At 42.7% G+C, this 72,089-nt stretch overlaps 1 protein-coding gene across 3 annotated transcripts; it reads right to left on the bottom strand.

The window, feature by feature from the left end:
• Window positions 1-19,573: 19,573 nt before the first annotated feature.
• Window positions 19,574-49,428, bottom strand: IFNAR1 (interferon alpha and beta receptor subunit 1). Of its 3 annotated transcripts, XM_066370308.1 has the most exons (11): window positions 49,278-49,428; window positions 36,447-36,570; window positions 32,642-32,820; window positions 30,083-30,240; window positions 29,846-29,981; window positions 28,302-28,416; window positions 25,933-26,144; window positions 25,682-25,824; window positions 23,340-23,490; window positions 22,169-22,311; window positions 19,574-20,681 (listed from the first exon to the last, which is right to left on the bottom strand). In XM_066370308.1, the coding sequence occupies exons 1-11, from the start codon at window positions 49,348-49,350 to the stop codon at window positions 20,397-20,399; spliced, it is 1,719 nt and encodes a 572-aa protein (XP_066226405.1). In that variant the 5' UTR covers window positions 49,351-49,428; the 3' UTR covers window positions 19,574-20,396. The 3 variants fall into 3 exon arrangements, with proteins under 3 accessions (XP_066226405.1, XP_066226407.1, XP_066226406.1); XM_066370309.1 differs by lacking the exon at window positions 22,169-22,311 and having other exon boundaries at window positions 20,505-20,681; XM_066370310.1 differs by lacking the exons at window positions 32,642-32,820; window positions 49,278-49,428 and having other exon boundaries at window positions 36,447-36,572.
• Window positions 49,429-72,089: the final 22,661 nt, after the last annotated feature.

Here is a 72,089-nt window from a genome sequence, read left to right on the forward strand (position 1 = left end):
GACTCAAGGGGCAGTGACATACCCATACTTCTTCCAGGAGTTTCTCCAATACAAAGCTTCACCCCAAAATATGGAAAATGGGACCAGCAAGGTGTTGGACCCTTTCTCAACCTGGCAAGAAGTAACATTTATTTGCAGGCACCGGCACTGATTGAAGAAGTGCCACCCATTGCCATGAGATGCCTTTCTAATGAAATTTTTCGTCTTATGCTTAAAAATGATGCATCAAAAGTCATAAAATATTTGTTTTGATCAAGTGTATACTACTGATAATTGCAACAATAGCTCAAACCAGAAGAAATTTGTTTTGTTTTTTTTAAACTTTAACTTTTCTGCCCACTCATTTTCTGGATCTTTCTTCTCCCTTGTAGCATTCATGTTAGAAAGTGACCTGTTAGTAGGGAAGTAGTCACCTTCTTTGTTTGTCCAGCAAAATGTCATTCCAGAGCCATCTAAATATTTGATCATAAGAAGCAGGCTGGTGAGTGTATTGCAACATCTCGCAGCTGGAGCTGCAGTCTCTGTGGACCTGTGACCCACATCTTGATGAATGAAGCAAAAGCCGTATCACAAGCTTGTTTCTCAGCTGTGAGTTTTGTTTTTGTTTTAACATTTAGAGACTATGGTCATAGAAAATTAAAAAAAAAACAACAAAATAGCATATTAATTGACATACTTTTTGTTGCAAATATATATAATAGGTGATCCATAAATATATTAAGATAAATATTTTTGGAAAGAAGAATATAAATTCAGAGAGAAAAAGGAAAAATACACATTTCAGTATCAATAAGAGTTTCTGTAATTTTCAAAGTAGATGATGGTAGGGATTAATTGCTTTGGCACTAAGTTCCATGGCATATGGTCTTTTTTTTTTTTTTTTTTTTTTTTTCAAATGTTCTCTGTTGCCAATTTTTTTGTCTTTATTTTTTTCTATTTTTTTAATCTTTAATTTTTATTGAATCCAGAGAGAGGAAGGGGGGTAAGGGGGAGACAGAAGCATCAATCTGTTTCTGTACGTGCCCCGGCCAAGGACCGAACCAGCCACCTCTGCATTGCAGGACAATGCTCCAGTCAAGTGAGCCATCCAGCCAGGGCCATGGCATATGGTTTTAAGCATGATAAAGAACGTGTATTTTTTCCAATGTTAACATTTACAATGTACTGGAAAGTACACTCTTTGCAACTATTTAAATTTATCGGGAAATATCTTAGATGTCAATGTGTGTGGGAGTATAAGACTTACAAAGTTCTTTTATGAACTGTGCAAGCAAAATGTTTATAAAATAGTGTTCCTTCTCCATCTGAAAACATTGGCATGCATGTTCCTTCCTAGGTAAGAGCACTTGCTTTAACATCAGCAAAAGGCCTTGTGACTAACAGCATGCTTGCTTTCAAAAGGGATTTGCCTATAACAACAGCTTACAATAAAACATTGCTAGACTTGAGTTCTGTGGATAAGAGAACAGGCTTCCTTTAGAGAAAGGGGCAAATAATGTGTATGAGGCCCTGACAGGGAAGTCTGCCTTACGTCTATTTGTTATTAAAATCATGACACCTTTTGTTCATTCATAAACCTTTCATCTTGGACTAGCTAGGTCTGTCTCCTCTCAGTCTTACTTTGACTCACCTTGTGCGTGACTCGGGGTTTCCCCAGTGTTTTCAGGAAGTTCACTCTCATTGTCAGAGAGATGCAAAACACAAGAACTCTCCCATGAAACGTGTAATAAATGTGAAGAGTTGCTCTTCACAGCAAAAGCTGAAATGTGGACATCCAGATTTGCAAACATGCTAAACTGTCTGATTGAAATCTTTTGAATAAAAAATAAACGCACACATACACAAATCCTAACTTTTTTCTTTTCCAAAGCAATATTAATTACAGACTTGAAAAAACAATAGATGCGTATTTTTTAAAAATGTGGCAAAGAACACAGCATAAAAGGTATTGTATTGTCTTAACTATTTTTTTTTCTTTTCATTTTTCCAAAGCTGGAAACAGGAAGGCAGTCAGACAGACTCACGCATGCGTGCGACCGGGATCCACCCGGCATGCCCACTAGGGGGCGATGCTCTGCCCCTCTGGGGCGTCGCTCTGTTGCATCCAAAGCCATTCTAGTGCCTGAGGCAGAGGCCACAGAGCCATCCTCCGTGCCCGGGCCATCTTTGCTCCAATGGAGCCTCGGCTGCGGGAGGGAAAGAGAGAGACAGAGAGGAAGAAGAGGGGGAGGGGTGGAGAAGCATATGGGCGCTTCTCCAGTGTGCCCTGGCTGGGAATTGAACCCAGGACTCCTGCACGCCAGGCCGACGCTCTACTGCTGAGCCAACCGGCCAGGGCAAGTTAACCATTTTTTAAGGGTACAGCTCAGCCATTTTAACTATATTTATTGTTGGGCAATAGAGCTCTAGAATGTTTTCATCTCGCAAATCAGAAACTCCGTATATGTAGAACAACTCCCCATTTCCCTCTCTCGTTAGTCCCGGGTCACCATCACCATCTCTTTTAGTTTAACTCGTTTAGATATCTCATAGGAGTGGAATCATAGGATATTTGTCTTTTTATGACAGACCTGTTTCACTCAGCATGATGTCCTCAGGTTCGCACATGTTGTAGCATGTGCCAGAATGTCCTTCGCAGAGGTGGAGTAACTGTCTTCCGTTGTATGTATGTATGTGTTCTTTGCCCACTCACCAATCAGTAGGCATTGGGGTTGCCCTCCTTCTTGATATTGTAAACAATGCTGCAATGAATGTGAGTGTGTTAATATCTCTCCAAGATCCTGTTTTCTAGTCTGTTGGTTATTATACATAGAAGCAGGACTACTGGATTATACAAAAATTCTCGTCTAGATGTTTTGAGGAACCTCCATACTGTTTTCCATAGTAACTGCAGGGTTTTATATCCCCAGCAATAGTGCACAGAGCTCCAATTCCTCCACATCCTCACCAACACTTGTTATTTTCTGGGTTTTTAAAAAAAAATTTTTTAAAAAGTTTTTTGTGACAGAGACAGAGAGAGGGACAGATAGGGACAAACAGACAGGAAGAGAGAGAGATGAGAAGCATCAATTCTTTGTTGTGGCACCTTAGTTGTTCATTGATTGCTTTCTCATATGTGCCCTGACCCGGGGGGGAGGCTACAGCAGACCAAGTGACCCCTTGCTCAAGCCAGCGACCTTGGGCTCAAGCTGGTGAGCCTTGTTCAAACCAGATGAGCTCGTGCTCGAGCTGGTCACTTTGGGAGAACCCGGGTGCTCTGCGTCCCAGTCTGACGCTCTATCCACTGCACCATCACCTGGTTAGGCTGTTTGTTCGTTTTTTGATAGTGGCCATCCCCATGAATGTGAGATGATATCTCATTGTTATTTTCATTTGCCCTCATCTAATGATTCGTGATGTTGTGAATCTTCCCATGTGCTTGTTGATATTTTCTGGAGAATGTATGTCTTTTCTGGAGAAACGTCTACTAAATTCTTTTGGTCATTTTTAACGAGGTTATTTGATATTTTGCTGCTGGGTTGTAGGAGTTCTTTATGTATTCTGGATATCAACCCCTCAGCGGGTACATGGCTTGCAAATATTTTCTTCCTGTAGGCTGCCTTGATTGTTCTCTCTGATGTGCAAATGCATCTAAGTTTGATGATGTAGCCAGAATAGTCTATTTTTGTTTTTGTGTCTTGTGCTTTTGGTATCATAGCCAAAAAATTATTGAAAAATCCAATGTAAAGAAGCTTTTCTCCTATGCTTTCATCTAGAATTTTTTTAATTTTAGCTTTTATATTTAGATCTTGAATCCATTGTGTGTTAGTATAGTACATGGTGTGATATAGAGTCCAGATTCATTTCTTTTTTTTTTTTTTGCATGTGGATATCCAATTTTCCCAATTCCATTTGGTGAAGAGATTATTATTTTTTTACTTGTGTGGTTTTGCACCCTTGTCAATCGTTTGACCATTTACATGAGAGTTTATTTCTGGGCTTTCTATTCTGTTCCACTGGCCTATATGTCTGTTTTTCTGCCTTTACTGCCTTTTTCTGATTAACATAGTTCAGTATCATATTTTGAAGTCAGGAAGTATGAAGCCTCTAACAATGTTCTTTTCCAAGATTATTTTGGCTATTTGGGGTCCCTTGAGATTCCAAATAAATTTTAGAATTTTTTTTCTATTTCTATAAAAAAGTGCCATTGGGATTTTGATATGAATTGCATTGAGTCTCAGGTCACTTTGGGTGGTATGGGGCTTTTTAATTGCATATTAACTCTCCCAGTCCATGAACACAGAATATTTTTCCATCTGTTCATATCTTTAATTTCTGTCAGCAATGTTTTATAGTTTTCAGTGTATAAGTCTTTCATCTCTTTGGTTAAGTTTATTCCTAAGTATTTTTTTTTCTGATGCTGTTGTAAAGTGGGGTTGTTTTCTTAAATTCCTTTTCAGATTGTTCATTATTGGTATATAAGCATGGGACCAATTTTTGTGCATTGATTTTGTGTCCTGCAACTTGGCCAAACTTGCTAGTCTGCCTTAAATTTAAGTCTGGAAATACAAACTCCTGTGTGAAGAATTTTATTTTATTAACATTCTCTGGAACATTACTAGGCAATACAATAAAGGACATCCCCAGCCATTGTTCTGAAGAAAAGAACATTTTTGTGGTCATTCCTTTTATTTATTCTTTCACGACAGATGTGAATCGAGTACCTACAGATTCCAGGCACCATGCTGGGATCTGTTGCATATACTGATGGATAAAGTGCACTTGACCTCTGCCTCATTGAGGCTAGATTATAGTAACAAAACAAATAAAAAAAACAATGACAACAGGTGATAAGAAAATAGTGAAGAAAACAATCCAGGTGTCAGGTCACGGATTACTGAGAGGTCGCTTTGGGGAGGTGATGTAAAATCAGAGACTTGAAAAAGGGTCATTGGTGAGGATTGGTGGGGAAGCACAGTGGGGACACCATGGGGGAGAGACCCCTGTTTATTAATTCCTTGAGGCACTAAGCGTGCTAAGAACAAAAAGGGGCCAATATCATTTGAGTGTAGTGTGCATGGAGAAATAAAGGTGGGTGGTGAAGGTAAGCGAGGTCATGTCTCTTGGAAAGCCTGGTTGTCCCAGTAGAGCCCAAGCTCTACATCGATCAGGCGTCCCTGATTCGACTTCCCCGTGCAGTGGGACACTCCTGCTTATCAGCAGGGCTGGCAGCCTCTTCGAGACTACTCTTGAGGCGGCTATGAGGATGCTACTGTTAAATGCCACCGGAGGAGAGACACGACTGACACAGAAGTTAGTTGCAGGAATCACACAGGCAGTTTATTACTCACAAATCCTTTTGGCGTGCCTGGGTGCAGCTTAAGGGGCCCCGTCGGCGTGCTCCTCTCGGCTGTCTTTGGTCAGAGCGCATGGAGACAGTCCACATGCACGTTGGAGTCTGGGTGACTACAGCAGCAGGGGGCCCTTAGCTTTAGTACCTTTTCTGGCCAATACCTTCTAACAGGTGTCAATCTACAATATTATCATCTCAAACCACCTTTTTGGGAGTTCCTCACAGGAAGCCCTTTTTATGTTAATCTACTGAAATGTTACAATCAAGCCACTTTTAAAATGTTCCTAGGGGAGCCTCCTATGTCAATCCACAGAGTTATAACATCAAGCCACTTCTTATCTATATGTAACTTCACACACACACTAACTGGGCCCTGTGCGAAAGGCAGAGTCTGTTTATCACATCTGTACACACTATATTAGTTCCTATCCAGATGGCATAACTTTATTTAATTTTCTTAATTGCTTTTAATATTATATCTTAATTACTTTTATATATCTTTTGTATTTTCTATATTTCTATATATTTAATTACTATAACCTTATATTACTGCAACATTGAAGAATGATACTGAATTGTGGTTTAATAGAGAAAGATTGCCAGGATGCACTCAACTTGATCTGCTGCTTTTTTTTTAGAGAGAGGAAGGGAGAGAGAGATAGGCAAACTGGAACATTGAGCTGTTCTTGTATGTGCCCTGACCAGGGATAGAGCAGGCAACCTCTGTGCTTCCAGACAACACTCCAACCAACTGAACTATCTGTCCAGGGCTTTCTTCCTTCCTTCCTTCCTTCCTTCCCTCCTTTCTCGCTACCTCCCTCCCTCCCTCCCTTCCTCTCTCTTTCTTTCTCTCTTTCTCTCTTTCTCTCTCTCTCTCTTTCTTTCTCTCTCTCTCTCTCTCTCTCTTTCTTTCTTTCTGAACAGACAGAGAGAGAGAGAGAGGGACAGACAGAGGGACAGACAGGGACAGAGAGATGAGAAGCATAATTTCTTCGTTGGCACCTTCATTGTTCATTGATTGCTTTCTCATATTTGCCTTGACCAGGAGGCTATAGCAGAGTGAGTGACCCCTTGTTCAAGCCAGTGACATTGGGCTTAAGCCAGCGATGTTGGGCTTCAAGCCAGCAACCTCTGGGCTCAAGCCAGTGACCATGGGGTCATGTCTATGATCCCATGCTCAAGCCAGTGACACTGTGCTCAAGTGGGTGGGCTCATGCTTAAGCCGGTGAGCTCATGGTTTCAAACCTGGGTCCATCCAAGTCCCACACTCTGCCACTGAGCCACTGCCTGGTCAGGCTAATTTATTTTTTATTGGTTAATTGATTTTTTTTTTGAGAGGGGGAGAGGGAAGGGAAGCATTCATCAATTGTTCCACTTATTAGGCCAGTGGTTCTCAAACTTTTTGAAGTCGGGGCGCATTTAAAATCCTACAAATAATTGTAGGCTCACTATATACAAATTTCTGAAAAATATGTTATAATAATTAAGTCAAATATTAAAAAAAAAAATAAAGTCCAAGAGTGCTTTTATGGTAATTAAACGAAATAAATATGACAAAATTAAATTTATTCTGACATTAAAAAACATTTTTATGTTACATTTTTTGAGTTATGCTTTTTAGAATTCATAAAAAAGAAGGGTTAAAAAATTAAAAAATGGCCCTGGCTGGTTGGCTCAGCGGTAGAGCGTCGGCCTGGCGTGCAGGAGTCCCGGGTTCGATTCCCAGCCAGGGCACACAGGAGAGGCGCCCATCTGCTTCTCCACCCCTCCCCCTCTCCTTCCTCTCTCTCTCTCTCTCTTCCCCTCCCGCGGCCGGGGTTCCATTGGAGCAAGGATGGCCCGGGCACTGGGGATGGCTCTGTGGCCTCTGCCTCGGGTGCTAGAATGGCTCTGGTTGCAACGGAGCGATGCCCCGGAGGGGCAGAGCGTCGCCCCCTGGTGGGCATGCCGGGTGGATCCTGGTCGGGCGCATGCGGGAGTCTGTCTGGCTGCCTCCCCATTTCCAGCTTTGGAAAAATGAAAAAAGAAAAAAAAAAAAGAAAATCCTTATATAAAAAAAAAAAATAAAAAAATGACAAAAAGTTATCTTTATATATATATATATATATAGATACATTCTTAGTAAGATTTAGTAAATTCGACAGGTCTTGGTACAAATGTGTTAAGTTTTTGCATTCTTGTGTTTATGAGAAACATGAGCCTGATGTGTCCTAGCGATTTCTTCAATGTTTGGGCATCTATTTGAAAGGCAAACTCTCATTTCCTAATCAATACATTGAAGAATTTCTCTCTTTTTACTCTTAATTGTGTTGAGGGTAGAAAATCCTAATTTACATAAATAGGATGTTGAAAATTGTAGTAAAATGTTCAAAGCTTTTTTAGATATTGCCACATATTCTTCTTTTATAGAAATCCAAAAGGCTTCAGGAGACAATTCCTTATGTCTTCCCAGAATAAATCCTACCTGATTATGATATATGTTTTTTTTTTTCATGTATTGCTGGATCCGGTTTGCTAATATTTTGTTGAGAATTTTAGCATCTGAGTTCAACAGGGATATTGGTCTATAGTTTTCTTTCTTTGTAGTGTCTTTGCCTGGTTTTGGAATCAGTATTATGCTCACCTCATAAAAGGGGTTTGGAAGTATTCCTCCTCTTGAATTTTTTGAAATAGCTTGAGAAGGATAGGAGTTAGTTCTTCTTTGAATATTTGGTAAAATTCACCTGTGAAGCCATCTGGCCCAGGACTTTTGTTTGTTGAGAGTTTTTTGATAACTGTTTCAATCTCATTTGATGAAATCAGTCAGTTTAGGTTTTCTGATTCTTCCAGATTGATTTTTGAAAGATTATATGTTTCTAGGAATTGGTCATTTGCCCTAGGTTGTCTAATTTTATGGCATACAGTTCTTCATAGTATTTTTTTTATAATCCTTTGTATTTCTACTGTGTCAGTTGTTACTTCTCTCTCATTTCTAATTTTATTTATTTGAGTTCTCTCTCTTTTTTTTGGTGAGTCTGGTTAAAGGTTCATCTATCTTGTTTACCTTTTCAAAGAACCAGCTTTTGGTTTCATTGATCCTCTGTATTGTTTTTTTAGCCTCTATGTCATTTATTTCCACTCTGATTTTCATTATTTCCTTCCTTCTACTTCCTCTGGGTTTTACTTGCTGTTATTTTTCTAGTTCTTTTAGATGCAGGGTTAAATTGTTTATTTGAGCTTTTTCTAGCTTTTTAAGGTACGCCTGTAGTGCTATGAACTTCCTTCTCAGTACTGCTTTCACTGTGTCCCATAAATTTTGAGTTGTTGTATGTTCATTTTTATTTGTTTCAAGGAAATTTTTTATTTCTTCCTTGATCTCATTGTTAACCCATTTGTTATTTAATAACATGTTATTTAGTTTCCATGTGTTTGAGTGTTTTTCAGTTTTTCTATTGTAGTTGATTTCTAGTTTCATGCCATTGTGATCTGAGAATATGTTTGATATTATTTCAATCTTCTTAAATTTATTGAGATTCGTTTTGTGTCCTAACATGTGGTCTATCCTAGAGAATGTACCATGAGCACTTGAAAAGAATGTATATTCTGATGCTTTAGGGTGAAAGGTTCTAAAAATATCATTAAATCCAGTTGATTTAGTGTGTCCTTCAAGGCTGCTGTTTCTTTGTTAATATTCTTTCTTGAGGATCTATCCAGTGATGTTAGTGGGGTATTAAAATCCCCTACTATTATAGTATTGCTGTTGATCTCACCCTTTATGTCCATCAAAATCTGCTTTATATATTTAGGTGCTCCTATATTAGGTGCATAGATATTTATAAGGTTATATCTTCCTGTTGGATTGCTCCCTTTATCATTATGTAGTGACCTTCTTTATTCCTTACTATAGCTTTTTTTTAAAGTCTTTTTTTTTCATTTTCATTTGCATAAAATATTTTTTTTCATCCCTTTACTTTCAGTCTATGTGTATCTTTTGTTTTGAGGTGGGTCTTTTGTAGACAGCATATGTACGAGTTCTGTTTTCTTATCCACATAGCTACCCTACGTCTTTTGATTGGAGCATTTAATCCATTGACATTTAAGGTTACTATTGATATGTAGTTGTTTATTGCCATTTTATTCTTTAAATCTACATTCCTCTTTTACTAGATTCCTCCCCCCTTTGTTCTGTTTACAGTAGGCCCCTTAACATTTCTTGTAGCATTGGTTTGGTTGTAATGAATTCCTTGAGTTTTCTTCTTGTCTGGGAAGCTTCTATTTCTCCTTCAATTTTAAATGATAGCCTTGCTGGATAGAGAAGTCTTGGTTATAGGCTCTTGTTTTGCATTACTTTCAATATTTCTTGCTATTCCCTTCTGGCCTCTAATGTTTCTGTTGAGAAGTCAGATGTCATCCTTATGGGGGCTCCTCTGTAGATAATTGACTGCTTTTCTCTTATAGCTTTTAGTATTCTTTCTTTGTCTCTTAATTTTTGTATTTTAATTATGATGTGTCTTGGTGTTGGTCTCTTTGGGTTCATCCTTAATGGGACTCTCTGTGCTTCTTGAACTTGTGTGACTTTTTCCTTCATCAGTTTAGGGAAGTTTTCGGCTATGATTTCTTCAATCAGATTCTCTATCCCTTGATCTTCCTCTTCTCCTTCAGAAACCCCTATGATGTGGATGTTATTTCTCTTCATGTTGTCACAGAGCTCTCTTAGAGTTTCCTCAGACTTTTTGAGCTCTTTTCTTTTTGCTACTCTGCTTCTGTGCTTTTGTTTATCTTGTCCTCTAAATCACTGATTCAATCCTCAGCTTCATCCATCCAACTTTTAATTCCTTCTAGTGTGGTCTTATTTCTGATATTGTATTTGTCATTTCTGACTGGTTCCTTTTTATTATTTCAATGTTTTTTATTATACTTGCTATCTTTTTATTTAGGTGCTCGTTATGTTCATCCATTGTTGCTCTAAGATCTTTGAGCATCCTAAAAATCATTATTTTAAACTCTGCATCTGGTAGTTTGGTTATTTCCATCTTACTCAGATCTTTTTCTGCAGATTTCTCTTGTTGATTCATTTGGGTTGCATTTCTCTGCCTTCCCATTTTGTTTGTGTATAAGAACGGTGTGGCCACAGGAGTCCAATGGGTGTGGCCTCTGTGTTCCTTAGGTGTGGTCTGTTTGCAGGCCTGCCACACCCTCTGCCACGGCCTCAGGTGTTCGGGCATGGGCGTTGTTGGCCCTCGCCCGTTGCTGTGGTTACTGTGGCTTTTGTCTCACCTCTGTGGGAGGGACTGTGTTCACGTGCCCAGGCTGCAAGCCTTGGCTATCCCCTGGCCTCTGCCCCACGGGCAAGACTATGCTTTTACATCAGGGCCTCAAACCTCAGCCTCGTGTGTGGGGCTGCACTTGCGTACCCAGCTGTGAGCCTCAGCAGGTTCCCCTGCTTCTGCCTTGCCCCCATGGGCGGGACTGCAGGCAGGACCACTTTTGGGCACCCTGTCTACAGCCATGGCTGAGTCATGGCCAGATCCTTGCCTTTTCCCAAGCAGGCGGGACTTTGCTCACGCCAGGGCCATAGCTGCAGCCGGCCCCTGGCTTCTGACCCCCGCTGACTGGACTGCACTCTCGCTTCCCACCACTGCCCGTGAGCATGCAGCAGTCTGGGGGTGGCGATGTAGCTCAGACCTCAGCACTCAATACTGTGTCCCTGATGGCTCCCTGCTTCTAAGTGATTCTTTGCTCTGACTGAAGCAGGAGAGCTGTTTGGCTGGTGACCTGCTTCCCTTTGCTGGTATTGCTGGTTCCAGGAAAAATATTCCCTTTGGATATTTGGGGAGTGACTTAGCCCAGGGGTTAGGGTGGCTGTCCCTCAAAGTGTTTCTCCCTGTCTCATAGATTACACTCTTTTCCTGCTATCCCAGTCCTCCCAGCTCTCCCCCTCCCCCAGAGCCCCAAGAGAGTGGTTGTGAAAGAGGTTTTCTGCGTGGACCCTTTAAGACGAATCCTGGGTCTGAGAAATCTGTCTCTTTCTTGCAAACAGTATCCTGGCTTGTTTTGCAGCTAATTACTGTCCGTATTCCTCTTCTAGGCTCTGGGGCTGCAGGCCGGGGCTTCAGTCCTGGAGCCCAGGACTCATCCCTCTCTGGGAAACTCCCCTCCCACCACGCGAGTCCCTCTGGGGCAGCCCTCTCTGTGTTTCCACTTTTCCTACCAATCTTCAGTGATATTTGGTTATAGATTCCTCTTGGTTTAGCCCAAAGTTTTTTTTTCCAGATGATTGTTCTTAAAATTAAGTTGTAAATCACTTTGATTCTGGGAGGTGGAAGTTGGAACGTCTGCCTACTCCCTGACCATCTTGTCGCTCTGCAAAAGTTTGTTCTTTGAAAAAAATCAATAAAATTGACCAACCTTTAGCTAGACTGGCCAAGAAAAAAGAAAGACTAAAATGACCAAAGTTGGGAATGAAAGAGGAAATGTTACTATCAAACTTACAGACATTAAAGGACTATAAAGGGATACTATAAACAATTGTATGTCAAAGTATAGAGGACCCAGGTCTAATGGATAAATTCCTAGAAGGACACAAACTAAAAAAAATTGATTTAAGAAGAAATAGAAAATTTGAATAGACCTACAGCATGTAAAGAGATTGAATTAATAATCTAATCCAATTAAAGTCCAATTTCCCAGAAAGAAAAGCCCAAATCAGGATGATATCACTGGTAAATTTTACTAAACATTAGAAACATTAATAGCAAGTTTCACAAACTCTTCCAAAAAATAGATAAGGAAACCTTTTTCAATTCATTGTATCAGGCTAGCATTACCCTAATGATGAGTGCAAACAATGGCATCAGAAGAAAATTAAGATCAATATCCTTTCTGAATATCAATGCACAAAATCCCAACAAAATGTTAGCAAAGAGACTCCAACAATATGTAAAAAGGAATATCGGGCCCTGGCTTAGTTATGCTTCTAAAATTAAAATTGTCGTGCATGCACTATTATAACCCCAATAATATTTATAAAATATTATTGCTTTCTAGCCCCGATGCAAGAAGTACTTAATAAAGAGTTTAATATTGATAAAAATAAAATCAAATACTTACCAATTATATCTATACAATATATATATGTATATTTATTAAATCAACGAGCTTTTACAACAGTTTTGACTGACACTTATTTCAAATTAACACCAACTGAATGATGTGAAACACTACAGAAGTTGCGATGGGCCAATTAGGTGAGAATAACTGTGTTGTTTAGTAAGTTTTTAAAACATCCGGGGTTCCCCGTGGCAGACGGCACGCTCCACGGTGAACCCAGGATGAAGTTTACTTGATGACGCCAATCACCCAGTTGATATTTTGGTCTCGTCAAACGAAATTATACTTAATAATTATTTACCGCAATTATTTAAGAATTGCATTTTTTGTTAAATTTGGCACCGATATGTAGCATTGCATTTAAGTGGCCCGGGGCGAAAGAGTTAAAGTCGTGTCGAGTCCATTTTCAAATTGCCCCCCTTAACTATCGAATTACCCCCCTGTGGTGCGTGGGCCCCACGTTGGGAAACACCGGTCTAGGTTGTAAAAGAAGAAGTAAACCTATCTCCAGTTACAGATGATGTAATCTTGTATGTAGAAAATCCAAAGGAATACTTCAATAAAACCTATAAGAGCTAATAAACAAGTTCAGTAAGGTTGCAGGATGCAAGATAAATATACAAAAAAATTTTTATACATTAGCAATGAACAGTTTAATAATAAATTAAGAAAATAATTCTATTTTCTTTTTTTTTTAATATTTTATTTATTGATTTTTTAGAGAGAGAGGAGTGAGAGAGAGAGAGACAGAGAGAGAGAGAAGGGAGAGGAGCAGGAAGCTTCGACTCCCATATGTGCCTTGACCGGGCAAGCCCAAGGTTTCGAACCGGTGACCTCAGTGTTTCAGGTCGACGCTTTATCCCACTGCACCACCACAGGTCAGGCCAATCTATTTTTAATAGCATCAAATAGAATAAAATACTTAGGAATAATTTAACCAAGACATGCAGGGCTTATACACTGAAAAAATATATATCATAGAAAGAAATTAATTGCTGAGGGTCACATTTCTATATTAAATATCAACATTAGTTTTTGTTGCTATTCTAACAAAGTAACTGCAAACAGTGGCTTAGAAGGACACAGAGTTATAATATTACAGACTTGTGAGTTCTGTGATTCAGATGTCCAGAAAGGGGTCTCCCTAGGATAAAAAGAACTGTGTTATGAAGCGACATGTGATCTGAGCCAGGTGAGAAGTGATAAGAGCCTGACCTGGTGGTGGTGCAGTGGATGGAACATCAACCTGGGACGCGGAAGACTCAGGTTCAAAACCCCAAAGTCTACAGCTTGAGTGCGGGCTCACCAGCGTGAGCGAGGGGTTGCCTATTTGAGCATGGGAATCATAGATATGACTCCATGGTCACTGGCTTGAGCCCAAAGGTCGCTGGCTTGAGCTGGAACCCGCCAGAGTTAAGGCACGTATGAGAAGCAATCAATGAACAACTAAAGTGACACAACTATGAGTTGATGCTTTTTATCTCTCTCCCTTTCTGTCTGTCTCTGTCTCAGTTAAAAAAAAAATAGTGAGAAGAGGCTGACAGCAGGTCAGAGTCTTTAGGGAGACCTGCCCTTGCAGGACAGAGATACCTCCCAAGCTTTCTCCTTGTGACTGAATTAGAATTTATTTTTCTGGCTATACAGGGTGGGGCAAAAGTAAGTTTACAGTTGTTCCTATAGAAAATAATGCAACAATGAATAAATAATAATACAAGAATAAACTCTGTGTTTCACGTACTCACAACCATAAACCTACTTTTGCCCAAACCTCTATAATGTTTGTAATATTAACTCTGTTAACCAGTCTTTTAAATGGTAATTAAGCCTGACCAGGTGGTGGCGCAGTGGATAGAGCATCAGACTGGGATGTGGAGGACCCAGGTTCGAAATCCTAAGGTCACCAGCTTGAGCTCTGGCTCATCTAGTTTGAGCAAGGCTCACCAGCTTGAGCCCAAGGTCGCTGGCTCCAGCAAGGAGTCACTCTGTCTGCTGTAGCCCCCTGGTCAAGGCACATATGAAAAACCAATCAATGAACAACTAAGGTGCCACAACAAAGAATTGATGCCTCTCATCTCTCTCCCTTCCTATCTGTCTGTCCCTATCTGTCCTTCTCTCAGTCTATGTCATACACACACACACAAAAAGGGAAATGGTAATTAAAACATGTTGTGTGTAATGTAGCTGGTATAAATTTCTGTATACTGCATGACTTATATTTTGGGGGGCTTTGGGAGGGCCTAACAGTCCTTTTTAAAAAAAACCTCATTTTAGAGAGGAGAGAGAGAGAAGGGTGGAGGAGGAGGTATTAACTCCCTCCCATATGTGCCTTGACCAGGCAAGCCCAGGGTTTTGAACCAATGACTTCAATGTCCAAGTCGATGCTTTATCCACCGCGTCACCACAGGTCAGGCTAAGAGTACTTTTGAAGCTTAATGTTATTAGGGTTGCAATTAAAATACAGGACATCCAGCTACACATGCATTTCAGATAAACAAATGAATAATATTTTAGTATAACTATGCCCCAAATATCGGCAGGGACATAAACTAAAAGGTTTTTGTTGTTTGTCTGAAATTACAGACAGGGAACAAAGATGACTTCTACACATTCACGCGGTAGAAATCATTCAGGAGATTTCAAGGAGCAAATTATATACTTTTACACTAAAAAATTCATCATTATCTCTTTCTATAAATAAAATTCCAGAGCCTTCAAAGCATTATACAACAAAAGCTATTTTTAGTATAAATATATCCCATGCAAAAATTGGGACACAAACTAAGAAAAGTTATTTACATGAAATACGAATGTAATTCAAATTTAAGTGGATGTCCTGTATTTTTGTTGGCTAAATCCAGCAACTCTGATGGATACATACGGCCTTCTTCATGTTTCCATGAAACCATTTAGGAATCAATTTCTAAAATTAAGGCTAGTTATGAATCTAAACAGGGTGACATGTCTCCCCCTAGTGGGGAACCCTATCAATGTATTAACCTTCAATGCCCCACTTAATCACTTATTAAACACTCACCAGGCCAAGCCTGGCCTGTGGTGGTGCAGTGGATAAAGCGTCACCTGGAATGCTGAGTTCGAAGGTTCAATACCCTGGGCTTGCGGGCTCAACGCACACATGAGAAGTAACTACTACAAGGTGATGCTTCTGGCTCCTTCCTCAACCCCCCTCTCTCTCTCTCTCTTAAAATAAAAAAATCAACCAATTAAGAAAACGCTCACCAGGTGTGTGGGACAGAGTCCTTGCTTTCATGGAGCTTGCCATGTAGCAGAAAAAGATGTATGTGGGCAAACACTGTAGTCTCCTAGGGAGCATGTGAGACCAACGTTCACATACAGGACATGAAAAGGACGTCTACATGTGTATGTGGTGGAGGTCTTTAGGGAAGGGATCACAGTGGAGGGTGTACTTTTTTTTTTTTTTTTTTCTGAAGCTGGAAATAGGGAGAGACAGTCAGACAGACTCCCGCATGCGCCTGACTGGGCTCCACCCGGCACGCCCACCAGGGGCGACGCTCTGCCCACCAGGGGGCGATGCTCTGCCCCTCCGGGGCGTCGCTCTGCCACGACTAGAGCCACTCTAGCGCCTGGGGCAGCGGCCAAGAAGCCATCCCCAGCACCCGGGCCATCTTTGCTCCAATGGAGCCTTGGCTGCGGGAGGAGAAGAGAGAGACAGAGAGGAAGGGGGTGTGGAGAAGCAAATGGGCGCTTCTCCTATGTGCCCTGGCAGGGAATCGAACCCGGGTTCCCCGCACGCCAGGCCGACGCTCTACCGCTGAGCCAACTGGCCAGGGCCTTGAGGGTGTACTTTTTATTCTAGAAAACTCACAATCTCTTCATAGGTAAAATTCCAGAGTATTAAGACATTTTAAGAAATAGACAAGAATTGAATATACAAAAAAGTACTATACTCTTTGTTATATATTTAAGGAGGATTCTTTTTTTTTTTTTAATATACCATCTTTCTACTGGAAAGGTAGGAAAATGTTTCTCTTTTTCCTTCATCCCCTTTCCCCTCCACCCCTTCCTCTCTGATGGACCTCGGAAAATTTGAGGAGGACAGGGCATGAGGTCAGGACAGTCATGGGGAGAAATGTTTAATTGAAGCCAGCTATTGAGAGGTCCTCCCTCTAGCCAGGACCTTTTTGCCCCTAAGCCAGAATATCTGCTCCACCGTTTTCTTCTCTTCGTCTTCATCAGTTATGACTTCCTCCTTCCCAGCTTGTCCTCTGCTAGAATGTGAGCTCAGGCCACAAGGAAGGGTCGAAGCTGCTCTTTCCTTTGCATAAAACACATCAAGTCTTCTTTTCCTGCCTCTTGTCCCTCAGGTGGGGTCAACAATGTTCCTTATTTCCTCCATCAACAAAAACACCCCACCACAAACAGCCATATCTATTTATGTGGTCCACAAGACCGTAATTGTGTGAGCACCTAAACCCAGGAAAGAATGGTAGTGAGAAAAACTAGATGTGACTGGTATTTGTCATCACTCTTTAAGGAACACAGCATTTCTTGGGCATTAGAGATAAATTTATTAAATATTTGCTTCCCTGTCCCTTTAGAAAAAACACACTTGGCCTGATCAGGCGGTGGTGCAGTGGATAGAGTGTCAGACTGGGATGTGGAGGACCCAGGTTTGAGATTCCGAGGTTGCCAGCTGAAGTGTGGGCTCATTTGGTTTGAGCAAGACTCACCAGCTTGAGCCCAAGGTTCCTGGCTTGAGCAAGGGGTCACTCGGTCAGCTGTAGTCTCCCAGTCAAGGCACATATGAGAAAGCAATCAATGAACTAAGGAGCTGCAATGAAGAATTGATGTTTCTCATCTTTCTCCGTTCCTGTCTGTCTGTCCCTCTGACTGTCTCTGCCACAAAAAAAACCCAAAACAAACCCCTGCCCCCAAAAAACACATTTGAAAAAGCTTATTCAAAGCGCCAATGTGGAAGGGTTCCCAACTGGATGTCAATTGTTTCCAGCTTCAGATTCAAGTCTAGATGGCAGGGGAGATCAGTTTTCATGTGGCTTGGGGGAGTCTCCCTGGGAGCTCACCCTGAGAAGCAGCATTTGTGGAAGGAGAGCAGGGTGGGCACTGCTGCATCCACCTAATGAGGCTGTGCTCCAGTCAAGTCCCAAGGTGAGGCTGAGGCAGAAAAGGGAAAACAGCTCCTTGTCTGGGACAAGTGATGGGTCGGGGTGGGTGCCCCCCTCGGGATGTGCAGTGCTGGACCTCAGGGCATCAGGCTCAGGCATCAGCCTGCTCTGTTCTGAATACCCTGTGAAGGTAATCAGTTGCAACACTTTTGCCGCCTAAAAGTTAAGTTCAAGCACAACATCATCAAAGAGTTCTGGCCTGTTTTATTATATAAAATGATTTATAGCAATAATACAAATGAAATTATTGATACAAAAGATTTTCACATAGAAACACTAAAAACATTGGTATGTCCTTCCACAACTAAATAAACATGCAGACATTGTCAGAAACACGCACTTACTTCATTCCCTTGGTAACTGATCCGCCATACCTTCAATGTGCAAGGCACTGCCCGGAGGTAGATGCCGAGGGCACGTAAGGAGCACAAGGAGCTCTCTGCTCTCATAGAGCTGTCAAAATTCTGAGCAGCATTTCTAATTTTTAAAATATTTTTAGTTGGGTGGCACTGGCTAATAAAATTATATAGGTTTCAGGTATGTAACTTTCAAATTAGAATCGATACTTAGTACTTTGAGGCCCTGTAATGGAATAGGCCGCATCGTCTGGTGTGATGTGCAGGTACAAGTGTGCATGCGTGTGCTTACAGATCAGTGTCCCTATTTATACACACACTAATCTACATTGCATATTAATGTAGCATTAGTTCCAGCCAAAATGATAGAAATCTTTTACACACATTCTTAGATTATATCTAGCCTCTCCAAGAACTATTGACATTGTCATTTTGAGGCAGGTTATTGGTGCTCTCAAGTCCAGTATTCTTCAGAAAAAGCCCATCAGCTTACAAACATATCTGGGTGAAGCTACACGCAGCTGCAGCTTCCTGTCTGAGGACAAAGCAAACACAAGGGGTGTTCTGTTTGCCACTGATGCTGCCCAGATGCTTGTCCCTTGAACCACAGAGGGTCATAAAACGTGAGACACACACCCCCACACCTAGGGACCTAACCTCACTGCAGTCTTTTACCTGTGCTGTCTGAGCCCTCCCTCCTGCACAGCCTGTGGGCAGGCTCTGCTCCTTCTGAGGAGCGCAGTCTGAAGCAGCTTTTCCGGTACCCCCTGGACCTGCATGCTGGACAGGACTACTGGGTTGGGGCAGTATGGACACTGGTGGTGGCAGGTGTCATGACATGTTCCTAACCTCCTCTTTAAAGAGGCACACTTCCACACAAGGGCCTTACAAATGGAAGGCCGACCCAGAAGATTCATTTTCAACTAAATGCCTCTGATCAAAAAGATCACAAGGTGAGTGTTCAGGTCACTGTGGGGCGTCTCCAGAAGAGCACTGTCGGAGGGGATCGGCCACCTCCCTGGTCTCTGCGACGCCTGTAGGCACTTAGGACTGCAGAGTGGCGGATGGATGTGTCAAGGGCATGCTGAAGGTCACCGCCCCCGGCAGGGCTCCCCCCCTCTCTTCAGCCAGGTGCGCTGCTACCTGAGAGGAGACTCCTGAGTAAAGAGGACAGGCCCCAAGTTAAGCACACGTCCCAGCAGGCTTTGGGCAGCCTTACCTTCTTTCCCTGGTCCCTGATGCAACCAGCAAAGTTGACAACTTTGCCCTAGAATTTCCAGACTTCCTCCCTATGAAGGATCTCCATGAATAATCTCAAATATCAAATAATATAAAGATAAGCTATAGGTACCTTTGAAAGCATTATAAAAATTTTAAAATTAGGTGTTCTTCCATTTCCATTTCCAGAAATGGAAAACTATTAGTGATTACAGTCTTATCAGCCGCTGTTGTTCTAATAAGGTAGGAATCAAAGTTTTACTGTGTTGTAAAGATCACTGGTTTTAATCCTGAGCCATGGAAGCACAGGTAACCGTAATGTAGGAGCCAGTGTTCTTGGGATGAAAGGACAGCATACCTTTGAAAGAATTCTAAGTATCACGTTTCTGGCACCTGTAGATGTTTTCTAGAGTGAGTTGTTTTTTGTTTTTGTTTTTTTTACAGAGACAGAGAGAGAGAGAGAGTCAGAGTGAAGGATAGACAGGGACAGACAAACAGGAATGGAGAGATGAGAAGCATCAATCATTAGATTTTCATTGCGCATTGTGACACCTTAGTTGTTCATTGATTGCTTTCTCATACGTGCCTTGACCACGGGCCTTCAGCAGACCGAGTAACCCCTTGCTTGAGCCAGCAACCTTGGGTCCAAGCTGGTGAATTTTTGCTCAAACCAGATGAGCCCACACTCAAGCTGGCGACCTCGGGGTCTCGAACCTGGGTCTTCCACATCCCAGTCCGATGCTCTATCCACTGCGCCACCGCCTGGTCAGGCATGAGTTGTTTTTTTAGGAAATGTTTTCAGTAGTATTCAGCTTTTCTAAAGATATTTCCTAGGGTCTCTTCAATGTTAAAAGAAAAAACCAAATGTTCTAAATATCTCCTGAAAAATAAGGAACTATGTCCTGGGAATGGAGAATGAATCCAGCAGCATGCGACAGCTCTAACTGACAGGGACACAGACATCGCCCTCGGCCACAGAACAGCACAGTGCCACGTCAGAGCTCCATGGAGAGAGGGCATCTCTGCAGTGAACTCATCCAAGACAGGTCCAATGGCAGGTCTTTCAAGACAGTGCACGTAGTAAGGGATGTGGAAGACTGGTCCCCAGAGCCCTGTCATTTCATCTGTAAGAAGGTTCGGTGCTTCCTGTATTTTTAGGGCCTGTGACCTGCAGACGTTTCTTTTCTCCAGCAAACACAGCCCTCTGCACAATCACTGGGGGAAGCCAGGAGACCAGGCTCAAGGAGGGGGGTAGGGAGGGGGGTGGGGAGTCATGCTCTGTTCTGTCACACAGCTTCTAGCTTGTCTGAGTTCTTCACTTGTTCTCTCACCACTGTTTTCATCCTCATTCGAGTAGTTTCCTGAGTCTTGACTAGTTTGGGAGTTATATGTTTTGTGATCTTCAATTTGATTAGTTTCTTCTACTGTAGTGATGGTGTCTGTGTCCTCAATTATGAAACACCTTTCAGTTTGTTCCTCAGAAGTGGAAAGCAACAGATTTTTTAATGGCTGCTCGGAGAAACACTAATTAAAAAAAAGGAAAAGAATAAAAACAGATCATTTAAAATAATAAAGATCAGTTTTCTACTTCTAAAAGCTGCAGTTTTACACTAAAAAGTCAGCTAAGAGCATACACCTGCATTAGAATGCTCAGAATGAAAAGCTCATTAGTGAAGTCGTGTACGTCCCAGGGCCTATGAAGACGAGCAGTGCTAGAGGGCCCGAGGACGGAGAGGACGGACAGCAAGAGCCCTGGGACTGTGGACATTTCATTGTGAAGTGATAATTTTTATATGCAATCCACAAAGACCCAGAAGCACAAACGATAAATTAATTTTCCCTACTCAACTAGTAATAGATATTGTCACCAGCTAGTCTTAAGCTCTTTAATAACAGCTATGAGTATCAGAGTACACAGGAATGACTTTATACACTCAGGGACCTAAGAGGAAAATATTTATAAAGCATGCTTTATGGAGCTAAGCCTTTCTGGCCTGTGTTGCTCCCAGCTCTGTGGGGGTGTTCCCAGCTCCCCTCCCTGCCCACGCAGACCTGCTCAGTTCACAGGCTCTCAGGGCAAACACCAGTCTCCACGGGTCTCCAGCTCCACAGTCCGGCTCACAACTTCACTCCCAGAACAGGCACGGGAAGCCCACCCTGGACAGACGGACCACCCCTGGGCAGACTCTAGGCTTAGGTCTTCATCATGTATTGCTTTCATTAAATATCCCAACCTCACAGGAGTGCCAAAATACCCCCAAACCAACAAATGTAATGGAAGGAAGCTTTTGTTTTGTTATTTGGTTCTCTGTGAGTCCCACAGATACAGTTTCTGCACTGATGACAGCGTTTTATCTTTCTGTGACTATGGATACTTTCAAGGGTGGAGCAAATGCCACAGCAGCCAGAAGACAGAAGGTTAGGATAAGTCTCACTCTCCCATGTTATAGTACTTGAACCACTGTTTTTCAAGTTAATTTACTGAAACTTTGAAGGAAAAATCCAAATCAGTCTACATTATTTTATTTTCTTCTTCTTCTTTTTTTTGTATTTTTCTAAAGTTAGAAGCAGGGAGGCAGTCAGACAGACTCCCGCATGTGCCTGACCAGGATCCACCCGGCATGCCCACCAGGGGGCTATGCTCTGCTCATCTAGGGCATTGCTCTGTTGTGGCTGGAGCCATTCAAGCGCCTGGTGGAGGCCACAGAGCAGTCCTCAGTGCCAGGGCCAACTTTGCCCCAATGGAGCCTTGGCTGTGGGAGGGGAAGAGAGAGATAGAGAGGAAGGAGAGGGGGAAGGGTGGAGAATCAGATGGGCGCTTCTCCTGTGTGCCCTGACTGGGAATCAAACCCGGACTTCCACACACCAGGCCGAGGCTCTACTGCTGAGCCAACCAGCCAGGGCCTATTATTTTCTAAAGAGCAACAAAATGTACATATTCTGTTGAAATCAAATATATTTCCTATTCATTTTAAGTAAAATCCAGCTGTTGACAAAGAGAAGTAACCTGCCTCATTGATGGTGGAAGGAGCTTTGCTTGATGGAAAGAACACATAACGGATCAATTTCAAGAGGATGCTCACGGCGGAAAGGACAACTGGGACAGCCAGTACGATGCACACCCCAGCTATCAGCCAGGTCCGCGGCGAGCTTCCTAAAAACAAAGACACGATGCTTGGCATCTGTACATGTTTTCACACACAAACACAATAAAAGTACTGATAGTCTGTATAAAAGAAACAGAACTGTGTGAAAAAAAAACACTATTAAAGGAAAATCTATTAAATAATATCCTTAGAAATATTTCTGGTAGCACCGAGCCCTGGACAGCTATCAGAGGTGGCACTGACTTTGTGACGGTGGCATGGGGAGCAAGTGGCTCCTTAGTAAAGGGCCCAGTCCCGATGCGGATCCAAACCCACTCTTGCTCTCTTGCTCTGCCGTCCCCATGCCCGTGACCCACCAAGCCTACCCAGGACACTAAAATGCAAACTGGGACCAAGCCATTCCCACATTAAAAAACTCACAACAAAACTATTTGATTTCTACTTGCTAAGTATATTCAGGGGTAAGTAAAAAATTTAAAAGTCTTTTTAATGCTAAAGGATAATAATTACAAGAAATTAATTATGTAGACATTGCATGAAATATAAAGCATTCAAAAGACACTGAACTGAATCAGGCATTAACAATTATTTTTTAAAACTAAGAGTTAGCTTAAAGATTTACTTGCTTTTTTTTTTTTAGTTGAGAGGAAGGGAGATAATGAGAGAGACTCCTGCATGTGCCCTAAGATCCATCCAGTAACCCCTTCTTGGGCAGATGCTTGAGTACCAAGCTGTTTTTAGTGCCTGAGGCTAATGTGCCTCAGCTCCTGGGCCAATTGAGTCACTGGCTGTGGGAAAGAGGGAGAGAAAGGGGGAGAAGGAAGGGAATGGGTGCTACTTCTTTATGCCCTGACCAGGAATTGAACCTGGGATGTCCATATGCCAGGCTCACACTCAATCCACTGAGCCGCTGGCCAGGGCTGAAGGTTGACTTTTAATTCGTGGAGTTCATGAGGAAAATATTCTCTCTATAAATTTTGTCAGTAAAAATGAAGTATTTTACAATTTTCAATGAACTGAGTTATTTTTATTAAGTCTAGCTCCATTAAAAAAAACCACACTGAGAGTGTCTGACCTGGTCTTGTTTTCACGCACACCGGGGTGCTGAAGTTGCTGCTGCTATTCCACGCCTGGTCCAAGATTAGTGCTCTGGCCTTGACACAGTACACAGTCAGCAGTTTCAAGTTCGAGAAAGTAAAGTCAGTGCTCACCTCTACAACTTTTCTCTGTAAAAAATATATCATTGATAAAATTTAGTCATCTCATGAAATCAGGGAATATCTATTTTCTGAATTCTTAAAATATTCAATCTAAGATTGGCCTGTTCCAAACACTGTTGATACATGTTTAAGAAATATAAGTTTGTTTTGGACAACACATTATAACCAAGTCAGAAAGTTAAAGATAATGCTGCCAAAAACAGATATATATATATATATATTTTTTTTTACAGAGACAGAGAGTCAGTGAGAGGGATAGATAGGGACAGACAGACAGGAACAGAGAGAGATGAGAAGCATCAATCATCAGTTTTTCTTTGCGACACCTTAGTTGTTCATTGATTGCTTTCTCATATGTGCCTTGACCGCGGGCCTTCAGCAGACCGAGTAACCCCTTGCTAAAGCCAGCGACCTTGGGTCCAAGCTGGTGAGCTTTTGCTCAAACCAGAGGAGCCTGCACTCAAGCTGGCGGCCTTGGAACCTGGAACCTGGGTCTTCCGCATCCCAGTCTGATGCTCTACCCACTGCGCAACTGCCTGGTCAGGTGAGATATAATTATTTTAAAGACAGCTCAATTTTATTATGCACATGCTGATTTGGTTAAGTTGTCATTGTATTACCTCTACTTAGGTTTTCCTGAACTAGGGACAACTGAGAATTGACCATGATTATCAAAGGACTAAATTATAATATGGTTGCAGGGTGTTCAGATAGTAAAGATGAAAGTAGCCAAGTAACTGGAATTTTCTTATATTTCCAACAGAAAATGAAGTTAAAGAATTTACCAACTCAACGGGGTAAGACTTTTGAAGGTTGATTCCATGACTGTAATTTCACAGGAGAAAGCAATCCAAGGAATGATGTGGGTTATTGGAGATTGTGGCTTATCCTTGTCAGCAAATCTAAATTTTACCCCCACAAGGAGCTTTTAGATTAATCTTTTTCTAACATGTCCCCACAATGAAGATGAACATGAAGAAGTAATTTTTCTGTTGGGTTTAGTTGAACTTTGGAGGCATGTTTTTCTCCTAAAGGGCCACAACCACTGATATATCTAAGATTCTTTTGCCCCCTAAGAACCAATTTCTGCCCCTTTGGAGGTACCCAAGCCCCAAGGGCTACCTGGTATATGGAGGTATTTTTAGTTGTCACAACTGGGAGGGAGCCTGGCACCTAGATGGTAGAGGCCAGAGATTTTGCTGACCATCCAAAACATGGAAGACAGCTCCCACAATAAGGAATGGTCTGATCCAAATGTCAGTGTTGAGAAACAGTGATTTAGGTGAATCCTGGGGAATCATGTTATACAATGCAAATTCCCAAGTTCTACCTCCAGAAATTCTGACTGAGTAGGAATGGACTCGAGATCTGAATTTTTTTTTTTAAGTGAGGGGAGATGGACTCCTGCATGTGTCCTGACTGAGATTCACAAGGCAACCCTATCTGCGGCCGATGCTCATATCAACTGAGCTATCCTCAGCACCCAGGGCTGATGCTCGGACCAACTGAGCCACTGGTTGTGAGAGGGAAAGAGAGAGAGAAGGGCGAGAGGGAGGGAAAGGGAAGCAGATGGTTGCTTCTCCTTTGTTCCTTGACTGGGGATTGAACCTGAAACATCTGTACTTGGGCTGACACACTATTCACTGAGCCAGCTGGCCAGGGCCTAATTTTTTTTTTTGTGTGTGTGTGAGAGAAAGCGAGAGAGAGAGAGAGAGAGAGAGAGAGAGAGAGAGAGAGAGGAAGGGAGAAAGAGGAGAAGCATCAACATGTAACTACAGCACACTGACTGCTTCTCATATGTGTCTTGACCAGGGGCTCCAGCTAAGCCTGTGATCCCTTGCTCAAGCCAGCAACCTTGGACTCAAGCCAGCAACCCTGGGCTCAGACCAACAACCTCTGGGCTCAAGCCAGTGACTTGGGGTTTTGAACCTGGGTCTTCAGTGTCCCAGGTTGACATTCTACCTACGGCGCCACCCCTGGTTAGGCAGGACTGAATTTTGAAAACAACCTGAGGCTGAGATGCAGGTAAATTATAAGTCTGCCATAAAAAAAATGCTAACTTTTCATAGTGTAAACATCTGAATTAATCACATAGTCTTACAGTTCAAAATCTTCCCTAAAATTTTAAATTGAAGTGTTTTTTTACCCAGTCTGTGATAATTTTAAATTACAAAATTATATTATATAGTCTTTTTACCTCAGCATTTAAAGTATTTTCCCAAAAAATAATTTCGTAAGTTAGTGGGTATTGCTGGTACTCAGACTTGTTTTGAGAGCCGACATCGACACGCAGTGAGTTGTTAATGGGTTTCATAGTTATGACAGGAGGAGGTATGGTAACTAGAATAAATTCGTAAAGACACAATATTAATTTAAAATTGAAAAACAATTTTAAGAATTCATACCAAATTGAAGAACTATAATCTAAAGTAAAAATTATTGGCTTACTTAGTCTTTCCATATTAAGTTCTTCCTCTTCCGACCAGAAGGACGTGTTATTTCCTCTAGATGCATGCACGCGGACGGAGTAAATCTCTTTTTGGATGCCCCCTCCCCTTGCATCATAAGGAAAGACACACTCAGTTGTTCTGACATTTTCACAGTTCGGGATTTGTGTCCATCTTCCTGAATGGTCTCCAGGGATCTTTTTAAAATAGGCACTTTTAAGAAAAAAAACATTTTTTGTTTTTCTTTAAATTTCAAACACATTAATAGAATAAATATTTTTTATTGAGTATCTATAATAGGTTAGACATTCTGTTAGGAGCTAAGGTTATAAAGAGAAACAGTCCTTGCCCTCAGAAAATGTACAGGACAGTGGTAGAGACACACAACACAAAGGAAACTAAAGGTCTTGCTCCAGAGGGTGGGGGGTGACACACCAGAGCTGTCTCAGACCTCTGCAAGGAACAAATGTTAAATTTTTAGGAATGCTGCCTGACCAGGCGGTGGTGCAATGGATAGAGCGTTGGATTGGAACACAGAGGACCCAGGTTTGAAACCCCAAGGTCGCTTGAGCACGGGCTCATCCGGCTTGACGCCAAAGGACACTGGCTTGAGCAAGGGGTCACTTGCTTGTTGTTACTCCCTCCCCCATCAAGGCACATATGAGAAAGCAATCATTGAACAACTAAGGTGCTGCAACAAAGAATTGATGCTTCTTATCCCTCTCCTCCCCCCCCCCCCTATCACACACAGACACACACACAAAAATAAGAAGGTCTAGAGGTCACAGAGTCTGTCTTCTGATGAGCCCCAAGAAGCAGGCCACCATGAGTTCTACAGCTGCAAAAAATGCCTTCTGCCAACAACCACATAAGCTTAGAAAAGGACCTTGAGCCTTGTGTGGATGCAGCCCCAGCTGATGGCTGGACTGCAGCTTGGTGAGACTCTGAGCAGGATCAGCTGAGCCACACCTGGGCCCCGACCAGGAGTCCTTGTAAAATAACAAGACAGTGCATTCTAAGCTGCTCAGTCTGTGGAGCTTGTGACAGAGCAACAGAAAACCAGTACCTTCCCCTCACCCCAGCTCACTTCACATCTGTTCATGACTGAGCTCCCCTTGCCTACACCCCACCAAGGTGCTCTCCTTTGTCCACTTTGTGCATCTGATTCAATGGTCAAGGCCTTTTTCACATCTCGGCTCCTTCTAAATGGCTCCTCCAGTCTCCCAAGCCCATCCACCTTTGCCCTCTCAATTTCTGTAGCCCTTACGGCTTGTACACCACTGCTCAGTCCCGAGGCGCACTGGGCTAGGCAATGTCCGCTAGTTGCTTCGGGTTTCTGTAACCTCCTGTTTCACTGTGCTGCATCTTCACAGTCCCTCAGTGCTTTGTGCAGCGTGTCAAGTACCCAGAAGAAGCTTAGAGGCCACACCCCAAATTCACTGTTTATCTGACACACTTCTGCAAGTGAAGAATACACAGCTTCCTGACTCTGTGAGGTCATATGTGTACTGAGGGGCACGTACACACATGGATGCACTTCCATTCATAACTGCCCTTGGTGCAAAGCTAACAGCACAGGGCAGAGAAGTCCGTCCGTCAGGTCCACTTCCTCCTCCCTCACTTGTCCTGTTTCTTTCTTGCCTTCCCTCTCCCTCTTCCTCCTGCCCCACCTGGACCTTCCACTGCTCCTCTGTTCCTCTGCCTTGGAGAGTCCCCTCCCCATCCGCTCCTCCCCCAGTCTGCACCCCTCCCATGGTTTTCTCTTCTCCTCCCCTTTCACCCCCCTACAGTTTCCATCAGCACTGTCCACTGTGGGGGTCAGGCCTCGTCCACACTTGTCTAGTCTGTGCTCAACCACACAGAACACAGTTCTTCCTCCCAACTTTCTTAAATTCCCACTACAGTAATCACTAAAAAATGTGTCAAAACCACTTAAATAATAAAGAGAATGGGAAGGCCAACTTGACTTAACAAATCACAGGGGCTGGACTGAGATCATTCCAAGGCCTCATGGAGAAGTGAGTTCTGAAGGAAAGCCCCGCACCCCTCGTCAGGCACTGCAGTGGAGGGAATGACCCCTGCAGCTAGAATCAGGCCTTTTCAAGAAAAAGAACTGGTAAGGACATTAGCTGCTGTCAGAGCAAGCCCATCTTACAGCAAATGAAGAAGCTGAGGCCCAGAAACGCTAGTGATTATAGCTCAACGTCTCTAGTAGCTCGTGCAGAGCTAGGACAGGAACGAACATCACAACCGCCTCTCAGCCGGTCAGCACTGGGCCAGGAGCTGCAGGGGCCGCAGGACAGTAACAGGGAGCACAAGGAACTGGGCAAAAGAAACTGAGCAAAAGGGACGGTGTGGAATAGAACTTACGGAAGCCACTGAGCTTGGAAAACCACGTTTTCATGTGTGTAATTCCATGTCAGAATGTAGCGCTGATTTTTGGAAATGACTCGTATATTTTTTGGTGGAGGTAGTTTATTTTCAACTGGAAGACAAAGAATACACTGAAAGCATACATATTTACCCTAGTTTTACCCTAGTGAGAGAATGTGTGGCAAGAGTTCTTAACAGCATGGGCAGGAAGATAAAAAAGGGCTTGCATTTTTACCAGTATGAGGTTAAGTTAGTTATGCTGTATATTCACACAGTGTACTACTACTGTACAGCCGTTTAAGAGAATGTGATAGACCAATATGTACACACTGACATACAAAGAGATCCTCAATATATTAGGTTAAATAAGAGGTTGTCAGGCCCTCGCCAGGTGGCTCTGGGGACAGAGCAGCGTCCTGGTGCTCCCAGGTCCTGGGTTTGATCCTGGTCAGGGCATGTATGAGAAGCACTCAGTGAGTCACAGCTACATGGAACAACTAAGTGGAACAAGTTGATGCTCCCTCCCCCCCTTCCCTTCTCTCTTTCTTTCAAATCAATGGGGAAAAAAAATTTTTTTTTAAAAAAGAAGTTGTAAAATACATCTAGTAGGATCCTATTTTTTTTAAATTTAAAATAAAAAACAAAACAACTGTAAGTCTATGTATATGCTGATATAAGCCCTGAGAAAAAGTTTGAAAGGAGATACACAAATGCTAGCATGCTTCTCTCTGATGAATGGAATTGGGGTAAGAGGGCAGGACAGGAAAACTACTTCACACCTTCCCTATGGTTTGATTTGAAAAACAAAGTATATTAAATTTGTAATTAAAATAAGCAAACCTGGCTCTGGCCAGCTGACTTAGTGGTACAGCATTGGCCCAGTGTGTGCATGTCCCAGGTTTGATTCCTGGTCAGGGCACAAAGGAGAAGTGCCCATCTGCTTTTCCTCCCCTCCCCCTTCTCTCTCTCTCTCTCTGTCTCGCTCTCTCTCTCTCTCTCTCTTCCCTTTCTGCAGCCATGGCTTGACTGGTTTCAGCACATCACCCCTGGGCACTGAGGATGGTTCCCTGGAGCCTCCACCTCGCTCTAAAAATAGATTGGTTGTGAGCATGGCCACAGATGGACAGAGCATCAGCGCCACACAGGGGTTTGCCAGGTGGATCCCAGTCGGTCGGGGCGCATGCGGGAGTCTATTTTCCTTTCTCTCCCTCAGAAAAAGAGGAAAAAAAAAAGCAAACCTAAGCTCCTACCCTTGATCTGAATTGTTGGCAAGATGTGACTAATCAAATATATCAGGATGTTTTCATATTTTAACATTTCACTTATAAATGTATATAGCTTTTGGAAGAGTATTTTTCTAGCAACTACCTCCCTCTTTTTGAGGATTCTGAACAAATTTTTTTGCTTATGTAAATGCTTTTGTCTTAATATCTATTCAACCATCATATAAATTTCAGCAACGACAGAAAAAAATGCCAAAATTAATACATCGTCAATTTGTATGTATAGTTATTGACTCTGAATCAAAACTTCTCCCTTACCTGTGGTATTTATACAGTACACGGGGCTATAGATCGAGGTTCTCTTCAAAAGGAGTCCCGCCTTAACTTTTAAACAGTAAGTAGTCTCTGGTAAGAGATCATTAATTGTAATTCTGGAAGAAGTAATTTCAATTGTCTATAAAAAAAAAAAGAAGTCTGTTCTTTAAGAATATAGTCAAACTTTAAAATTCATGTCATTTTTCTCTCCTATTAAACAAAGATAAAAATAATGCTTACTTTTATACTTGAAGAGTTCTTCCAGATGACTATGCTATATTTAAAGTTTGACCTATCCATTTTCCACATGACACTATCTTCTGTTCCAGGAGGAGAGATGTTTAATATGATTGCCTTATCTTCAGCTTCTAAATGTACTTTTGGAGGTCCAATGTGGGCTATAAAAATCAAAACATTAACTATATACCTTCATTAACACAATGCCAAAATATTCATTCTACAAATAACTGATTGCTTAGTATGTGCCTGGTGTGGCAGAACAGAGCCCGCAGGGAGCTTACACTCTCACGTGTGACCATCCACGTAAGGCCATGTGTGCTACAAGGGAAAATGAATGTAAAACAGCAGTGAGCGCCATTTTAGGTAAGCCAGTCAGGGAAAGCCTCTCTGAGACATGTGACCTGAGACCTGACTCAAACGAGGGAGGGAAGGAAGTCATACAAACATCTAGGGAGAAAGTGTGTATTCCAAACTGGGGCCATCAAGTGCTTGGTCCCTAAGATAAGAAGGTGCTTACCATGTTCAAGAGACAGGAGGGGGGCTCAAATGGCTGAGTGGTGGGAAATGAGGTCAGAGAGGCAGCTAGTGACCAGGTACCAGAGAACCTGGGGGCTGAGAGTGGAGGAATGCGTGAGCTGAGTCACATTTGGGTGAGAGCATCCTGGTTAATGTCTGAGGAAGCAGGGAGGCCAGAGTAGCTACTGCAGTATGTAGTTCCAATAACTAACGAAAGTGGCCTGATGAAGGCCAGCAGGAGTGGAATATGAGTCATCATATGAGATTTAGGATCTACTCTGAAGGCTGAGTGTTCAGAATTTGCTGGCAGACTGAACATAGGATGTAAGGAGAAGAGAAGTCAAGGATGACTCCAAGGCTCTTGGTCTGAGCAAATAAATAGGTGATGTCTTTAACAGGGATGGACAAAATCAGAGACAAGCTAGCTTTGAGGGGAGGGTTTGAGACAACTTTTGGACATCCGAGTAGAGATGCTGACTGGAGACAGCATGGGGCAGCAATGGGACAGGGGATAGCACTTGGGGAGTCAGAGCAGATAGATGGTCACGAAAGCACCGATCACCCATGAAGGGCACGCGGAGAAGAGGCTGAAAACGACCCTGCTGCAGCTGGGGTGGGGGTGGGGAGAGCCACTGGCAAAGGAGCAACCAACCAATGAGCAGGAAGCCAGGAACAGCCCTAGAGATCCAGAGACACAGGATTTCCAGAAAAGAGAGCTGTGACCATGTCAGAGCCACAAGAGGGTTGGGAACTCACTTCCAATTATGGAGGTCACTGGTGACCTGGAAGAGTGGTTTTAATGCAGCGATGAGAAGTGAATGGAGAGGGTGAAGAGGGAGCCGGAAGAGTAGAGGCAAGTGGAGATGTTTTCTCTGAACATATGTACCCTGATTTATCGATGTCACCCCATTAAAAAAAAAAAAAAAAGAGTAGAGGCAAGAACTGAGACAGTCCTGAGAGTTTTGTACAGGGAGATGGCTCTCAAACTTTTTGGTCTCAGGTCCTTTAAGGAAACTGAAGGTCCCAAAGAGCTTTTCTTTACATGGATTACATCTTTCAATATTTAGCATATTAAACATTAAAACGGATAAAAATTTAAAATATTTATTAATTCATTAAAATAATGATAAAACCACTTCAACAACTATTTGTTATAAAAAAAAATAACGATATTTCTCCACACCAACCAAACACCTAGCAAGAATAGCAGTGCTTCTTCACATTTGGTTCAAATAGCCTTAATGTCCAGCTTAAAAGAGAAGTCAGCTGTATCTCTCACCCACTTCTGCGGGCAGCCACCAAATCACATGCCAAACAGTGTCTGAAACACGCCCGCGTGCACTCAGGAGAGAAGGATAATGAAAAGGGCAAATGAGTCTTCTGAATTATTATGAAACTCTTTTGACTTGACAGATCTCCTGAAAGGGTCTGGGGGCCATGCTTTGAGAAGAAAAAAAAAAAATCATGCCATAGCAGGAGAGACAGAGGTTTCAGTGGATCTTTGTTTTGTTTTTAGATGGAAGACTGTCCCTCCGTGCAAATGAATAGGTTTGAGAAGTGAGCTGGCCTGGTAATGACGTAACAAACAGTATAATGTAATCCAGCAGAGACTCTTTCTTTTTTTTTTTTTTTTTTTTTCTTTTTCATTTTTCTGAAGCTGGAAACAGGGAGAGACAGTCAGACAGACTCCCGCATGCGCCCGACCGGGATCCACCCGGCACGCCCACCAGGGGCGGTGCTCTGCCCCCCAGGGGGCGATGCTCTGCCCATCCTGGGCGTCGCCATATTGCGACCAGAGCCACTCTAGCGCCTGAGGCAGAGGCCACAGAGCCATGCCCAGCGCCCGGGCCATCTTTGCTCCAATGGAGCCTTGGCTGCGGGAGGGGAAGAGAGAGACAGAGAGGAAAGCGCGGCGGAGGGGTGGAGAAGCAAATGGGCGCTTCTCCTATGTGCCCTGGCCGGGAATCGAACCCGGGTCCTCCGCACGCTAGGCCGACGCTCTACCGCTGAGCCAACCGGCCAGGGCCAGAGACTCTTTCTTACCCTGGTTATATGGTATGAAGGAGACAGGTGCACACCACGGAGAAGTATCGTTCCCTTCTTCTGCTCTCACACGCAATTTAATTTGTTCGTAAGCATATTTCTTGAGTGAAGAAAAGTCGCACTTGGTACTAGTAATATATTGACACCCAGGCAATTTTATCCAATCATACATCTCAGGTCTTTAAAATAAAAAAAGCAAGTGAACAAATGAGCAAATGTATAAACACAAAAGAATGTCAGACAAGTTTTCTGTTCACTAACATTATAAAGCTAATGTAAGTGGTTACCTCTTCTACTTGAGTTAATGTCCTGTTAACATTTTAGTAACACTACTTCAATGCATATATACAAAGTTATCATTCAGAGAAAGAATTAATTCTGACAATATAGTTCTATAATTTTGTGAGGGGAGTTGCATTAAGATTTCAAAGAAGCAGAGAAAGAAATGACTATAAAGTAAAAGAGGACTTAGTTAAGAATAGTTGTGTGACTTCTGGCCAACTACTTTGTATTTCTGGATTTTCTCTTCCTTACTGAAAAGGCAGGAACTGGATGTGACAATTCCCTCTAATCTTTTATGAACAAACTTACTCGCCCTGAGAAAGGCCTCAGAATCCACTGATTTGAGGATTCCCTCTGCCTTCCTCAAAACCAAACTGCCCCTTCTGCCTGCTCATCACCTTAACTCCTTCCATCACATCACTGGGAAGAACGAGTTTAAAATAACCTACTGTAGTAAATTCCTGACACTGGATTTAGTCAATCAAAAAGGATAAGTGATCAATGGTAGATTCTTCCAACACATGAAGAAATCAACTGTCACCCAGCCCCTGAAACAGAAAGGATCTACTGCTACAATGGGGGACAGGCTTCTGAAGTGAAGGTGAGGGCAGAAAATGAAGGAGATTTCACAATGTCTGCCTCATAAGTCCCACTCACCTGAGAACAGAGAACTACCTCTGATGAGGCTTTTTTGTCAAACTTAATTCATGGTTCTAGCATTAGCGCGTGCGTGTGTGTGTGTGTGTGTGTGTGTGTGTGTGATACTGTAGACTTCATTTTAAAGATGCTTCACGACAATAGAAACTAGGGACGATATCCATATAATCCTGGTGCTGACCCAAGAAAGAACACTTTCTCTCTGGTTAGTTACCTCTTCTAGTTTACCTGCCTGAGTGCTGAGGTTAGAGCCAGTATTAATGATACCTTAATTCAACATAAACATTCCTGAAAAACTCTTCCACATCTTGAAAGCCAGATTTTTTGGGGATAATTTTATTTTCCTCAATGTCATTTATTGGATAATACAATTCCAGAGGAAGTAAGGGATAGAAGAAAGTCTGGGAAGTGGGCACAGTACACAGATGTCTCTAAACCAGCACCCAGAGGGTCAAGGTAAGATGGCTACACACAAAAAGCTGGTAGTGCGTCTATGGTCCCTTCACCTAAAATACTTGTATTGTAAACAGAAAACTAAATAAAAAATGTAAAATCCAACCTGCCCTAACTTGTTATACCTGTCTGTTCTGCACACTACTGGTACAACTGCTTCTGCACTAAGGGGCTACTGCAGAGGGAGCTACTTTGATATTTCCTTTTAAAAAATTTCTTTGTATACAGTATTCAGATCAGAACAGAATATAATTTGAAGATAAGTACCTAACTAGTATAAAACTCATTTCATAAGACAGGTTTCCTGCCATCTTTGTCTCTCCTGTTCTGATGTGTCCTCAGCGCCCAGAAGAGTGTGTGGCACCGCAGGCATTCAGTGTTTGCTGGATGAATGAGCGAACACTACACGCTGTACACTTGTAACAAACTTTAGGTCTAGGTCACCACTACTGCCATCCTAGGCTTCATGGGTTCCACACGCCCTGGCATCCTAATAGCTTGTTCACGAGTCTGTGTGCCATCTATCACCAGTGACACACTCCTATGTTCAGAGAAACCCTACACCAAGAAATCCCAGTCTGCTGCTGATATTAACTACACTTCCGCTCATCACTTCCTCCATGCCACTGTTCTGAGTACTTCGTACTCAACTGTTCAATACTCATAATAGCCTCTTAGATACTTTATTACCAGGATGTCCTAGCCCAGTCTGTCTGGGACAGTCCTGGTTTAAGCTTATTCCAGCTTCTATGAAATCACGTGCCTCTTTTCACTCTCAAAGGTATCTACGTTGGATACTAAAATATATATGGTCATAGTCTTTATCTCTACTTAAGTGACAGATAAGGAAACTGATAGAGAGCATAGTAGCAGGGGATGGAGTCACACCCAAGCCACATGGCTCAAGTCCATACCACACACCACTGTGTGATGCCAGCCCCCAAACTCACAGCCTGGAGTACTTTTACAAGCAATGGTTTACAAAGCCAGTACAATGGAACAGAGCAAGAGCACACGGTAATAAGGCATGTGGTGCTAAAGCAGAACGGGCGGGTGAAAGATGACTATGGATAGGAGCATCTAGTGGAAGCAACGGAGCGTGAGGAAGGGGCACCTCAGGGCACTGTCGATGTCTGGTCTCCAGGACACGGGGAGCTTTAAATAGGGGCATCTGAGGTCACCTTGGCTACTCTTAACAGTGATTAAACAGGAAAATTCTGCACTAAGGCAAAGAACAAACTTGGTAACAAACATCAAAGCTCAATTTAAAGAAAACCTCTAGAGATAAAAATTCTTATACAGGGTGGACAAAAGTAGGATTACAGTTGTGAGTACATGAAGCTCAGAGCTACTTTTGTATTATTATTTACTAATTATTGTATTATTTTCCCTATGAACAACTGTAAACTGATTTTTGCCCACCCCTGTATTATCCATTCTGAGAATAACCACATTATCTATGTGTGTGTACATGTACAAACATATAGGCATACACGTGCTCACACACACAGATTTCTAAACCGGTGAGGTTATTCATCTCAGTGCTGTTGACAATCACCCAAAGGACAAGAGCGGTGTGGCCGTGGGTGAAGGGGAGGGAGCCTGGTCCTGGAGGCCCTGCCCCTGTGTCTTCATGGCTGACAACCGCTCCTCTCGCTGGGAGCCCGTCAGCACACAGACCCCAGCACCCAAATCCAAGCACCGTGGTCTGCTCACTTCCCTCTGGAACCCTTCCTCCTGTAGTTCTCTGCCCGCCTGTCTTCCTGGTACCTGCGAAGCAGAAAGTCAGCCCCAGGAGGGCACGGAAACTCCACAAGCACGGAGTCCATGGCGGTGCACGGCATGGTACACTGATGTCTATGAATGCATCTAAAATTAAAGCGCTGTGTGTGATGGACTTAACAGGACATCCTGACCACAGAGACCTGGTGTGCTACCCCAAAACCATGGACAGGACAGGCCTTCTGGGGTTCTCTCTGATCCTCAAGTCATTGTGATGCTCTAGATCAAACTCAGTTTTGTTTTGTTTTTAGGTTTAAATTGAAAGTGAGTTTATTAATGAAGCAGTAAGACAGAGGATGGGCTACTCTACAAGCAGAGCAGCCTCCGACTCAGATTTCCACTCAAAGGAGGCAGAGTGTCCCAATAGAGAAGGTACAGTGTGGGGTGGACACACAGCTGGCTGTCACCATCCCCAAAATCACCTTGCATCAGTGCCCTCAGATAAATTAACTAAGTCTTTGTTTGCAGAGATAAAATTATAAATATTATGTAGACATGAAATGTTTTTAAAAATGAAAAAAAAAAAAAAAAAAACAACCAAAACAAATGTTTCACAAATCTGGAAAAAAAGTGGCACTGACATAAAAATTCTTCAGATGATTCTGGCAAGGCAGGCAATGGAGCCACATACCCTTGATACTCTGCTGAGAAGGTCACATTCCCGATAGACTCAGCACTCCTGGTCCACCTCAGGGTGAAGGTGTCATCAATGATGTAGACCTCTATATCTGCAGGACATTGCAGATTTGTTCGTCCTATAAAGGTAACAAGAATGAAGAGTTATGGATACACTGCAGATAGCTTTTAAAATGTTAGTCTTCCCTTCCTATCACTGATTGAAGAATGAATACATTTACATACAATAAAGTGAAGGGTATAAAAAAATCTAAGAACACTTAATGATTGCTCTTAGCACAGGGAGGCTGCTAATTACCGTATTTTTCGCTCCGTAAGACACACTTTTTCTCCCCCAAAAGTGGAGAGGAAAATGCCTGTGCGTCTTATGGAGCAAAAAATATGGTATTTTGTTAAATATTTTAACACATCATTTGGTTCAGAATATTTTTTTTCTATTTTCCTCCTTAAAACCCTAGATGTGTCTTATGGTCAGGTCTTATGGAGCAAAAAATATGGTGTATCTCTGCAGAGCTGGAAAAAGATTGAGTTTTTTAAAAATATATATACACATATAAAAAAAGTGTTGTCAGTTATATCCAGATAAAGGTGGAAAAATAAAGGAAAAAAGTAGACATTGTCTTTTCATTGGAAAAATATTCTTTGTGTAAAAATAGAATTTTGTTTGGTCTGTAAGTCACACTGATGTAAAGGATACAGGGTTCAACTGTTTAACAGCCTCAAGTTGGTTTCACATTCTATGTTCAGTGATAGATATACGCTCATATATGCTGATAGAGAACTGAGTAGATGTGATTTCAAAGTTGACAGCTAGTCACAGGAAGTGAATATTAACAAAATCAAGAGACAGAGGTATCAGCAGGAACCTGAAAGTTCTTGACTAAGGAACAAATCAAACCTAACAATTCTGTATATATCTAAAGACCTACTATTCTTTCTTTTTTCCTTTTTTTATTCTCTCTCTCTCTCTCTCTCTCTCTCAAGACAGACAGAGACAGGAAGGGAGAGAGATGAGAAGCATCAAGTCATAGTTGTGGCATTTTAGTTGTTCATTGATAGCTTCTCATATGTGCCTTGATGGGGGCAGGGCACAAGAGGGAGGGACTGCAGCTGAGCCAGTGACCCCTTGTTCAAGCCAGAAACCTTGGGCTCAAGCCAGTGACCATAGGATCATGTCAATGATCCCATGCTCAAGCTGGTGAGCCTGCTATCAAGCTGGAATCAAGCCTGCAACCTCGGTTCTTGAACCTGGGACCTCAGCATCCCAGATTCACGCTCTATCCAGTGAGCCACCACCAGTCAGGCAAGAGATCTACTTTATCTTTTACACTTCAAGTACAAATCTTCCAGCAGTTGGACACCTTCTCTTCTCATTTTCCCTTTCTGGCAACTGCAATCCACAACCTTTCTTCTCAGACCACCCAAATCCTCCAAGACCAAGCTCAAGTTTGACCCCTTCTAGAAAACATTCCTCACACCCTTTAGCTCATGTGGACCTTGCAATTCTCCACACACTGTGAAGGAGACAACTGTGCACCAATATAAAAGGCAGTTAACTGCAGAGCAAGGGTTAATTGGAGACAGGAGATCTTGGAGTGTGTTGGCCATGGAGAGACACTGCCCTGGGTTCCTTGAATGCAAGTACGCAGGATTCTTGGAAGGATGCCTCAAAGAACCAGATGTCCTTTGTGATTGATAAGCTCTGGGACTCTGACTCTTCTTGTGTCCTTGTTCAAGAAAGAAACAGTAGACGTGCAGGATTGGGGATGAAACGGATGGGAAAAAGGCTTGTATAACTTTCTAGTTTTAGCTGCTGAGCTATGGTTTTTGGAACTCAATAAATATGCAGTGGCGCTGTTTCTTGGGGTTGATTCTGCATAAGAGTTTCAGCCCTCTGCCTGGTTATTTAAAATCTGGTGTGTCTTTTGCCTTGCAAGTCTGAACTGTGAAGAAATTCGTAACATCTGGTGCCCAACCCGTGGGGCACGATCCCACAACATGGGGATCGAAGAGGTCAGAGGTTGCAGTCTCGGGACCATCAGACTGAACGGGGTATAAGATTGCTCTGTAGCTAAGCGAATCCTTCAGGAGGCAGAGTGATGGGGAATTCTCATGCCAAGCCCTCAATGAAGTCCCAGAAATACATGAAACTACTGCAAACATTATTAGAGGGTACTGGTATAACTGTAAATAGTAAAAATATTAAGTTATTAATTAAAAATATAAAGAAGCACTGTTACTGGTTTCAGCCACAAGGAAAGGCTGCTTTAAGTTTAAAAACCTGGAACCAAGAAATGATAGCTTTACAGCGTGATCACCAACAAGGAGACACTAGTCCTCTTTCTGTTTGGTCTCTTTGTAATTTAATTTCTTTAGCTTTGCAGCCATTACAGTCTGACTCTGAATCCTCACGGCCTCCAGCTCTTTAGGTACTGTCTGATAATGATATAGGTTGAGCAGTAACTATTAAAAGGAGAGAAGCTTGAAGCATTGCATCAATTGGTACAAACTCAATTAGAACTAGGACACATAGAAGAATCACAAAGTCCTTGGAATTCTCCAGTTTTTGTAATAAAGAAAAAATCTGGAGAATGGAGAATGCTAACTGATTTTCGTCAAATTAACTCAGTGATTCAACCTATGGGGCCTTTACAGCCAGGCCTTCCTCAACAAAGCATGATTCCAGAAATATAGTCAATAATTATTATAGATTTTAAAGGTTTTTGTTTTTTTTTACAACTTCTTTATGTCCAAAAGATAGAGAAAAATTTGCTTTTACTATTCCATCATTAAATAATATATCTCCTACAAAAAGACATCAATAGAAAGTGCTTCCACAGGGAATGTTAAATACCCCAATATTATGTCAAAACTATGTAAATCAACCTTTAGAAAAAATTCGTCAGAAATATCCTCAATCTTTAATAATCCATTATATGGATGATATACTGATAGCTTGTGAAAATAATGATGAACTTTTAGTCATCCTTAAAGATGCTTCTGAAACCTTGAATCAGTATGGTTTAATTATAGCCGTAGACAAAATTCAAACATTTTGTCCTTTTATGTATTTAGGAAATATAATTGAAAATCAAAGAATTATTCCTCAAAAAGTTAATTTACGAACTGACTCCTTGAATACCTTAAATGGCTTTCAAAAATTATTAGGTAATATTAATTGGTTGAGACCCTCTCTAGGAGTTCCTACTTAGGCACTAACGAATTTATTTAATATACTTCAAGGAGATTCTGATTTAAACAGTCCTAGACAGTTAACAGAAATGGCAAAACTGTTGTGAAGTACCATTTCGCTGGGTTTATGTAAAGACACCAAGTCCAAATGAATTTTTAAGGAGTTTTATTAAAAGGAGGAAATTTAATATGCTGGCCGCATATGGCTAACACGGGGCACAGCTGACACAAATCACGCACCCCGTGGACAGCCCTGAGGCAGGCTATATACCTTTGATCACACACTGGTTGGTGGGAAAAGGGGGAGGTGGAGTGATGACACAATTCATTAGCAAGCTTATAATATCTGTCTATAGGATTTATAAAAAAACATTTCTATATGTTAAAACTTACGAGGTAATACAATATCGAAAATGTTGTTCTACATATTAAAAGATATTCCCAAATTTTCTAGTGTTTATTTGCCATCCCTTTGTCTAGAGGTACATACATCAATTACCCGTTTTTCAGGAGGGGAGGGGGAATCTACATGGCATCAGGGGATAAGCATGTGAATGGCCCATCAAATAGAAAAAGAGGGAGAGGAAAAGGTTTGCTTAATCTCTCTCTCCCTGCACCTGGCTAGCTATTTACCTGCTTCCTTACAGGTGTGGGGGAAGGGAGGGAATCTTAGTCTCCTTCCCCTCTTCATTTACAATACAATGCTATCGGCCATCCTGAGTTGGTGTCAATCACACAAGTATAAAAATCATTTTTACAAAATCTCTCTGTATGCCTAGCCTAAATTATAAAATGCCCTTTTAAGCTTCTGATAAAACGGGGTTTCCTACACAGTATGTCTCTGCAAGCTAGAAAACTTTCACATTTCTTTCTCTTTATTCTCTACAGGAAGGAGAGCTCAAGAAAGCTAACTATTTTCCCTAAAATATTAATATTAATTTTCTATTCTTTGGTACCTTACCATAAAACAAGAGTTATCACTTATCAAAAAAATTATGCATACTACTTATTTAGATCGAATTGATACACATCAACCTATTCAATTAATTATTTTTCCCTCCGAACATTCTCCTTCTGGCATCATATAGCAAGAAAATAAGATATTAGAATGGCAATTTCTACCACATATGACTCAAAAGAAATTATGTATTTACTTAGAGAAAATCTGTACTTTAATTATTAAAAGCAGACTTAGAATAAGACAACTAACTGGAAATGATCCAAATAAAATTATTGTACCTTTGACATGTAATCAGATTTCAGACAACTAGAAGTTAAATATTGATTGGCAAATTGCATTGGCTGACTATTTGGTACTGTAAACAATCAGTATCCTACAAATAAAATAATTCAATTTCTAAAAAGTACACAATAGATCTTGCTGACTAAAGTATCGGTTCAGCCAATTCAAAAGGCCTCTACTTTTTATACTGATGCAAATAAATTAGGTATCGCTGGATATACTGGACCAGTGACAAAAGTAATAAAGACTCCATATACATCAGTTCAAAAGGCAGAATTATCTGCTGTATTACTATTCTAAATAATTTTTCTTGTCCTATTAACATTGTTACTGATTCACAATATGTAGAACATACAGTTAAACTTATAGGAACTGTTTATATTTCAAATGATAGTTCTGAATTACACAAATAGTTTCAAGAGTTACAACTTTTATTATGGGAATGAAATTCATCTATATAACTCACATTCATTCTCAAACAGCTTTACCAGGACCTATGTCTACTGCAAATAATAAAATTGATCAATTACTCATTGGATCAATGGAGATAGCTACTAAATTTCATGCAGAGACTCATACAAATGTTAATCCAAATTCGGAGGGACCTGAATTATGGAAGACAGAAGCAAGGTCCGTCGTTTACACATTAAAGCTTTATTGTCTAGCTTGGCCAAGCGGCGGGAACTCCGACAGAAATCTGACGGAGAGCGCGCTGGCCCTTTGTTCTACTTAGTTTTTATAGTTTTGTAAGTGGGAAGTACAGAAGCAAAAATTGCAATTGGGAGCCCCTTACCGCTATTGGTTATAGTCATATGTCCTTTAACATGATAGGACCACGTTCAATTTGCAAACCATACACTATTTTGGAGAGAACAAAATTTACAAGTCAACACAATGGTAGAAAGATATTTCTTTACATATTAAAAGGCCTTCCTATATTTTCTAGTGTTCATCCGCCATCTCTCTGTCCAGAGTCAGACATATTAACCACATGCATTTACATAACAGAGGTAGTTTCCGTGGGGACAAATGCCCGCAAATGGCTCATTGCTATAAGAAAAGGTTTATTTTGGCTTTTCCCTTCCTGCACCTGGCTAGCCATTCACTTCTTTCCCCACAGGTGTGGTGGAATGTCAGGGAATTTATGCTTCCTTCTCTTTTCATTTACAATACAATGGCAAGAGCCATCCTAGTTATGCTAATCACACAGCACAGAGACTATTCTCACAATTTCTCTTAACCCAAATTAATAAAATGTTCACCAAGCCTCCTAAAATATTAATATTAATTCTGTAGCCTTTGGTACTTTATAACACCTGTGGGTGAAATGGCTCAGTGGCTCCTCACAAATAAAAAGGTTTAATGCAAAAATTTAAGGTAACCAGGCAAGAAGCTCAAAATATTGTTAGAAAATGTCCTCAGTGCAGTGTCATAAATGCTCCTCCATTACCAAGAGGAATGAATCCTAGAGGACAACGCAGTAATGACCTGTAGCAAATGGATATTACTCATATTTCTTCTTTTGGAAAACTATCTTATGTACACTGTTCTATTGATACTTATTCTTCCTTTTGATAGGCCACACCTTTGCCTGGAGAAAAGGCTGATCGTGTCATTCAACATCTTATTGAAGCTTTTAATGTTATGGGCATTCCAAAAGCAATTAAAACTGACAATGGTCCTGCCTATATACATCTGCTAAGTTTCAACAATTCTTAGCATTTTGGAATATTAAACATACCACTGGAATTCCATATAATCCACAAGGACAGGTGATTTTTGAGTGCAGTAATCGCACTTTAAAAAAGTTGTTACTTAAACAAAAGGGGGTAGAAGGAAGGAGATTATCTCCTAGAATTGTGTTACATAAAGCTTTATTTACTTTAAATTTTTTAAATACAGGAGAAGATAATTTGCTGCAGACAGACATTGGACAAAAAATAATAGTTCTAAAATTAATCAACTTGTGCATTATAAAAATGAGTTGGATCAATGGGTACCTGGTGTAGTACAACATTGGGGAAGAGGGTTTGCTTGTGTCATTGCAGAATCCGGTGAAGTCCTTTGGATCCCAGCTCGCAGAATTAAACTAACCACATGAGTAAGAAAAATGGATTCTTTCCATATCCGCCCATTGCCGAGATGGAAGAAATGAATTTCGGAAGAAGAACCTTAAAGGTGCCGCTGCTTGGTATTGAAAAGGCTAAAGTACCAAGTTGGGGTCAACTTAAAAAGTTGACCATTGGGGGTAAAAAAAATGCTACAAGCTACTAGAAAAGAACAAAATGCTACTAACCTGTTTTTAGCAATGATTGCTTTGGTAACAATTCTGGTAAGTAAAGCTGAAAATTTTAGTTATTGGGCATACATCCCTAATCCTCCATTAAGTAGAGCTATTCTTTAGGAAGATAGTGCCATTCCTATTTTCGTTAATGACTCTAAATGGCTTCCAGGACCTTTTGATGATAGAGGTCTCTTAGTACCTTCTGAAGAAGGCACGAAATTAGAAAATTATACAACAGGAGTTGAAGGATTACCTATATGTATAGGACATGAGCCACATTGTTTAAAAATAGAAGCTCAAGCTTGGATCCCTATTGTAAAAAATAATAGTAAAGAAGAAGGAAAAAAACATTTGTTTTTGTTACAAGGGTACGGATTTAAAGGTAATACATCTGTACGTGATCCGGAACCTCCACCTGATTTAACACCCTGTCAAACTGCAATTGTTAATCAGCTAAGTGAATGGGTACATTGGAAAAATTGCAGAGGAGAAACTTCTCGGGTTTTACTTAATATTTCCTATGGAAACGTCATAGATTGGAGCCCTCATGGTTCCGCCCGAGTTAAAGGTCAGGGTGCTGATCTAAGGTGGCATAAGAACAATGGTTCAATTATAGCTGGTGGTCAAGGTAATAATACTATCATATGGTATGGAGGAGGGATGTCACCTCAAGCTCCACATATAAAATTTGGCTCTATATAATATCAGTTGTGGAAAGTAGCCACAGCATTTAAACATATGTCAGTGTGGAAAGGAGAAATCTGGAGAAATTATCCTTCTAATCACACTATGTTAATCTTTAAAAAGAATGAGACACATTTCATATCTGTTTGTGTTAAATTGCCTTATATGTTTATTATAGGTGAAACCAAATAGCTGAAAATTATTCTATAACTTGCAATAAGTGTGCTTTTATACATATATTAACTCTTCTATTCTTTTAAATAAAAATAGTCAAAGTCTATACATTTTAAGAGCCCGAACAGGAGTCTAGATTCCAGTACAGATGCATCGGGTGTGGCAAGATTCCATGATGCTGTTGCAACATCTTATTAAGTCTTTGAAGTGAACCAAGAGACCGGTTGGACTGATCATTGCTATCATTACAGGACTAATAGCTGTAACCACCGTGGCTGCTGTATCTGGAGTTGCATTGCATCAAAGTATACAGACTGTAGACTTTGTACAAAAATAGCATGAAGATTCTGAACAACTGTAGACTTCTCAACAACATATAGATAGTAACATTAATGCTAAAGTTAATGATTTAGAACAAACTGTGATTATGTTAGGAGATCAAATTGTTAGTCTGCAAAGACAAATTAAGCTAAAATGTAATTGGAATGTAACTACTTTTTGTGTTACCACTATTCCTTGGAATCATCCTTATTTCCCTTGGGAAAATGTTAAAAAGCATTTGTTAAATCATGGAAACTTAACTATAGAAATTTTAGATTTGCAAAAGCATATTGATGCTACTTTTAAGGATCAGTTGAAATTGATTGATAGAGAAAATTTACTAACTGTTATTTCTGATGGAATCAGTAATTTGTTTCCTCTAAAACAATTTAAAATTTTTGGAGGAACTGTAGGAGGCATTGTACTAATCATTTGTTTTATTTTTCTTTTTTTATATATAGTTAGAAGAAGAGACAATTGGCATCAAAGCAAAATAGAGCAGCAATCTGCCATGTTATCTCTTATACTGCATAAAATGCAAACTAAATAAAAAACAATATAGTCTTTATTTAGCATTCAGCTCTAGAAATTAAAAAGGAAATGTATTATAAGTTTTTTAATAGGTGGAAAATCAGCTGCTAAAACTAAACATTTTGGAAGGGCCGTTGCTCCCTCAATATCATGGCTATAAATAACTCTGTTTGGCCCCTAAGATGGCTGGTTAGTCAATGACGGGTATGATTCCTGAAGGCACAGTCGAAGAGAGGCCATCAGGAGAAGACTTAAGAACTAATAAAGGTAAGGCTCAAACCCTCACCCTGGAGAATGCAGGAGACTGCTCTCTTGAAGTAGTGGTCACTGTCCACTGTCCAGGCCACCTAGAGAGGAGGACTCCATGGAAACTCTAGAAAAACTAAGCAGCTGATGATACTACCAATAAGGTAGCCCTAAAACCAGTCGAGTTTTTGGGAAATTTTAGTAACTTTACTAGAACACTTGTAGCCAAAGGTTTTTTTGCAACCAGTTAGAAAAAGATTTTACCAGCAAGAAAGGGACGCCTAGGTAGAAGTAGAAGTAGTTAGAAAAGTCAGTATAGGCTAAATAAAAAAGAAAAAAGGGGGATATGTAGGAGATGACTCTGCACCAATATAAACGGCAGTTAACTGCAGAGCAAGGGTTAATTGAAGACAGGAGATCTTGGAGTGTGTTGGCCATGGAGAGACATTGGCCTGGGTTTCTTGAGTGCATGTATGCAGGATTCTTGGAAGGATGCCTCCAAGAACCAGATGTCCTTTGTGTTTGATAAACTCTGGGACTCTGACTCTTCTTGTGTCCTTGTTCATGAAAGAAACAATGGACATGCAGGGTTGGGGATAAAATGGATGGGAAAAAGGCTTGTATAACTTTCTAGTTTTAGCTGCTGAGCTATGGATTTTGGAACTCTAAAATATGCAGTGGCACTTTCTTGGTGCTGATTCTGTGTAAGAGTTTCAGCCCTCTGCCTAGTTATTTAAAATCTGGTGTGTCTTTTGCCTTGTGAGTCCGAACCATGAAGAAATTCGTAACAACGTGGCACCAGGAATCCCTACTGCTCAATTCCACACTGAAGTTGATGAAGAAAGGACAATAAAGCATCATGCCTGGCACCCAGCAGGCTCTCAAAACAGGCTGAATAAAGACGTTTTTTAAAAAATTGCTTCTTTGTGTTAAACACAAATCTCCAACCAGATTGCAAGTTCCTTAAGGGCAGGGTCTGTAGAGCAGCATACTTAATCTGTGTCTTTGTCTTTCAGAGTATTTAGCATAATGCTGGATTTATAGGAAATTCTTCAGAATCACCAAGGTCTGATTTTCCACAGGGAGAAATGACAATTTTTATTTATTTATGTATTGTATTTTTTGGAAATTAGAAGCCAGAAGGCAGTTAAGACAGACTCTTGCATGCTCCCGACCAGGATCCACACGGCATGCCCACCAGGGGGCAATGCTCCACCCATCCAGGGCGATGCTCCATTTCAGCTGGAGCCATTCTAGCGCCTGAGGTGGAGGCCATGAAGCCATCCTCAGCACCTGGACCAACTTTGCTCCAATGGAGCCTTGGCTGTGAGAGGGGTAGAGAGAGATAGAGAAGAAGGAGAGGGGGAAGGGTAGAGAAGCAGATGGGCGCGTCTCCTGTGTGCCCTGACTGGGAATCAAACCCAGGATTTCCACATGCCAGGCCGACACTCTACCGCTGAGCTAACCGGCCAGGATTGGCCAGGGCCTGAAATGACAATTTTAAAAAGACCAACTTTTAAATTTATTTCTGGTTCCTTCAGTATTTCTAGCCTTTATTTCTGCCTCAAGGCAAGCATGTTATCTCCTTAGACTTTTTCAATCTCAGGGGTCCTTGTGTATAACTTTCTTTATTGGGACTGCTTCCTTGACTTTCCAGTTGGAGATATTATGGTTTGGAGTCAAAAGGGGAAATAATAGAGAAAACATTTTCTGATTTTTTTTTTTTATAATTTAGGGAGGTCCTCATCGAGTGTCCTCATCATTTATTTTCTGCTTCACACTCATATTCTGAGACTTCACCCCTAAACAGAATACATCCGCCTTATCCCAATGCTCTAAACTTAATTCCCACCCCATTTATTGGAATTTTATAGATTCCATGCAATTAAAGGTCAGTAATAAGGTTTGCAGGGGTTAACAAAAGATCTGATGGCATGTGTAGTATCCAGTCTAGAATATTCTAATTATACACTTCTGGGCCTTAAGATAGGAAGAAGAAAGAAATCTGATGGGATACCACCAGGGATTTTTCTTTTGGGATGGAATCCTCCTGGTAAAGGAAGGAGGCTCTGCAGTTAGAGGCATCCTGGCATCTGAGTGATCAACAAATAACTGACTGATATATGGCCAGAGACTTGGAAACAGTTATCAAATAGGATTTTAGATTTCATAAATTTTATTCCATTAATATTAGCAATATTCTTATTAGATAGTAGTTTATTTTGTCCTTCTAGCATGTAAAATATATAATGGCACTTAATCCAAACTGCTATTTATACAATTGTTTGCTTCCAACCCTTTACATTCACATTGATAACCAGACACAGTTTATTATCTTTTAAAGTCCAACATAAATCCAAACACATTCATCCAAACACATCCATCCATACAAACATAAATTTCCTCCCACAGTTTGGATAGTTTTCCTAGAATTGCATTAACTAGGTTTCAAAGTATGAATATTTGCATGACTTTGAAAGACAGAGCAACCTTACACTCTCAAGTTAGGGTTAACATTTCACTTAGTTTTGAACATTACTTACTTCTTTGAGAAAAAAAGTTAATTGAAAGATGGGCTCAGAGCCAGACTTCCTGGATCTGATTTTCCACCCAGTTACTGGCCAGCTGGACTGGCCTTATGCAAGTTATTCTCTCAGTGACTCAGCCTGCTCGTCTGTAAGCTGCTAACAGTGCCTAGCCGTTGTTTTGAAAAGCTAAAGGAGGTCCTACCTTTCTAATACTTAAGAGTACTGCCTGACAGATAGTTACGAGCAGTCAATGCTAGCTGTGGGCCCTCGCGGTTGGAAGAGCATTGGTTGGGAGTGTGGAAGTCCTGGGTTCGATTCTCTGTCCAGGCACACAAGAGAAGCAACCATCTGCTTCCCCAACCCTCCCCCTTCTCTCTTTTTCTTTCTCTATCTTTCCACCTCCTGCAGCCATGGATCCAATGAGTAGGCCACAGGTGCTAAAATAGCTCGTTTAGCTTGGTTACTGAGCGATGGAGCAGCGGCACCAGATTGCAGAGCATCTCCTGGTAGGGGTTTGCTGAAGAGTAAGCAGGAGTCTGTCTTGCCTCTCACTTAGTAATAATAATAAATTAATAAATTAATTAAATGATGCTAGCTGTGTTTAAAATTTATTTTAGCAGCTCTCATCTAATCTAGATTAAAAATAAATCTGAAAAATTTTTATGTTTATTCAGTTAGGGATCTTAACGCACATCCTCCTGGGATGTTAATTTTACGTGAAAGTCTGGGGAAATTCTTCTGATATTAAAGCAAACACAAGTTTAACGCAAAATTTCATGAACAAAAGACTTCAAATAAATTACCTCGGATTGCATCGGGGCCCGTTACCACCCATGCACGGTACTATTATTGTACATACCACACTTGTGGCAGATTTTGAGGAATAGGATACGATGTACCACATTGGTGCGCGGTCTTCTCAGATGACAGTTAAGGATAGGCAGCCTCCCGGGCCCCTGGACCCCTACCCTGGGTTGCCAGGCCTTTGCTCTTTGGGAACCCCTCATTCTTTACTACAAAAATCAGCCTTGTAACAGTTGCCATTCCCCTACACGTCCCGGCTAAGTCGTAGGAAAGCCGGCAAGCTAGCCTGGGGGCTCCAGCCTCTGTAATTTGGCTGAGCAGTTTTCCTTTGTTATTATTTTTTGGATTGTAAGAATCCTGAGAGTACGGACACTCTCACAACCCTTCCTTCCTTCCTATGTGGGACGAACTGTTGACTCCACGGAGTAAACGGGTTTCAGAAACAGCAGCAAAGTTCGTGGCTAAAGCCTCCAGTTAACCGGTCCAGCCGAGCTGCTTTCCATAAAGAAAACAAGCTGGGCCGGAAGGCTGTGGAACCCAGCGCCGCTGGGGTGGGCGGGCCCGGGGCGCGCCGGGGGATGGGAGACCGGGGACCGGGGATAGGGGATCGGGGACCGGCCGCCAAGCCAGCGGCGGGACGGAGCGTCGACACCACTTTTTCCCATTTGATATTCCAGCCCAAGTAGGTTTCCATCTGAGCGCCGTGGCTACGGATGACCCGAGGGACATCTGTCCCATGCCACCCACCTCCCGGGGCCGTGGCTCCCAGCGCCAACGCCGCCCGGTCCCGGAGCCTGCGCCGGGATTCCCGTCTCTCACCTGCGGTTGCGGGCAATACCCAAGGCGCCCCGGCGACCAGAAACAGGGTCGTCAAGCCTAGGTGGGCGAACATCTTCCGCGGCCCACCGCCAGTCGGACTCAATCACATTGCGGCCACCGGAGCGGAGACTGGGACACAGCCCCGCCCCAGCGCTCGTCCATCCCCCTCGCGCTCCCCGACCCGCCCCCCGCTGGGCCTCCGCGCACGCGCCGTTCTTCGTTCTACCGTGAGGCTTGGTGCCCGCGGAGCGGTTGCGCGCATGAGAAAGCGCTGGGCTGCCTCGCCTCTTGCTCGCGCCCTATCTTTCCCGACAGGGGCCGCCCACTCGGGGCCCACCCTCTTTTCGTGAAGGTCTTTTTTAACCCGAGTCTTGGATTCTCGCGACGACGCGGCGCGGTGCTGGTGCGCCTGCGCAAACTTCGCGGCCCCGGAACCGCTTCTCCTTCCTCGGGTGTGGCTTTTCTCGGCACCCCTGGGTCCGGGTAGCGGTGTTGGGCGCCGCCCAGGGCGATGGGGAGGCCGTCCGGGCTTTGGGGAGAATCGGGAGGCCGCTGATTCTTATTGGTGACAGCTGGAACCCGCTATTCAAATAATTACTTAAATAGATTGATGGGCGTTATGAAAATAAGCAAAGTGAAGAATATAAACGCTGAGAGGCTAAACAAGCGTTCAAGTGCTTAGCTGTTGATTGTAACGCCTAACTATTAATGATCAATCACACGGCAACATGCATGTTTGTAGAGAACAACGCAGTCGAAAATGCCTTTATAAAGCAGCTTTGAGGTGTAATTTACATGCCAATAAGTTCACCTATTTTAATGTACAATGTGGTGTTTGGTATATCTATCCAGTTGTGAAAAACTGGATTATCACTTTGCTATTTAGCGATTCTATGATTTCATTCTGAGCATGTTAGAGCTTTCTTTTAAGAATGTCATGAATGGAAAAATACCCCATGAGAATACGTAAATCCAAACAGAAGGAGGAAATTCCTGGTTGCAATGACTAAATCATTTATTAAACGATTTTCCTACGACTCTTTGATTTAAGGTTTTAATTATAATTTCATTTCTTGCTGTACAGAAGTTGTTCTTGCAAGCTAGCTGGAATAGGTTGCATTTTAACATTTAGGACAATGGGCCCCAAACCGAATGAAACATTTCAATGAAAAAAATTTTTTTTTAATATGTTGCCCCTCCCCACGTTCGTGGGCTGCTAGAGTTTTTATAGATGCATAGGGCATTTTCAGCAACAAAAATCACATCCAATGGAAACATCCCCTAAAATATTTAAAAATGCAAGAGTTATATCTAGCTTATAATTACATAGTTGTTTTCAGTTTTCACTTGCTCACAGTAAAATCAGTTTTAAGGTATTGAGCGGTTTGTTTTGTTTTTCAGTTTTGTGAAATATCATGCTAATGCTATCCTCCTCTTAAAGGTCAGTAAATGTAAGAAAAAAAGACATAATTCATCTCTGGGTTGATGGCATTTGCATGGCACATATATTCATGGTTTTTCCTTAATACAGTATTTTGTAAATATTGGATTGCATTTTAATAAAATTAGGTTGTTTTTAGTAAAGTTTACCAGCGGTATGGCACCCTGTAGCACTCGATACACTTTAGTTTCCATTTATTTGCTGTAATATTTGTCTGGATGAAGCATAAATTAATTTCCCATTGGGGGAGTGCTAGCTCTCTAACCTTAACCCAGAACCCTCCCACCCTCTTTAGCCAAGTCAGTCACCAATTAATATTTTGCTATATTGATGCTCTATCCACATGTGCAAATCTACATATAAATGCATGTGTGTGTGTATGTGTGTGTGTATTGTTTCCCTGAACTTCTTTAGACTTGGCTTTGGTCTTTCACAACACTGACTTAAAAAAAAAAGCAATAATACAGGTTAATCATTTTATAGAATGCTTCTCAATGTGAGTTTATCTGGTGTTTTCTCATGATTAAATTCAGATTATGGATTTCTGGCTGGGATACTGCATAAATTGTGCGGTATCCTCGGATATCCTGTCTGCCTGCACACTAAGTTTGTTCACCCCTTATTGGTGATGTGAATTTTGATCCCATGGTTAAAGTGTTAGCCTGTGTCTTCACTGAATAGATACTACCATATTCCCCCATGTATAGGACGCACCCATGCATAAGACACACCTTAATTTTGGGGCCTGAAATTTGAAGAAAAAAATTACATAAAGTTATTGAACTCAAGTTTTATTTATCATAAAATTCATACAGCTCATCACTGTCCATTAGCTTGTCCTTATCTGTGTCTGATGACAAATCACTATCTTCATATATTGCCTTGTCCTCAGTTCTATTGATGGCATTTGAAATGCCACAGCCACTATATAAGATGCACCCAGTTTATAGACCCCAAAATTGTTGGAAAATGGTGCATCTTATACATGGGGATACAGTGTTTTCTGGCTTGCAACTAATTTGTGGAAAAACATCCTGTGACCCTGCAAAGACTGGGTTCTTCATCAAACTTTTCCATCTAGAATTATTGTCAATTAAGGATCCTTGTCTGAGCCAGTCTACTCCAATGGTTGTGTAATGGGCATTTCACCCTGCCTCACGCACTGCAAATATTAGTCAACATAGCATAGGTAAGTGTTTTCTCATTTTTCCATTCATTTATTATCTGTATGGACTCACCATGTCTTACCTTATTTAATTTGTTAGAGTTCATTACTATACTCATTTGCTTATTAAAATGTTAAACTAATAGACTTTCTTCTTTTTCCTTTTCTTTCCTTTATAAATAAATTTTAAAGTTTTAGTTTTACAGAAAAATTGAGCAGAAAATACAAAGAGTTCCCATACATCCCTTTCTATTCCTCAGTTTTACCAACTGTTCACATCTTGCTTGGTATGGCACACTGTTGCAATTAATGATCTTATATTGATACATTATTATTAACTAAGGTCCACAATTTACATTAGGGTCATTCCTTGTGCTGTACATTCTATGGGTTTTGCCAAATGCATAATGTCATTGTAGGGGAGGGAATATTTTTTTTCTTCCCCTCTAGGTTCTTTGGTTGGTTTAATAATTAAATTAACATAAGAGATCAGCAGGAGAAAAACAAATTCAGTTATGCATGTGGTGGAGCCTCATAGAAATATGAGATTCAAAGAAGTGACCAAAGCAGGCAGCTTTTATCTTTTAGGTATCTTTTTACCTTTTAGATTAAGAAACAATAAATTAGTGAAGAATTGACAAGACAGAGGGGTTGGGGCTGTAAATTAGTGAAGAATTACCAAGGTTTGTGTCTCCAGCCATCTCATCCCCGACTTCCCTGTCTCTGGTGATAAGGCTGCTTTCTTCCCTTCTGGCACAGGGAGGGTACCTTCGCATGCACGGGAGATTCAGTTCTTGCTTTCACAGGGACAGAGTCAGAGTATTCTTGCACCTGTTGTTTCTCAAGTTGCCCTAATTCAAAATAATCAATTGTGCCAATTTTTGGTATTTAGAAACCAAGATTCGGACACTAAACCTGTTTGTTTTAATTAAAGAAGTAAATTTCTGTTGTGTGAATATCTTATCTCTTCCTTGACAGCCAAAATAGAAAGCAGTTCCTTACTTCAAAGGACTTGTTAGACAGCTGCCTGTGTGGCATGTTGCCTCGCTGTGATACAATACACTTCCCACGCTGTGAAATCTAACTCTCATTTCTTTAAATCTTCAACCGTGTATATATATATATATATATATATATATATATATATATATATATAAATATATATATACACGTTTGTTTGTTTGTTTTGTATTTTTCTGAAGCTGGAAACAGGGAGGCAGACAGACTCCCGCATGCGCCCGACCGGGATCCACCCGGCATGCCCACCAGGGGGCGATGCTCTGCCCATCTAGGGCGTTGCTCTGTTGCAACCAGAGCCATTCTAGTGCCTGAGGCAGAGGCCATAGTGCCATCCTCAGCGCCCGGGCCATCTTTTGCTCCAATGGAGCCTTGGCTGCAGGAGGGGAAGAGAGAGACAGAGAGGAAGGAGAGGGGGAGGGGTGGAGAAGCAGATGGGCGCTTCTCCTGTGTGCCCTGGCCGGGAATCGAACCCGGGACTCCTGCACACCAGGCTGATGCTCTACCACTGAGCCAACCAACCATATTTTTTATACATCTTCCAACAGTGTTTGCTGGCTGAGGAATGTGCATTAGTTTATCTTCACACAGCCAGGAGGAATAAGTGCTTCCCCATGACATGTGGCTTTTTGTATTTTTTGTTTGTTTGTTTTTTGCTATTAAGTGAGAACATCAAAAGCAGCTTCTGAACCTTGTCATTAATTTGAGTGAAATTCTGTAAAGAACCGGAGTGGTAAGTATCACATGACTTAAACACTTAAAAAAAATTTTTTTTTATTAATTTTTAATTTATTGTTTACATGGATTCAAGTGTCCCACTGAATATAATTCCCTCAACTTCACCTCTTTGTCCCTTTTTATACCCCCTTGGCCCCCCTCCCTCTTACTCCCTCCTCCCTTCCCTCTAGGATTTGCTGTCCTGTTATCTATATCTCTGTGTTATGTACATATAATTTCACTAATCCCTTTACCTTCTCTGATCCCATCCCCTCATCCCCCTTCCCTCTGACTGCTGTCCCTCTGGTCCCTGTGACCCCGTGTCTGCCTCTATTCCATTCCTCAGTTCACATTGTTCATTAGATTCAACATATATGTGAGATCATATGATATTTGTCTTTCTCTGCTTGGCTTATTTCACTTAGCATAATAGTCTTCAGGTCCATCCATGCTGTCACAAAAGGTAAGATTTCCTTCTTTTTTACAGCAACATAGTATTCCATTGTGTCTATGTGCCACAGCTTTTTAATCCACTTGTCCACTGATGGACACTTGGGCTGTTTCCAGATCTTGGCTATTGTAAACAGTGCTGCAATAAACATGGGAGTGCATTTCTTCTTTTGAATCAGTGATTTGGTATTCTTAGGATATATTCCTAAAAGTGGGATAGCTGGGTCAAAAGGCAGTTCCATTTTTAATTTTTTGAGGTAACCCTACATAGTTCTCCACAGAGGCTGCACAAGTTTGCATTTCCACCAGCAATGCAGGAGGGTCCCCTTTTCTCCACACCCTCATCAGCACTTATTGTGTGTTGTTTTGTTAATGAGCGCCATTCTGACAGGTGTGAGGTGGTAACGTAAACACTTTTGAAGTATTTTTGTAGAGGTTTGCTTATATGTTCTTTCTAAAGTGATGGCTTTATATGGTCATCAGCTGATATCTCAAGGCTCAACATAATTTAGGGAGAAATGAATGGTTAGTAACAATGAGTGTAAAAATATTTCACAAATAGTACTGTGGTGATTTTATTTTAACAACTTCTTGAAGGATCTGATCTGATCGTCATTGTTTTTTTCTATCATAATGTGGCGCAAAACCCCCCACAAAGTTCATACCAGCAACAGGAGAAGGGTCAGTTTTGATGTTATCTTATTCACTTCTGTGTTACTTGTGTTGAGGCAGGATAGTAATGAGCTAGAAAAGTCCCTGGGCAAGTGAAATGGGGAAACTAAGACAAAATAATTAAACAAGGCCAAACAATTTGACCAACTTACAGGTAGCTAGTGAATTGTAGGACCTTCCCTTCCCTAAGCAAGGATACTTGACAAGGGGTTTTTGCCTCTGTTTTCTGACCAGAGAATAAACAGCTTAATTCACTCTTATCAGGGAAATGGAGGACAAAGACCCAATTAATACCATCTGTGCCAGCCAAACCCAAGAATGGATGAGGTCAGGGGAACAAATAACAAAAACCCGATTAGAGCCAGACAGACCCTAGATAAAGTAAAGGGTTGGAAGCTGACCAGAGAATAATCCCAAACTCCCCTACACACTCATTTTGATGCATCAACATTTCTAGGACACACCTGGAAAGCTGGTGAGTGTTCTGCTGAAAACCTCCCCTAACATTCTCCCCGCAGAAAAGAGAGAAAAACCCTCAAAATAAAGACCCAGTGTGGCTCACTGTAGTCTGTCTAGAGCACTCCCATGTCCTTTTGTGGGCATGAACTTTTTACCTCCTAAGCTCTAAGGGTCCCCACGAGACTTGCAACCAGGGGAGCAGTAGACAATGACAGCTTGTCCCAGGCTTACCCTCTGAACCTGTCTCCAAGGCCCCCTTTTCTCTGACTTCCCAGTGAGCTGACAACAGGTTTGTCATGCTCACTTCTTTCCCATAATGTTTCTGGGGAGCCAGAGTAGAGCCCTGCCTAGGCTCTCTTGTTGCTTCTTCTACCCTAAAGTCCCTCCTTAGTTCCACTGTCCCCAGCTTTAATAAATATACTGTTAGGTCACCTGGACTCGTGTTGTGAAATCTTTCCTGCATGAAGTCAGGAACCCACACACACACTGCAGGCAGGCCTGAGGCAGACCTGGTCCAGGCCCGCATCCCATCTGATAACAGTATTATCTTTAATTCCCAGCCGATTTTCAGGAATCATCACATTCATTTCTTGAGCATTAGTTTAGTTAATGCTAGCTATGTAATCTGTAGGCATACTTAATTGGGCCAAGTGAAAGCTAGACATGGTCACAACGTCCAAAAGTGAACAAGTGGAAGCGTCACTGCACATTTCCACCTGGTGGGACTCCCACGCTGTGTTCAGGTGTGTCACATACCATCTAGTGTTACGTGGGGTCCTCTGACATGTGCACTAAGTGAAGACGCTAGCACTGAACCAGATGTCAAACATTAGCAAATATTAACTTATTTCATATATAACAGTGCAAATAGAATTTCATTGCACCCTGGTGGATCTATTTCCCCCACCACAAATTCCAGAGTGATGCCACCCAGTTTAGAAGCCACTGCTCTAGAAGTTTTCTGAAGAGTGAGTTCACTTCTTTTGGGGCAGAGAGGTTGGTAGAGGGAAGCTGAGAGCCACGAGCTGAGCAGAGCTGCCCAGCGGAGAAAATGTTCAGCGAGCACACATCAGCTTCAGGATGCTCGGGGGTGGCGGGGGTCTGAGCTGCTCTGCTCCAGAGTCTCCAGAATTACCTCTCTCCTTAGTGCTTTGTCACTGGAATCTTCTCCTCATCCTGCAGGCAGACAATTAAGTAAAAAATAGAAATAAAGTGAACCGTATGAGCACTCAAGTAGTCTGGTGATGAGGAGTATGGATTTCGGCAGGTGACCCGGAGTAAATGTTTCCGTGGAGATTGACAGTCTAAGTAGGAGATGGCCAGGGACAGAAGAGAGGAACAGAGTTCCAAGCGAAAGATGCGTCCCATTTGAAGGCCTGTGTTCAGTGTAGCTTGAAGAAAGGGAAAGATCTGGTTTTAAGTGACACCATGGAAGACAGCCACCCCCTGTCTAATGGGTGATTATCTCTAAAACAGAACACGGGGCTGCTGGTTATAGGTGTGAGCTCTGAAGTTGTCTTGACCTTGGCTCGTATCCCAGCTCAACCCCTCTGGGACCTTAGGCCAGTTATTTAATCTTGTTTCCTTATGGAGACCATAAGAGTACATGTGTCATAGTGGTGTGATGAGAGAGGTACATGAATTAAGGCATGTAAGGAATTTAGTTCAGTATCTGGCATATGGTGTTCCAAAACAATTGTCTGTTTTTACCCCTGACCTTTGTTGTCATTGCTTTTCTAATTCTGAAAGGCTCAGGGGGAAGATCCAGTTCCTCTAGAGAAAACCTGAAGGCTCATGTGACCCCAACAATCAAAACTTTATCCTGCAACCTCAACGGGGCTGAAATCGAAAACTTGCTCTTATTGCAAATCTCTGCCCTACCACTTCTCGTTTCAACAGATGCTTTCCCATCAGACTCCTACTTTCTTTCAAAATTCAATCAATAAACAGGTCAGAACTCAGCCTCCACCACCAAGAACTCAGCTGCACCTGAACTCCCAGCCATTTTGCCTTCCCTTTTTTTTTTTTTATTAGGAAGACACCCTTCCTTCAGTTGAAGGTCAGTCTCTTCATCTGGTTCCGTAAGCAATCCCTCTGTAGAGATGGCTTTCCATCGATTATTTTTCCCTCCCCGCATGACTTCATTTTCTCTCTTTGGCTCCTTCTTTTTTTTTTTTTTTTGTATTTTTCTGAAGCTGGAAACGGGGAGAGACAGATAGACTCCCGCATGCGCCTGACCGGGATCCACCCCGCACGCCCACCAGGGGGCGATGCTCTGTCCCTCCGGGGCGTCGCTCTGTCGCGACCAGAGCCACTCTAGCGCCTGGGGCAGAGGCCAAGGAGCCATCCCCAGCGCCCAGGCCATCTTTGCTCCAATGGAGCCTCGGCTGCAGGAGGGAAGAGAGAGACAGAGAGGAAGGAGAGGGGGAGGGGTGGAGAAGCAAATAGGTGCTTCTCCTGTGTGCCCTGGCTGGGAATCGAACCCGGGACTTCTGCATGCCAGGCCAACGCTCTACTACTGAGCCAACTGGCCAGGGCCTTTGGCTCCTTCTTATCAACAGTGAAACATTCTCAAGTCGCTCCCATCTTAAAAAGGCATATTCTTCACACTTTGCAGAAGCGGTCCTTTCTCCAACCATTGACAGCTACTTTCCTCCTTACTTACCTTTGTGTCTCACTTCCCATGCATTCCTTAGCCTTCTAAGTCTGCTTTCTGTCCGTCCTGTTGCTATCCCTGTCCTCATCAAGATCACCAGCTAGCTTCTGGTACTCACACTTTTTAGGCTCTCATAGCCTTTATCTCATGTGACTTCTCAATAGCATCTGCTGCCTAATTGTTTGTTACTCCCTTTTTCTCAGGGTCTCATGATTTCACAATCATTTACTGTTCTTTCTGTCTCTCTGGCCATTTTTCTCAGCCTCCAAGCTGCTGGTCACTTAAATATCGAGGTCCCTCACTGCTTTGTCCCAGCCCCTCTTTCTTCTATTTTAAGTGACCTCATGGTCTCCTCCAACTCTCTAAGTTCAAGGGCTATTATTTATGCTGATGGCTCGCAAAGTTGTCCTCAACTTAGGTCTCTCTCCTGATATCCAGATTTTTGCACTTACCAGCACATCGAATATATTCTCCAATTATTCTGCTCCCCTCTTGGGGATTCTGGCTCTAGGTCAAAATTTTATGTGTGATCTTTCCTTCCCAACCACAGGCAATTATAAAGCTTTGCCTGGCAGGCCTTGTGTGGGAGCTGACCTCGCCACATCAGACTCAGAACAGAGCGGTGTACTGCTGTTTGTCTGGCGAGAATTTTAGTCAAGAACTCAGGCTTCCTGGCCCTGGCCAGTTGGCTCAGTGGTAAAGCATCGGCCTGGCATGTGGATGCCCTGGGTTTGATTCGGTCAGGGCACACAGGAGAAGCCACCATCTGCATCTCCACCCTTCCCCCCTCTCCTTTCTCTCTATGTTTCCCCTCCCGCAGCCAAGGCTCCACTGGAGCAAAGTTGGCCCGGCCGCTGAGAATGGCTCCATGGCCTCTGCCTCAGGTGCTAGAATGGCTCCGGTTGCAAGGGAGCAATGGCCCAAATTGGCAGAGCATTGCCCCCTAGTGGGCTTGCTGGGTGGATCTCGGTTGGATGCATGCATGAGTCTGTCTCTCTGCCTCCCCACTTCTCACTTCAGAAAAACACAAAAAAGAAGAAGAAGAAGAAGAAGAAGAAGAAGAAGAAGAAGAAGAAGAAGAAGAAGGAGGAGGAGGAGGAGGAGGAGGAGGAGGAGGAGGAGGAGGAGGAGGAGGAGGAGGAGGAGGAGAAGGAGAAGGAGAAGGAGAAGGAGAAGGAGAAGAAGAAGAAGAAGAAGAAGAAGAAGAAGAAGAAGAAGAAGGAAGAAGAAGAAGAAGAAGAAGAAGAAGAAGAAGAAGAAGAAGAAGAAGAAGAGGAAGAAGAAGAAGAAGAAGAAGAAGAAGAAGAAGAAGAAGAAGAAGAAAAAGAAAAAGAGTTAAGGCTTCCTCTTGCCAGCCATGCTCATATGCATACCTGTATTCCAGGCACTTTCATGGAGGGGCCCCAGCCAAAGCGTTTTCCTCTGCTTTGAGTCAGTACCTTTCCACTCATAGCCCCTCTCTCGCCCTCCCCCTCCTCCCCACTTTGGTTCATCGATACTTTTGTTTGAGAGTCTTTTGTTCAGGGGTCTTTGGCAGTGAGACAGTGTTCCCCATCTGAGCTGTATCCACCCAACTTGCCTGAGCAGTTTTGTGGGGGAGAAGAGAACCTGGGAGCTGGTGCCTCTTCTGCTTGCCCTGTGGCAGGAACGAATAAAGATAGGCTTGTCACTTTCAGTTTGATGCTTGTCCTAGTGGACTACTTGGACACTTGATTATCTGATGCCATTCAGTGGGCCCTTTCCATTGGAAGACATGTTTCTTCAGCTGGAGGAAATGGGGTTTGTGGAGCTTTTTGAATCTGTGTGCTTATTTTTTTCTCATCATTTGTAAAATTACTTACTGGTATTTCTTCAAATATCTGTTCTTTTCTTTCTTCTCTTTCCGAATTCACATATATTAGGTTGCTTGAAGTTGTGCCATAGCTCACTGAGGTTCTTTTCATTTTTCCACATCTCTTTTCTGTCTTTCATTTTGGACAGTTCCTCTTGTCATCAAATCCACCAATCTTGATCTTTTCTTCTGTGGTTTCTAAGCTGCTGTTTACTGTATTTTTCATTTTGGACAATGTATTTTTCATCTAGAATTTTGACCTGGATCCTTTTAAAAGTATCTTTTATGTCTCTAACATACTAATGCTTTTCTCTGCCTTCTGGAACATTAAAAAAAATTATTTTAATAATTGTTTTAATGTCCCTGCTCTATCATTCTATATATTGTTTCTATTACTTTATTTTTCTTCTAATGATTGGTTGTATTTTCCTGCCATGGCACTTTTGAAAGAATGCCAGACACTGTACATCTTACATTGTTGAATGCTTGAAATTTCTGTCTTTCTATAAATATGGTTGAGTTTGTTGTGAGATGCAGTAGAGTTATAGGGAAATAGTTTAGATGGGACCAGACAAGTATTTGATGTGGAGCTACATTTGCTCCAGTTTTCAGTACTACCTTTTTGATTATCCGTGAGTTATGAGGTTTTCCATTCTGGCTGGTGAACTGTTCCCACCTTGTATGAGCCTTAGGGGTCGATTTTCCTCCCTCCGTGTGGTTTTTTCTCTGGTTTCGAGTTTCCATCCTTCATGCTCTGATCGGTATTTAGCCAAACGCTTGAGGGAGACCCTCTTCGGATCTCCAGAGCTTTCTCCTTGGTACTCTGCTTTGAGGAACCCAGCTGCCTTACCCTGTTCAGACTCTTAGTTCCGTTTCCTCGACCCACAGGGTTCTGAGCTCCTCCTGACTGTGCTGAGGCCTGGGACTTTTCTCCAGGCAGTCAGGTTGGGCAGTTGTAGAGCTTATCTCATTTGTTTCTCTTTTATGCTGCTAGTTTTTCTCATTGTCTAGTAAACTTCAGGTGTCCACTTATATTTAAAAAGTCAAAGATTTTTTTTTTTAATTTCAAAAATACCTAAAACGATTCTTGAGCATAACTGGTGTCTTATTTAGTAGAATAAGTTGTCTCTGGGTTGGAAGTAATAAAAGGTCATGAGTAGGCTTGTCTTTTCCATACAGCTAACCTCCTAGACCACAGAATTGTGGGTGTGAGGCTTAACTGAGGCAGCGTGAGTCATGTGTACCCACCTGTCTCTTATTTCACTTTGATCATTTGCAAAGATTACTTGCTACTTTGGAAATAAAGGCAAAACAAAAGTCCCAAGCCCTCAGTTTCTGGTCCTAAAACTGTGACTTTGTGGGCTGGACTTGGACTTGCATATACTGATGCACTCGGTGATCATTCCATGATATCTGGGCTCCCCTTTACTTGTCTGCGTACATCAGCTTGCCCCTCCGAATGGCAAGCACCTACACCTTTGTTGGATGCAGGCGACATGTTGTCAGGAATGACATGTGGGGATATAAATACCCCAGCTCCCTTGCCCCTTGGCCAGGATAGTTCTGAGGAATATGCTCTACATAGTTCTTGAGTTCCTCCATGAGATTAAGAGTACTCACCCACTTTGACATCTGGCTTATAGGAAGTTTTCTCTTTCTTCTATCATTACCTCTCTGGTGCTGTCCCTACACCTCCCAGAAAAACTACATGTTCTCGCTTATCCTCTCACGATCGCTTCTGGGAGATGGTAATATGAGCCAAAAGTTGACACCCTTCCCATAACTGCTTACACCCAAAGCTCCACTCTTCTACCTTCAGAAGTCCACTAAGAGTGTGGTAAGGAGGGGTAAATTTTTACTCCGGTGCTTCCTGTAATGAGTCTGATCCTGCCTGCTTAGGGCAGGAGTAATTTAGACACCCAGAATGTGGCAGATTAGTGTCTTACACTGTTAAACCACAATGAACACAACCTATAAGACCAGCTGGTGTGCAGGGCCCAGCTGTCATAAAAAATCTCTTCTGCAGATGCTGGGGTTTCATATCCATTTATCTCCACCACAATAAGATACATTTTTACTCCTGGAACAGAAGTCACAACAATACAGAAATCTGCAAATTTTGTACTAGCTTGACAATTTATATATATATATATTCTTTAAGGGATGTAATAAAAGGTCGTGCAGACTTTGTGTACAGCAGGGAGCTTGTTAAAAACAGATTGAAATACTGTCCTCACCCCTAGAGTTTCTGATCCAGAGTGTAGGGTGGGATCAGAGAGTCTGCATTTCTAGTAAGTTTCTAGGTGATCACTCTTGTCCAGGAAACACACTTCAAGGACCACTGCTTTCAGAAATTTAGATGTTTTCCTCACCCTAGCTTAGATGATTATATTTACAGTTTCTGTTCCTTTCATGGCACCTCTTAATATGATCTATGCAGTTTTCCATGTGATTGAATTGTATCTGACAGACTGTCAAAGTTATTTACTAGTGATGATAGGATTTCAGAATTTTCTAACTATATAGTTATCCTCAGGCTAGCTTATTCCATGTTAGCAGTTCTCTTACCCCTGTAAAATATAATGTACTTCATTTACTTTTAAATACAATTAGCAATCTCATTCTGTTCTGATGTAAAAATTTACATACCCAAATATATTGCAAATACAGTGCAATTTCTGTCAAAAGTAAAGAGGTTTCCAATCTTCCAGGACACTCTATACACATAAAGTGATATATACTTTATGCTTTGGAAGCAACGCTCCTATCTCTTCCTTGACTCTAATGCATTTGCATTTGCACTATGTTTTCCAGTAGAGAGAACAGGTCCCCTGAGGAATCTGTGGATTGCGGTGTGTTCTGGAAGTGGAAAAATGGATGCCAGCACCAGGCAGAGAGAGGAGGGAAGATCTTTGCTGCGAGGCCATGACAGATGTGGCCAGCAATCACTAGCCAGGTGGGCCGTCAGCAGAGCTAACTGCACATGGAAGAGACCTAGAGGGTCCAGGCATGTAGGACAGGGTGAGCGGGGGAGAAGGAGTGAGGCAACTTGAAGGAGAGGGTGCTGGAGAACAAGGGTGAGGGGAAGTGAAAGGCACTCCCAGGGTTGGAAGCAGCAAAGGTGTAGCAATAGCTTCCTAAATGTGTCTTCCACAAGTGAGGAAGCAGAAATTGCCTCTGTTAGACCTTAATCATGAAGTATATACTTCAACTTTCTATAATAAGAAAAATCTTGGCATTCAATTGCTGTATTGAAGAGCAAAACTCGAAAAGGAAGGTTAGAGGCTATTTTATATGAAACATTAGCCAGGCAGGGCATGCCATCTTCCATGTTGACTTTATTACAAATCTCTCAAGGTTTACTAATTGTTAAGAAGAAGAAGGAAAAAATAAGACTTTGTGGGGAAATGTGATGAATTTGATGACAAATACATAAGGTGTGTTCTTGGAAATGAAATTTGCTCGATACATTTGTATATGAACACACTTGTGATACTTACCCAACACTATAAGCCACGGTGTTATTTCAATTTACAATTGCAGTGGAGGTGCTTTTGTTTGAAATATTAGATTTCAGTTTTACCATTATGTTTCGAGACCTGCTCCAAAGGACATTTTCTAAAACAACCCATATGTTCACCATGCACACACACAATGGAATATTATTCAGAAATAAAAAGGCATAAAGTACTGGCCCTGGCTGATGGGCTCAGTGGTGGAGCACTGACCTGGTGTGTAGATGTCCCAGGTTCAACTCCTGGTCAAGGCACACAGGAGAGGTGCCTATCTGCTTCTCTATCCCTCCCCTTCTCTCTCTCTCTCTCTCTCTCTCTCTTTCTCTCTCTCTCTAGCGCGCGCGCACCGCGCGCTCTCCCTCTCCTGCAGCCATGGCTCGATTGGAGCAAGTTGGCCCTGAGCACTGAGGGTGGCTCCATAGCCTTCGCCTCAGGTGCTAAAAAAATGGCTCCCGTTGCAACGAAGCAAGGGCCCCAGATGGGCAGATCATAGTTCCCTAGTGGGCTTGCTGAGTGGATCCTGGTCGGGGAATATGTGGGAGTCTGTCTCTGCCTCCCCTCCTCTCAAAAAAAAAAAAAAAAAAAAAAGGCATGAAGTACTGAAATATGCTACAATGTCAATGAACCTCTAAAACTTCATGTGTCAACTGATAGTTGTTGGCGCCCATTCAACACCAGCAGGAGTCCCCAATTTGGGTTGTGGTGAAAAAATAAACTTTATTCAGTGAAAAACAGCGCAATGGCTTTGTTCCCTCCGTGCTGGTCTTTTTTGACCTGTGGTCTGCTCTTGCCTGTGTTGGTTTGCTGAACTCTGCTCTGGTGAGGTATTTCTGGTGTTTTAGCTCAACCAAAACATAGTCTTTGGTAGAAAGGGAAAATGGACTGCCAGACCAGAGAAGAGCTATGGACAAAAGTCCCCGCCCCTGGTCCCTGATTGGTCTGTCCTCATGCAAATGAGGACTCCAAATCCTCACAGTTTATTTGGGTCAAATGGCACTGTTCTGATTGGCTAGAAGGGAGTTGCTCTGATTGGTCAGTGAAAAAGCTGATGGGGATATAGCTGCACAGCTCTGTTGTGATGCAGAAAGCCTCCCTTCCATTGGTTAAAATAAGATTCCAGGAACTCCTTAAGGTCTGGCGCAGACCGCAGAAACAGTGCAGGAATGTAGTGCAGAATTCTTTCTGACTTGCAGTTTGTGTGAGAGGCCCCTGTGTAGAAATGGCTGCTATGGCCCTAGCCAGTTGGCTCAGCAGTAGAGTATCGGCCTGGTGTGTGGAAGTCCTAGGTTTGATTCCTAGTCAGGACACACAGGAGAAGCAACCATCTGCTTCTCACCCCCCTTCTCACCCCCCCTCCTGCAGCTATGGCTCGAATGAGCAGGTTGGCTCCAGGCACTGAGGATGGCTCCATGGCCTCACCTCAGATGCTAAAATAGCTGGGTTGCCAAACAACGGAGCAGCGGCCTCAGATAGTAAGACATCAGCCCCAGACGGGGGTTGCCAAGTGGATCCCAGTCTGTCTCTCCACCTTTCTGCCTCTCACTTGATAAAATAAATAAATAAATAAGAAATGGCTGCTAGACTTTGCTTTTTAAACTTTGAGCCCATGCTCTGGCTGGATAGCTCAGTTGGTTAGAGCAGTGATTTTCAACCTTTTTTGAGCCGTGGCAGATTTTTTACATTTACAAAATCCTGAGGCACACCACCTACCAAAATGACATAAAATGACACTCTGTTAGAATTTATTTAAAGTTTAAATAAATTATATTTATTAAAAAAAGTTAAATAAAAAAAGATAACCCCCTCATATATACAGTCCCATGTAACATCCCTCATATATACAGTCCCACGTAACATCCCCTTATAAATACAGTCCCACATAACATCCCCTCATATACAGTCCCATGTAACCTCATATATACAGTCCCATGTATCCCCTCATATATACAGTCCCGCTAATAGATACCGGAGCTTTCATCAAGGTTGTGGGTTCAAATCAATTTGGCAAACACTCTCTCTATATAGAGACTGGACAAAATCAATTTTAGAAAATGTTGGGTACTTGTGTAACATCATAAGTCCTCAGAGCATCTCTACTGTCAGATTGAGAAGTTTGCTTTCTAGGTAAGGATTCTGATAAATACTAGAGTTCTCCCTGAGGTTGTGGGTTCAAATCCCATGGTCAGCTGGGTGCAGGGGCCTTGGTTCTGTTTTGATGGTGTATATAGAGATTTGAGCTCTTTAAGAAGATGATCCTTCAGGAGGCCATATACAATATAGATAACATTGTGATGCATTGTATATCACCCTCTGTGGGGGCCTCTTTTAAAAAGAAAAAGGTCAAATATCTATATACACCATCAGGATAGACATAACCAGCTGAGGCTGAGGCTTCATCTAGTGGTGGCAACATTTACCTCCAGTCCTGACCAGGATTAGAAATCGGGACCATGGGGAGGAGTAGCAGCTTCAACTACTCGCCGTGGCCACACAATGACAAGTGTGCGGCAGCCCGAGCGGGGACCTTCCTGGGTGTGGATGAGAGGAGGCCTACTATTGGTTCATCGCTAGTGGTCGGGATGAATCCTAGAAGGTGATTGGTCAGTGAGCGTTCCCTGTGCCTCCACTCTTCCTGTCGCTGATAGCTGGAGGGATTGTGAGGGGAATGTTTATGTTCAGATGGAGGCGGCTGGTGGCGTGCCGGATAAATAGCCTCCGCGGGCAGTATCCGGCACGCGGGCCGTAGTTTGGGGACCCATGTTTAATTTCCTCACGGCACACCTGACCATGTCTCATGGCACACTAGTGTGCCGTAGCACACTGGTTGAAAAACACTGGGTTAGAGTATTGTCCAAAGCTCAGAGGTTGCCAGTTCAATCCCCAGGCACATACAGGAACAGATATTCTTATCTCTCTCCTTCCATTTCCCTTCCTCTCTCTAAAAATCAATAAAATAAACATTAAAAAAATAAGTTAAACCTAGCGTGCGGAGGACCCGAGTTCGATTCCCGGCCAGGGCACACAGGAGAAGCGCCCATTTGCTTCTCCACCCCTCCGCCGCGCTTTCCTCTCTGTCTCTCTCTTCCCCTCCCGCAGCCAAGGCTCCATTGGAGCAAAGATGGCCCGGGTGCTGGGGATGGCTCCTTGGCCTCTGCCCCAGGCGCTAGAGTGGCTCTGGTTGCAACATGGCGACGCCCAGGATGGGCAGAGCATCGCCCCCTGGCGGGCAGAGCGTCGCCCCATGGTGGGCGTGCCGGGTGGATCCCGGTCGGGCACATGCGGGAGTCTGTCTGACTGTCTCTCCCTGTTTCCAGCTTCAGAAAAATGAAAAAAAAAAATAAGTTAAAAAATAAAAATTGAGCCCAGTTATCCCCTGGGGAGCCCTTTTGGTTGGTATTTCTTTCTCAGGGTTCACACATGTGGAGGGAAAGAAGCCAGACATAAAATGTCACATACTGTATGATTCCACTTATATGAACTCTACCCAGAATAAGTAAATCAATAGAGACAGAAAACAGATTAATATTTCCAGGGACTGGGAGAAGGAGGTCTCGACTGTGATTGCTTAATATATAGGGAACTTGATATGCGTTGTGGTTGTACTACACTGTAAATGTACTAAATGCCACTGAATTGTACACTTTAAAATGGTTAATTTCATGTTCTGTGAATTTCAACAAGGTTAAAAAAAAGAAGAAGAGCCCTGGCCGGTTGGCTCAGTGGTAGAGCGTCGGCCTGGCGTGCGGGGGACCCAGGTTCGATTCCTGGCCAGGGCACACAGAAGAAGCGCCCATTTGCTTCTCCACCCCCTCTCCTTTCTTCTCTGTCTCTCTCTTTCCCTCCCGCAGCTGAGGCTCCATTGGAGCAAAGATGGCCCGGGCGCTGGGGATGGCTCCTTGGCCTCTGCCCCAGGCGCTAGAGTGGCTCTGGTCGCGACAGAGCGACGCCCCGGAGGGGCAGAGCATCGCCCCCTGGTGGGCGTGCCGGGTGGATCCCGGTCGGGCGCATGCGGGAGTCTGTCTGACTGTCTCTCCCCGTTTCCAGCTTCAGAAAAATACAAAAAAAAAAAAAAAAAAAAAGAAGAAAAATATTCCCTCTTGCACATGAGATTCAAATGGTAATGTGAAATCTTTCCTTCTACAGCAGGCACTTGACTTCCTAGAGATCCTTCTGCCTGTAGTGCCTCTCAGCTCAACACAAAAGGCAAGCTAACCCATGTAATGTGAACCCCAAACAAGGGAGGCTCATGGGAGGGAGAGAGAAAACAATGGTCTAGAATCTCTGCCATAAATTCTACATTTGAGGATGAATGAGAGAGGATTGACATGAAAGCCTTTAAATTTCCACATGGGAAAAAAGACGGTGTTCTCATCATGGATACAGATATAATTTAACCATACATTGAACAATGTAAGAAGGTTTATGTATGTTGATTCTAAATCGTGTACCTATAATGTTTGAGAATTAGAAAGATGGCACGTTCTATAAAAGGGACACAGAAGACCTCAGTTCTGGGTCTGGGACTGCCACTAATTACTGGGTGACCTTGGGCCTTCATTCATCCATGCATTCATTTGTGCATTCAGTGAATCTGTCTTAAGCATCAAGGAAGTGCGAGGCACTGTTCTAAGCCTGGGGACCCAGCGTTGAACAAGAAACATAAAGTCTCTGTCCTCATGGAGTCTACTGTCTAGTATGACCAGTGACAAAAGTGTGAATGCGAGGACAAATATGTGTTGAACTGAACTGAAACAATATAATGTAGCCCTGGCTGGTTGGCTCAGCTGTAGACCATCAGCTCAACGTGTGAGAGTCCCAGGTTCGATTCCCCATCAGAGCACATAAAAGAAGCGACCATCTGCTTCTCCATCCCTTCTCCTCCTCCTTCTCTCTCTCTTCCCCTACCGCAGCCGTGGTTCCATTGGTTCAAACAAGGTGGTCCCAGGCACTGAGGATGGCTCCATGGCCTTGCCTCATGTGCTAAAATAGCTGGGTTGCCAAGCAACAAAGCAATGGCCCCAGATGGGCAGAGTATCCCCTGGTAGGGGGCTTGCTGGGTGGATTCCAGTCTAGGCACATGTGGGAGTCTGTCTCTCTGCCTCCCCACCTTCACTTAATTAAAATAATAATAATAATAATAAAATAAAGAAACAGTATATGTCAAGTAATGATGCATGCTATGAACAAGAATAAAGCAGGACAAGAGACAGTGAGAAGAAGACCTCAGCAAAGAGGAGACTGCAGCAGAAATTCAATGACGTGAGGAGAGGGCTGCATAAAGAGAGAGCTATCCTGGCCTCGGGAAGAACAAAAGCAAAGGCTGTAGATGCAGGTGTACCTGTGTCTCAGGCTCTGCAAGGATGCGCTGCAGTGCAGGGAGAGGTGCAGACAACCCCAAAGGGACCACTGTGGCTGCTGTGTAAAGATTCAAGTCTGGGATGCAGGGCAGGAGGAAGTGAAGACACCCATTGGGAAGGAGTGCAGTAACCCAGGTGATAGGAGAAGAAGGCCTGAGGCCACTGCAGTATGCAGTGGGGGGTGTGCATGTTGAGATACACTGTGAAGGTGACACTGCAGTATGCAGTGGGGGGTGTGCATGTTGAGATACACTGTGAGGGTGACACTGCAGTATGCAGTGGGGGGTGTGCATGTTGAGATACACTGTGAGGGTGACACTGCAGTATGCAGTGGGGGGTGTGCATGTTAAGATACACTGTGAGGGTGACACTGCAGTATGCAGTGGGGGGTGTGCATGTTGAGATACACTGTGAGGGTGACACTGCAGTATGCAGTGAGGGGTGTGCATGTTGAGATACACTGTGAGGGTGACACTGCAGTATGCAGTGGGGGGAGTGCATGTTGAGATACACTGTGAGGGTGACACTGCAGTATGCAGTGGGGGGTGTGCATGTTGAGATACACTGTGAGGGTGACACTGCAGTATGCAGTGAGGGGTGTGCATGTTGAGATACACTGTGAGGGTGACACTGCAGTATGCAGTGAGGGGTGTGCATGTTGAGATACACTGTGAGGGTGACACTGCAGTATGCAGTGGGGGGAGTGCATGTTGAGATACACTGTGAGGGTGACACTGCAGTGTGCAGTGGGGGGAGTACATGCTGAGATACACTGTGAGGATGAGGTACAGATCTTTTTTTTGTGACAGAGACAGAGAGAGACAGATAGGGACAGACAGACAGCAAGGGAGAGAGATGAGAAGCATCAATTCTTCATTGCAGCACCTTAGTTTCTCATTGATTGCTTTCTCATATGTGCCTTGACTGGCGGAGGGGGTGGGGTGCTACAGCAGACAGAGTGACCCCTTGTACAAGCAAGTGACATTTGGCTCAAGCTGGTGAGCCTTACTCAAACCAGGTGAGCCTGCACTCAAGCTGGCGACCTCAGGGTTTCAAACATGGGTCCTCTGCATCCCAGACTGATGCTCTATTCACTGCGCCACCACCAGGGCAGGCGAAGTGTGTAGATCTCGATGGTGGATTGTATTCTGGGGTGAAAGAGAACTGCAGGGTCAAGGATGATGTCAACATTTTGGCCAGGTCCTTGACTCTCTGAGCCTTTACTTCTTTAGATGTAAAGTGAGGAGACCTGACTTGGCAACATCTAAGTCTCTTCTTTCAGCACCGGGAGTCCGCAATTCTCAGAAGACACTGGATAGTACACAGAAATGGAAGCACTAAGCCGCAGTGCACCCATCTGTTAAATTCACCCATTTGAGGCTGGTGGTGAGGAACAAATGAGGTCATACATAGCACGGCCACACCCTGAGGGTCAAATAATTACTAGCTTTTCATATTCCCATTCTGCTTAGATAACCGTTACAATGGAAAACATGAATTTTGCCAATTGGAGCTCTCCATACATGTTACCAGTGATTAAAAATTTAAACTCTCTCAAATGAAAATTATAAGCCAAATTATGGAATACTTTAAAACACCACTCAGCCAGGCCCTGGCCGGTTGGCTCAGTGGTAGAGCGTCGGCCTGGCATACAGGAGTCCCGGGTTCGATTCCCGGCCAGGGCACACAGGAGAAGCGCCCATCTGCTTCTTCACCCCTCCCCCTCTCCTTCCTCTCTGTCTCTCTCTTCCCCTCCCACAGCTGAGGCTCCATTGGAGCAAAGTTGGCCCCGGGCGCTGAGGATGGCTCCATGGCCTCTGCCTCAGGAGCTAGAATGGCTCTGGTCACAACAGAGCAATGCCCCAGATGGGCAGAGCATTGCCCAGTGGTGGGCATGCCGGGTGGATCCCGGTCGGGCGCATGCAGGAGTCTGTCTGACTGCCTCCCTGTTTCCAACTTCAGAAAAAAACCCCAAAAACCACCACTCAGCCATAAGAAAAAAAAATACTATCATTTTTGACCTTGAGAATATCAGGGACCTTGAGAATATCATGCTAAGTAAGCAAAGTAAGTCAGACAGAAAAAGTCAGGGACCATGTGATTTCACTGCTATGTGGGCTATAAAACTGAAAGCAACAAATGAACACATGAGACAAAACAAAAACTCAAACACAGAGACAGTATGGTGGTGACCAGAGGGAAGGCAGGTAGGGGTGTAGTAAAAGGGAAAGGAGGTCAGATATATGGCAATGGAAGGAGACTAGGCTTTGGGTGGTAAACACTCAATGCAGTGTACGGATGATGCCTTATAGCAATGTGCACTTGAAACCCATATGATCTTATTAACCAATGTCACCTCAATAAATTTAATTTAACAATGCATCCATACTATATAAATACATACACACATATATACTTACACACATAAAATGCTTTAAACAACTTAAACATCTCACACACACACATGAATATAGTGACTGGAAAAAATTTCAGTATAAATTTCCAAAACCTTTCTTTGCAAAAAACGCCAGTGTTATGGATCTAAATTTGCTTCTTGATTATCTCTGCTCTTATTCTTTTTTCCTCTCATTTTCGCATTGCTCCCTGGAGGTGCTGGCGGCCTTCCTCCTGCCTCCCCAGATCCACGCTCCTCCCGCCTGCCCTGCTCTGTGCCCTTGTATAAAATGGGCAGATTCTTGTATAAAATGCATTGACAGAGTCCTTTATTCTTGGACTTTGAAATTGGGCTCGGTTCGGCCAGTAGGAGGAGGCATCAGCCTGAGACTGGGGGGGGGGGCAGTGAGGTGGCTCCCTTCCTGCAGGGTCTCCCTCCGTGAGTTGGCTGTGTCCCTCAACCCAAGGCCGCGGACCCTGCTGCTGACCCCTGCTCTGCCTGTGGCAGTGGCTCCTCTCCGCCGTCCAGGTCTACTCCCAGAGCTGGTAGGCTCTCACTGAGCCTCATCCTGGTGTTCTTCCTTGTTGGGTTCCCTCAGCCCTGTCCCTCCCTTGGCTAATAGTCCTTCCATCCACCATCCTCAGTCACTCCGTTGGGAGTGTGCCACCTCCTTCCTGTGAGAGCACCGACAGATAGGATGACAATGTTATTTGCCTGACCTGGAGAGGCCAAGTGGCCTTTGCTGACCAGTTCTGGTGAGTGGTTAACAGTTGAAAGTTCAGAACCAGGCCCAGGAGACAAGCTGCTGGATGTCCAGGGTTCCGTCCGAGCAGAGCAGGCCCTTTATCTTTTTTTGGTCAGCTTCTTGTTCCGTGAGGAACTGGCCAGGTTATTGGCACTAACCAGTCAGTTTCAGTTTGACTTTTTGTGTCCTTCATGTTATTACTCCTTTGAAAAGTAATACTGTTTGAAAAGGGCCATGGCTAATTTCATAAGTGTTTATTACACAAGCAATAGAAGCTGTTTTGCCACTGCTTATTCCCAGATCAGCCTGGTTTGGGTTAACATTTAATTATAGTCACATCAGTTGGCTACAATTGTAATTTTACTTCCATTATGATTGACAATAATGAGGCC

Source organism: Saccopteryx leptura, chromosome 2 (genome assembly GCF_036850995.1).
Source record: "Saccopteryx leptura isolate mSacLep1 chromosome 2, mSacLep1_pri_phased_curated, whole genome shotgun sequence".
NCBI classification, from domain to species: domain Eukaryota; kingdom Metazoa; phylum Chordata; class Mammalia; order Chiroptera; family Emballonuridae; genus Saccopteryx; species Saccopteryx leptura.

Coding starts and splice junctions, on each gene's coding strand:
- IFNAR1 (XM_066370308.1), bottom strand. CDS start 49,350: ATGTTCGCCCACCTAGGCTTGACGACCCTGTTTCTGGTCGCCGGGGCG. Junction 36,571..49,277: donor GGTATTGCCCGCAACCGCAG/GTGAGAGACGGG, acceptor TTACCTTTATAG/GACGAACAAATCTGCAATGT. Junction 28,417..29,845: donor GTACTGTATAAATACCACAG/GTAAGGGAGAAG, acceptor TTTGTCTTCCAG/TTGAAAATAAACTACCTCCA.